Source organism: Vanellus vanellus (assembly GCF_965231255.1).
Source record: "Vanellus vanellus genome assembly, chromosome: 12".
NCBI lineage: Eukaryota > Metazoa > Chordata > Aves > Charadriiformes > Charadriidae > Vanellus > Vanellus vanellus.
In genome coordinates this window covers 1,626,379-1,698,467 of record NC_138917.1, presented here as the reverse complement: position 1 = coordinate 1,698,467, position 72,089 = coordinate 1,626,379, and the positions used below count along the sequence as shown (strand labels likewise).

Sequence of the window (72,089 nt, the reverse complement as noted above, 5' to 3'; positions counted from 1 at the left end):
TTGTTATTTCTTTCCCATGATTATCATTCAGATTTCTTAAGGAAAAAGTTCATTGAATGGGGAGGCATTTTTTTTTGGTTGTAAAAGCACAAAACTGGGAGCAAAACTTTCCCATGAGTTATGTTCAGGAGATATCAGTGACTAAAGTTCTACTTATGTGAGTAGAAATCAGCTCAGGACCTCTGAACATCCATAACACTCCTGAGGCTCTTCACAGTATTCTCCTCCTGTTGCTGGAACCCTGACTGAAACGTGGCATTTTCCAACTTTGCAGAGCTCCCACTACTTTAACAGTAGCTATGAAAATGTAGTCTATGTACTTCTAACTTTATTTGCTTTTCCCACAATCCTCTACGCATTTACTTTTAAGTATAAATACAGCTGACTGATATGAGATGTTTCACCTTTCGTTATTGTCTTCTGAAACAGTAATTGCTGTCAAGACGATAGTATTAGGAGAGTGGGAAAGAAAACAGGCTCCTATATTTCTATAGAAACAGATATTTTAAGCTATCTTTTATTGTTGTATTTCTTTGAATTGGGGGAAATATGCTCTCTTTTGGCACAGTTTTCTGAGAACTGTGAATGGTTTACAGACAATGCTAGAGAGTAATTGCAGCAGTGAATGAAACACGACTGTTTTCAACCACACTTTAGACTGGGCAGAAAGAACTGCTTTTGTGTTTGTGTCTGTCTGTGTTTTCAAAGTTGCGACTGAAAACCACTGAGACAATATAAATCCTCGAATGACTGAATGGAATGCACGCTTTCATTTCAGTGCAAATTTCCTCTTACCCATATTTGCATTGAGTTCACCTTTTGAAGAGAAGAGCCAAATTCTCAGCTACCATAAGTGTCTGAAATTCTGCTCAAGTCTATAAACCATCTTATAGAAGGGCACCTGGCCCTCTTAATGCAAGGGTGACTCGAATAGACTCTGTAGTTAGTGTAGTGTGAAATTAATGCCAAAAAATAGTCTGTTTCCCACGTTTCTGAAAAACAAAGATATTTTTCAACCTTCAGTCTTGAAGACTGAAGGGTTTTTTTGATCAATGGATATTCTAAAACTGTCTCCCCCCGAGTATAAAAGTAGTGGTGCTTCAGTGTCTTGCTGAAACCATTAACCAAGCTTCCCAAAGAGTTCTTAACATCTCAAAGCGATTAAGTCATATCCACAGTATGAAACAGCACTTGTCAGACTGAGTGTTAAGGTAACTAATACCTGGGCTATGGGATTTGTCAAAATAGGATTCTGGTTCTAGTTAGTTTACGCACAGCAAGTTTTGCCATCTCTACAGTAGCAGCAAAGCCATGTCTTAGATTTGCAACACCATTTTGTGGTGTAATATAAAGGCCCATTTATGACTAACCATACCCAAAATTTGTCTGGTAAAGAACAAGCATTGCAATTACTTCTATACGTGGAAATGGGGTATTGAGGAGACTGATCCACCAGAGAGAGCAGTGTTGGACCTAGAGGTATAAAAACACACAAGGAGTTTGTTCAGGTGGTGAAAAACAAGTTCCCGAAGCAGCATTCAACTGTGTCCCTTTGGGCCACCTCTGTGGCCCACAGGGTAAAGCTATAACCCAGACACTGGGGTAGGAAAAGGGCAGAAGTTGTATCTGTTCAAACTTAATGAGGCTTTTGCAATTTGGCGAGAATGCTCAAGCGACTGATCTAAAGAGAACTAGAACAATTCTGGTTTAGTGATGTGACTGCATATGAAAGCAAAGTAGGTAGCTCGTTTCACTGCAATCTAAATGAAATGCAAATCACTTATTTATCTGTTTCAGCTAACTTTTTGTGCCTGTTCTGCATTTAATAGGCTTCCAGCCTGTGTTTCAACAAAAGTGCTTTAGGAGCAAGAATGTATTCTTTTTTACAGTTCCACTTAGGCAAAAGACAGATCCTCAGCAGTCACCTTACACTCCCCCACCCCCCCCACCCCCCAAAGTATGTGTAGGAAACAAGAGTTGAACTAAACACAGAAAGGAATTCCACCTGTTCTTAGAGTTTCTAGACTCTGTGTCTGAAGGAAAGAAAGATGATAGTGTAAAAAGTCTCACTGAGTGGGAACAAAGACTTCTTTCCAGATTTTGGCTTTAGGAAACAAACAGGTTGCTTTGCAGGTGCCTCACAACTCGGAGCATGTGGGCAAGAGAGCTTGTTTGAAATAGGATGCTGAGTGTTGTCTGCTTTATGGTAAAAGTATCACAGCTCTTCCAGAAAAGAGGCAGTAAATGTGCTATTGAGACCTGGATGTAAGAGGAGCGGAGGTACTGTGTGCAGAGCTGCTTGCCTTCGGGAAAGGGTGGAAATGTTCTGGTTTGGCACCCTTTGCTGTGAGCAGATAGGGCTTCCCCTGCAGGACTCCCCTTGGTTTCCAGCAAGGGAAAAGAGGGAAGGAGCCTTGATGAGAATCTGTACCAAAAATATGTTTCTAATGCATCTGTTTGTTAGTATGTATTGTTTAGACTTTTATAGTTCTGACTACGGAAATACTTGGAACTAGATAAGTTAACTGTGATTCCAACCCTTATCCTGTGCGTTTAGAAATTTGCTAATCTGCACTGCATTCATGTCTGCTGAAAAGTCTATTTATGTCTGTTTCTGGAAAGGGAGGGCTCTGTCTCTGTGCGCTAAGAAAAGGTGAAGACACACAAGTCTGTCAGTCTGGAGGAACCCCCAGCTCTGACTGACAGCCGGTGCGCATATTCCACAGATGACTAGAACTATTCAGTTCTCAGTAAACCGCCTACTGACTACTTATCTGCCTCTTGCTTGCCAAATGTTAATTACACAAATGTCTGTCTCTGTCAAGTGTATATGTTGGGATTGCGGAGCATTTCACTCGATGCTGGAGGTGTACGTTATCAGTCATCTGGCCTGCTGTCAGCGGAGCCCTCATTTCCACCTACCCCATCAGACTGGGGACGAGGAGAGCCTCCCTAAAGATTATGTGCTTGGCAGTTTGCACGGGGTGTACTCAAACAATGAGGTTCACATTTGACACCAAGTTTTTTTTTTTAAATCTTGGAAATAAACTGATAACGCTTATGTGTAAAAACAACAGTCTAATATTGGTCTGTGGTCTTTATAAGTGACAGTTGTTTTGATTCTTCCCATCTAAAGGCTAAATTACGAGGGGATTTCGGACATTAATTATGATCTGTCTGTAGCTTGCATAGTGGCATTCACCTTTTTTGGCATTATTTCAGGCTGAAATGAAGAGAATTCAGAATTACCCCCCGTACTTGGTAGCCTGCTGTTGACTGCAGGTTGTGTGCATTGTTCCGAGTGTTCTTATTGCTTGTCTGACTCAGACTGATTAACGCAATCATAACCCTTATGTATTTGAGATATATAAATAGTATTTCCAGTTAAAAACAGACAACTAAGCCAGTAGGAAATCAAGGTTTTGACCTGTTGTTTGAGGATCAGTCTGGAGAAATTCGTATTCCATTGGGGCCACTGAATCCACACAAGTGTAATGTACTCAGAGACTCATCTCAAGTGTTTATAATGTACCAGAAAGTTCTCCACAGCAGGTTATAACTGTCATCCTTTACAGTGAGTATGTAAGCTGGTAAGTCAATAGTAAGATGAGTAGTAGTCTGCCTTTGCTTACAAAGTGAGTTACTGCACATTAACAGCGCAAATTTAGTCTGCTAGCTATTTTGCAGCTATGCATCCTCTTAAGACAGCTCTTTAATGAAAAATGGTGCATGGTGGAATGCAATGCCATACGCTGAACAATATCTAAAGCTAGCTACTGCGCGGCCCTGAAGAGCTTTGACTCCACAGGCAGCAAATAGTTACTGGGGTGCAATGCTGTTCTTCAGTTAAAAACAATTGTTGGCGGGACCTTTTGTAGAGCTCTGTGTTGATATGAGTGCTCCACTTCGGGTCTGGTCACAGCTTGTTGAAGCACATCTGCACCGTTTTCCATTTTAAGGGGAAGGCATGCCCTCAGCTCAGAGCATCTCTGTCCACGTGGACTGATTTTTCTTGTTGAAGTGTTTGCACGCAGGAGGTAGTGTGCAAAATAGATAATAAATAGTATTTCCTTACCCTGGCTTAATGGTCATGCTGTAGACAAGCCTGTCACTCCTCGGCAAGGATTGTCTGCCCAAGAAGAGTTTGGCAAAAGGTTTTCTAACTTTCAGATTACTTTTCAGATGTAATTTTCTAACTTTCAGATTTTATAAAATTAATAAAAACAAGAGAAATCTGGTGTATGACAATGAAGCTCCTCTCTGATAATGGCTGAATCTCTCTTAAGCTTTGATACTTAGCAGTATTTTAGTATTTTTTTCTGAGAAGTGTCAGAATTAAAAATGACAGCTGAATTTCTAAGGTAAAGGAAGGGAACTTTTTCCTACCCAAACCAGCTCATTGTTTTACTATATATTTTTCTGCTGCCTGTATTCGCGTTGACAGTGTAAGCTGTGACTTTCTATTAATTTTAGCTGAGCCTGTTTGTCGTTTTCCCAAATAAAGCAGTTCTGGCAGATACGGTACAACAAGATAGATACTCTTCCATGGGCTGTTCCCTGTAGTCACACCTGACTGTGGAGACCTGAAAAAGGCAAAGACGACATCTGCTAAAGCATAGGTATAAACATACACAGATATATGCATATACATTGTGTATCAGCTTTTAGAAGTAAACCTCACTTTTCTCACCTTATCCAAAAAACATAGTAACTTTTCGATCCTTTTGTTTTCCTTTGTTCTTTTCATTTTACAGTTTACAGCAAAAGCTTTCTGTGGGAGGTTATCGTCTCTCTTTCAACATTGGAAATGCTCAAATGCTAAAGGGAGAGGGAGATTATGTACAGAGAGAGAGGAACAATTTACTAGTTGGATTAGCGTCCATGAATAAATTCATTAGCATGCCTTAGGGGGGAAGTCTAAAGGACTGAATTTTTACTTCATTACCAGTGGATAGTAACATTAGTGAACAGCTAAAATGAATAGGTATATGAAGCTCTGCATTCAGCTGTAGCAATTGCTGCCCAGGCTTTGAATCTAATCTGGTCAGATTTTCAATCTTTCGAAGTAATTGTGAAATGAATTGCACTCAGTAGTCTTTAAAAAGTATACCTTGAGTATACCCTGCTAAAATAGGACAAGTTGGAATCATCCTACTTTCAGCCTTAAGCAGCCTTAATGCAGTGGTATTTAGGACCACATTTATTTACAGAAGAAATACGGTCCTATTCACAGACTTCTTGTGAAATTCACTTTTAAAATTATTTCAAATATTGGCATTCACTCACCCTCTTCTCACACGCTACATGTTCAAGCCCCTTACTGTCCTTGTGGCTCTCCACTGACTCTCTCCGGTGTAGAGAGCAGGGAGACACAAACCTGGACACGCTATTCCAGATGTGGCCCCTCACATGGCCTCTTCTCTCTTTTAAAGTTGTCCTTCCAGAGTGTCTGCTTGTTTCTGCCTCCCGGTAGTATGTTTTCCTGGGTAAAAGTCAGTTTGATAGTCTGGGCTAGTATTTAGTCAGCTGCATGTGGCACTTTCGTCATGAAAATGGTAATCCTTGTTTGCAAAATCTTACCAGTGATATCAAGACTTATAAGGACTGGAAAATTAAATTACCATCTCGATTCTATACTTACTGTGGTGATCTAGGTCTAACCCGGCAAGCCTTTCAGAAGCTACCGAACAAGGAGTAGCAATACATTTCCTTGAGATTTGGCTCTGGCTCCAACAGTAAATATTGGAAATATAATTCACTGTAATGTTGATAGCAATGACTAAATCAGGTGGTGCTGCCAAAATTTTACTATTCTGTTATCCAGTTGTACTGAACTGACGTGAGGTAAAATAATGAGCTCTACCTACACAGTAGCTCCGAGGGCTGTTTATGGCTGGCGGAGTTGTATTAGAGGTAAATTATGACTCTTAAAAAATATGGTTGGATAAGGACATCTTTAATCTGCACTATGACTAAATAGTGAGCTTCTGTCCTTCAGAGGGTCAATTTGGCATCTGCCGTTATTACCACATTCTCTTATTAAAATAAATAAATAAATATATATATATATATATATATCCTCTCCAGGTCATTAAATGAGGAAATACATCCAAGTCATCCGATGGTAACATTTCACTTCTAGTTAATTAAATTCAAAATTATTCTTTTTGGTTACATTAAGTATCAAACCATCAGGCATCTTAGAACTTCTTGAAGTGACAAGTCCTTACTACCCCAGCAACAATTTGGAAAACCTCATGCGATAGCACAGTCTCTGTTTTCTAGGTCATCTGTTTCTCTAGTGAGAACACCCAGTAGAATAAACATATTTCCCTGTCTTTTAGAAAAGCCACGAGTACTCTGACAGCACCTGAGCTGTGTGCAAAAGTAGTCATGTAGGCAAAAGATCATGAAAGTTTCTGCAAGCCGCTGTGCCAAAAATAGCAAATGTTTGGTATCTGAAATCAAAGGGTTGCTATAAAAAGATGCCTCTGAGCCTGTGGAGTATCCATGTCATTTGTCAGGAGGTTTATTTTTGGCATGAGCGTTGACACTGCCACTTACAATCAAGGCAGATAGTAAGTTACTGAACCGTGAGCTCCAGCAGCGATGTTGCACAAAGAGCACTGTGACTCTCACGTGAGGAAAGCCAGAGAACGTTACTGTCTGAGAGCTTTGGATCTTAGAGAAGAAACGATAATTATATAACACAGAACGATATCGTTCTTGGTGAAGTCTTCTAAGACCTGCATTTCCCAGAACAGCTCAAAGGCCCTACATGTGGTGACCCTTTCTGGAGGCCAGAAGGGTGAGACGCTGCATTGTTTATCAGCCAGCAGCGGTTGTTTAAGTGTCAGAAGACATGTTCATTACCCAAGAGCAGAGTTTGAAGGCCCTGTGCTATCACAGCCTTTTTTGACCCCCTTACTTGAACTCTGGTGCAGTTGGGTTTTTTTGATAGTTGAAGTAGAAAGCTGTGTTTCCAAAAAAAGTTTGTGTCTGTCCACTTTCCTGGTCCTCAGTACTGTTGTATTTGAGGGCTTTGCAGTCTTACCCTCAAGAACTCCCGCAAATATTTTCAGGCAGCAAACCAAGGCATAGATGAGCCAATTACTTGTTCAAGGTCACAGAAGAAATCTCTGACGGAGCAGGATGCGAAAGCAAGTTTCCTAAGAGTGGCTGTCCTCTGCAGGACTGCCAACGTCTGACAAAGGGTATCCTTTGGTGCAAGACTTAATTCTGACGGATAGGCTGATGCAATTTATTTTGCTGGACTTCTGGAGCACAGTTGTATCCAAATACCGTCTTCTGGCCAGAACGTGCTGCAAATGGCACGGTGCCATACCAGTGTGCTGGGGAAGAGGACATAACACGGAGAGAGCAGGGCGCAGGCTGGCAGCTCGGCCAGCTCTTCCTCCTGAGCGCTGCTGCCTGACCGCGTGTGCCCGGGTACAAAAGGACTCTCGGTGACCCCTACCTCTAATTTGCAGAGGTGTAGTACAAGGTAGGATCTAGGCCTCAGTCTTTTTCCTGTTACTTGAAACCAACGAGTTACCCAGCTTCACATTCCAATTTCTCACTGAGGCTGAGCAGTTGGGGAGGCCTCGATGTGTAGCAAATAGGCAAAAAGCAGCTGGTGATGGCACAGCAAATATGTTGTACTGCATATTATCTGTATATGTTCTGCTTTCAGGATACGTAGTTGAATACAATATTTGCAAAGTTTCATAACTTAGTTTTATACATATTCTTGGATTCTCAGAGGGATCAGAGTCCCCTCAGTCATTTATTGAGGCTATATTCAGCTTTGCAGATGGTAATAACTAATTCTGCTCTCGCTTTTCTTTTTTTTCCTCTTAATAAGTTTTTTAAAAAAGACTCTTCCCTAAAATGAAACTTTCCCTGCTCACCATTTTTTTCTGACCCTCACAAGCGCAGCAGATCATATCTTTTTCCATTGGGTACACTGCGATGCGTTATTTAATACATCTTTCCAGGATATGTGGTTTGGTCTGGCTTGGCAGCAGAATGGGAAGAGCCTTCTGCGATTGCATAGACTGCCTGGGAGTTCTGCAGAGGTCTTCCGTCGTCGGTTGTGTTCAATTTCCACCTCGCTGTCGCTGGCAACATTTCTACCATGCACAGACACTTTCTACAGGACAGAGACGAAGGAAAATGGCAGAAAAATGACAAGAAACAAAGTGTGTGAGGGACTTCCCTCTTTCCCACAGATTATTAGAAGCAGAGACGTAGCTCTCTGACCAAGTCCTTCCTTTCTGCAGGGTTTTGTTTCCATTTAGAGCCACCCTTCTATTGCTTCTGTTTCTCTGGGTTACATAAAATCCTTTTTAAACACTGAAAATACTTGCATCCAGTCCTTGCATATATTACTCTGTGTTTGCCTCCAGCCTTGATGTTATCATCTTTAAAATTATATAAAAAGCTCAGTTTTCTCTCTTATGAAATGATTAAATAGACTAAAATAAATCTTAGTAGTGTGAATACAGCCTGCTTCTAGTGCAAATGTGAAGCAACTCTGTCGATGTCAGTGCATTAAATAAATTCAAAATCAATTTACTCAAAGCAAAATCAGACTTCGAATACTGCTGACGACGAGTTTTCTGTTACAGGTTCGTAATACGAATCTATTTCTGCCCAGAGACTGAAAAATTTAAATAAGTCTAAAACCAATACCGTTAATTTGCCCCTGAATTCTTGTAAAACAAAACTGCTGCCAAGTTTCCAGGGAATGTGTTTGATAAGGACTGGGCATCCTTGTGACCTTACTAAATACTCTCCTGGTGTGGGAATATATCTTACGCACTGTGCCCAGTAAGAATAGTAGCATTGCTAACTTTGTAACAGATAGCTAAAAACAGACTACTTCACACCTTGTGTAAATTATTCCAGTATCTAGTGGATGATTTGCGAAAACTAATGTGAGGCTTGATTTTAAAACGAAAGGGTAGGAGAAGAGAGTGCTCAAATGATGACTCTTGAGTAATTAAAACTGTCTAATCTGGCTCCTTTCTGACTCTAAAGTTACGCATGAAGGTTTACATTGCGACTCAGCCCATTAATGATGAATAATTGGATAGACAACTGAGGAGCTCACATCACCTTCTTTCCATAGTTTGTTGATGGAAAAATAGCACTTCAGAGATTAAAATTCAAGTGACACAAAAAGTATAGGTGATATTACTAAACAAAAGTACCACAAAAATGCCCTTCCACATTATGTCGGCGTCTCGAAATAGCACCCTTTCTTCTCTCCCCTCTTCCCATTTATTTTATATTTTTAATGGACTGAAACACTGAAGAATCTGATATGTAGCTACAGAGGCCTGAACGCTGTGTTAATGACGGCAACATTATTAGTTTGTTAAGAAACTTCATTAACCCCTGGGTTCTAAATCAAGCACAAAAGGTGGTTTTGAGGTTAAGCTATTTAATTCTAGTTGTATAAACTCTGCTTTGTAACACATTAAACACACTTCATAAAATTTTCCAGTTAAGCCCAGGTATATTGCTAATTTAACTTATTATTTAAGATAACTTTGCGGACCTCTCTATAGGTGTATTTTACTATCAGACTGCAAAGTTCACTTCATAACAGGGCTTGGCAACTGTATAGTAAACTAAAAAATATACCGAAAGAGTGCAATTTGTTGTTGGATTGATTAGCTCGCCAGCAAACCGGCTAACGGGGTTTAGAGGAAACCTGGTGTCTAAAATAGTCTGGGACATCCGCTCGACACATCCATGTTTTTAAAATTAGTCAAGATTGTGAAGCCTGACAGAATGCACTGGCATGGAAATGGTCGTCATGGTTTATATTTTTGAATAGTTTTGACCCAAAGCTGTGTCTGTATTCGATGTTTCAGTGGAAACCTGTGATGACTCAGTGATAATAAACGTTGCAATAGAATTACAAATCTCCTTTGCTTTCGACTGAACTCAGCCAGATTTTCAAAATGGCTATTATTGAGTCTGACTTTCAGAAGTTCCTGCTTCACGCTTTAGGAGTTATAAGTCATTTGAAAATTCAGAATAAGCCTTGGCAATTGGCCTGTGCCAAAGCATAATAGTACTGTAAGTTTGCATGACATAAGAGTTGGGGGAAAAGAAATACAGGTGTTTATGGTGCATTTGCACTGAAAGCAGCTCTCTTCAGAGATATATGCATTTTACTTTTATATCTGCGTGGCTCTCCTACTATACTGCTTTTCTTGAGGATTTAGAAGTTCTTAAATGTCACTGAAATATTTTCAGTCCCAGCTTTATTATTTGGTATTCTCGACATGAATATTTAAGATATGTGTAATGTTTGCATCACAAAACAAACTTTCACTGAAAGTTCCTATCCCGTGGCTGAATGGATAGCAAGATACTGTATTTTGTCACTATTTTGACAGGAAATTGTGATTAAAATGTTAGAATTCACATATTCTTATCCCAAATCATTTACATTCTAAAACATTCCATCATATTTTCTAAAATACGTACTCTCTCAAACATCAGAAAAATCTCACTTTTCAGTCAAGTGAAGTATTTGCCTTGGCTTTTCAGGCTTTTTTTATGCAATTACTGTTTTGCTATTTTAAAAGGTATAATTTATCAAAATGATTTCACAAACAAAATAAAATGAACTGTCACTACTCTTCATTACTATCCGGTATCTTTCCAAATTTAGTCCGGCTTTCCTGTAGATATAACTGTAAGACGCTCATTCTGGTAACACTGGGATTTTTAAAATATTACTTGATATACTCCATGGTATGCAGATACAATTTTCAGCTAGAGTCTGCAGTGTTCTGGGAATCCTTGCATAATCTGGAATGTGCTATAAATAGAACATGCACTCAATGGAAGGCAAGCGTGACTTATTTTGTAACTATACGCTTGCCACAGATCCAGCTTCCATCCAAAGTCAAATTGCTCTTGTCAGGTCTGCCAAGCTGTCAGTTAGGCAGGGAAAGCTCTTGCCGTGCGCAAGGTGACTTTTCAGGCTAACGGGAGCGGGGGAGGAAGGAGGTTTCCCTTCTGCTGAATAACTGGTTTCAGTGCTTTTCCCAGGCTGCTTATATCTTCAGTTTGAGATACTCTCCCACAGCGAGATCAGACCGACTGTTCAAGAAGGTCTGCGAGACGCTGTCCTGAGTTACAGTCTCTGTTGGGTCCCTGTTGGTACCAGCAGGTCTACCACTGAAAGGAGCTGAACCTTTGCAACACACAGAGTAATGAGGACACAACAAGTGAGCAGTTGCACCTTCCCCCTATTTCTGTGTGCTATTCACAGCCACTGATTTGACGGGAGAGGTGGTTAGGTCTTCCTCAGGAAGGAGCCGTGTAGAGACCACTATGGCCCTCTTAGCCACCAGTTCGTAAGATGAGGTGCAACTCCCAGCAAGGAGGACTCCATTCCTCTCCAGGCTTCTCATCCCAGTCCTGGCAGACCTGGTGGCAGGAACAGGGAGAGGAGGCAACAGCGATCAGTGTCCACGTCCAGATTTCTGTCTGGTTGATTGCTTGCTTCTTTACTTTTTATTTTTTATGTGCCAATGTTTAAGGACGTTTTGGAAGAAGAAGGTGGCTCTTCTTAATTTTCTGAGATCTTTAATCTCATCATGTTTTGTCTGTTCCTTAGGTCTGTTCTTTTCAATGTTTCTGAATCCATACAAATGACTTGCTTTTGCTGTCACTTATGGAAAGCTCTGAAATAATACAAATCTATTTTGTGTCTTTCTACTCACTCTGTCTGTGAAAGTCAGTTCCTTCTCATTCCCTTCTGTGAATGCTCCTCAGTCAGATCATCAAATATTTGCAGCAGAGTCTTCGTTCCCTTTAAGCTGAAATGAAAAAAATCAGTATTTCTTATCTAATTTCTCCAAAACGCCAATGTGTCAAAAGACCTAAACTTAAACATTGCTGAAGTATAAATCAGATTGGAGGATGACAGGGAGATGGACAAACAGAAACTCCTTCCCGTATCCTGGCTTTCTGAAAGTGTCACTGAAATGACTGAATTTTGAAACTAAGAAAAGAGCAGAAGGTGGTCATTTTGGGTTTCTGTCATCCTCACTGAATGAGGTAAAATGTTACTTGGTAGCTAAACCATTACCACAAAGCAGCCCCTCTTGATGACTTGAGAAGTTATGGTGGGATCACCGCAGCAGAGGGAATCCTCATGAGCCTGAAATTTATGTCACAGCTCCAGTGCACCCTTTTTCTTGCCTGCCAGGAAAATTTTGTGTGGCTGCACCACTTGTCTTAACTATTTCTATTTTTAATAGGCCTCTTGAGTTTACTGGCAGTTGGTATTACTGAAAGCAGACCTTATCCTACTGCACCCTATGCCTGGGTGCATTTGGGCACATGTCCAACGCAAGCGGGAACACAAGACATCTTCTGCAAAACTGCTGGGATGTGAGCTAGACTGCAATGGCATTCTGGAACAATGTTACAAGATATGTGTAAACTCCAAAAATACGTTTGGAAACAGTTTCTAGCCATTTTCTGCCATTTGCGTAAGAAATCAGATGGGGACTCTAGTCTCAGAAATTTTTCTTCTTTTCACTTCTAGTAAGTGACTAGGGAGATTACTCTGTTTCTTACTCATTGGTATAATGCTTTGAATTTGACCTGAAGTAACAAGGAAGAAAAAGCTGAAGTGTATTAAAACACAATTTGGGGATCCAACTGAACTTAGAAAAGAGAACTACCTAAATTGCTGAAGGGTTCTTTAACATTTTCGGTTCCCTTGGCTTTTCTGAAACCTCATGTCTAGGCACAGCACTTCACACAGCTGGACCTTCCCAGGGTATCCTTTGATGAGCTCAGGCTCTTGCGGAAGTCTCACAGCCCCTTTGAGAGGCAGGAAGATATTACCCACAGTACGAAAAGGGCAGGCTGAGGTATCGAGAAAGGAAATTCACTGGCTGTGTGCAGTATACCTCAGCTGCTTAGACCTCCATTCTACCTATAAGATATATCTGAAACAAGATTGTGAGAACCCCTGGCCTTCTGCATGTTGCATTGACTCACATAAGGAAAAACGATTTCCTGTGAGGCTGAAGAGGAAGAAACGTGACGTTAATGTGCAGTTTGGGTCATTCAGGAGATTAGTAAATATATGCCTTAAAACTGTTAAACTCTAAGAAGAAATAAGTCTGAATTTACGACAGTAAGTTCCTAGGTAGGACACTAATGCTAACTGTAAGAAACATTTTTGAGGAGTACAGTAAAAATAGCAAACAACAGGCACTTACTTGTTTGAGACTTGCTAGCGTCAGGCGTTATTCAATTTTTATATCTAATCACACATTTTCTGGGGACTTTTAATCTGTTTTCCCACCAATATCCAGGAAAGGTAAAAAAGTAAAACAAGAACATGAGCTGGACCCAGAAAATCTTCACCAGGCCTTCCCACGGTACACACTGAACTTTTTCCTTCCATCTGTCTTTTGTCAGTGCCTCTGGAAACCTACAGACAGCAGAAACATCTTGCACTCTGGAGGTCACTCTCTATGGAATTTGTTAGGCATGATGTTAAAAATGCTCTCTTTGAGGACAGCAACTTCAGTCGCTGGATATTCTCAGCCAAGGAAAGAACTGAGGCTATTGATCCTCTCCCCGATTTGCCTTCTGAGAGAAGGAGGAATCAGCTGAAGTCCTAGGAGAACTCCACTGAACCCAGAGAAGTTATAATCATGGCAGATTCGGTCCATTGAGAATATAGTCTCCATAATCAAATGCCCAATGAATGAATGAATGAATGAATGAATGAAATGGTGATACCGACTTCCTTTGCCTGCTTCCCGTGCTCTCTGCCCACACCCCTGCTTTCTTCTTCTCTTCACAGAAACCCTGTGGTTATTTATGTTCTGTTTATTTACTTAGAGCTCCACGCTAAAGCAGATTCTTACTTTGTGGTAATACAGAGTATTTATGCTTACGGGTTATTGGTATAAACATGGCTAACTTCTGAAACGTAGGCCCAGATTTATTCTGGGAAAGGACTTTCTCTCTCCTAAAAGCCCATTTCTTTAACGCTGACTGTCATTTCCTTTATAGCTTAGCTTCTTACGAAAATGAGATTTACACTATTGTATTATTAGCAATAGCATAGTCCCGTCTCCCTGAAGATGTTTCATACCCCTGGGATAATTTTAGCCAAATTTGACAAAAAAATGTCGAAGTCTAATTCATAATTAAGTTTCAATAGAACTGAAGGCTCTTCAGAAGAGGACATCTGCCGTCCTCTTCTGGACTGGTGCCGTCACTGAGGGAAGCAGAAGGACAACCCGAGTGTCACACACTCCATCTAGCAGAGGCCAGCTAGAGCTGTCTGAAGACATTTTAGAACACATGGAGAGAGAAAATGTGTACATGTGATGGTGGAGATGAGCATTTGTGGCGATAAAGCATACAAACTGCTAGAAAGCACGTCTCTCCTTGTTTCCTGGGCTCGCAGAAGAGCTCGTCTTCCAGCAGCAGAGTCTTTAGAAGACTGGAGACCTGCAAAGGTGCTGGAATTCTTCCAAAGTGTTATGCTTTGACTCTTAGCAATAAGCAAATTTGGTAAAGCAATAAGATGAAAAGCTGCTTTTGAAAATTTGACCTAGAAGTTAAATTTAGGTTTTATTTAGGCAAGAGGCATAGATATATCCTGAAGTATATAGTAGCAGTGAACAATTGTTTAAGTGCCTTGCTGAATTATATCCAAATAGCATAAAAAAATGCATGTAATATTCTTCACTACAGAATAATTAATCTCTCGAATTGCTATAATTTTGATTCAAGTAGCTTTATAGTAATAGTTTTTTAAGATCTTGGTAGAAAACCTGAAGTCCTTACAAACTCATATAAGTTCTATCCTTGACAGAAGCCAATATCTTGGCTTGGTGTATGGTATTGGAAGTGTGATTCCCAAAATAGCATATGGCTGACAACAGGCTGATATCTAACTAGAACATATTCTTGTCCATTTTATTGTGTATATGATTTTTCAAAGAAGGTCAGTTGGTTGCTGTAACCACAAGAGTGATTTCCAGCATGAAGCAGGAGTGAGCACTAAAAATTCATTAGTGCTAAAAGGGACTAGGGTTAACTAGGGTTATTGAAACTAAGTCTCTCTTTTTAATGTTATTATATCCAGCTTTGGAAATTTTCATCGCATTTATTGTACACTTGAGTCTTTTTGTATTTTGCTGAGCGTCTATAGCAATGGTGACAGCAAAGATTGTCTCTGCTCTTTATCAGTTCTGCCTGTGCTCAGATTGTACTTCACTCAGGTTGTATTTGTAGCGGGGCCCTAGCCGAAGTCAATTTTTTATTTCACTCAATGAGCTGTGATTGCTAGGAAGCTATTATTTTCTTCAGAATTACTGCTTGGCTAGTATTTAGAAAGAAAGTCCAGACCCTTGCTTAGTAGCACGTTATTTCTTGCAGTTGCCCATGCTTAGATGCACGATCAGTTCATAAACAACCATTTTATTTGATTTTTCAGAAAAAGAATTTGAGGGTTAACAGAAATCTTTAATCTACAGAGAAGTCAAAGACATAATCCTGTGCATTTTAACAGTCTCAATTTGCATGTTGTTTTTTCTCATCAACTCTTATTTGACTTTCATATAATATGTTGTACTGTTGTGATTCTGGAGGGGAAGAGTGTATGGGAAGTGGCTCGTTACATTAAATTGTCAGTGACATTTGTGACGTGCCTGTGTGCTGTCACGTAGCAGAAGGCAGCTATGAAGTAGGTAAGGCAAACTGTGAGCAGGAGGGTAGCAATCCCTCGCTTTTGCATGCATATGACTTTCGGACAAGCTGAGAGTCATAGGGCAGCTTGATGCACACAGGAAAAGGTTCTGTGACTGAGCTAATCAATTGCCTATGATTCCGAGATTGCGTATTGCTTGGAAACATTAATATTTCCGTATTATACAGAGAACAAAATTCACCGAACACTCAGTTAATCCAATTGAGCAGCTTTAAAACAGACTTAAGTGAAATGCACTTTCAATAAGCTCTCCTGAAATGAACAACATAGATTGCAATGAAGTAAAGTGGGACTCACTTCCTCAGCTTTTCCTTATTTCTTCAGCTTCCTGAAAAATATACGTTTTGTGGGCCAATATATTTGAGGACTACTTCGGGAGGGAATCTCTGTTGACATCACTGTATGCACAGGCATTAAGTGTATCCTCAGACACCTCATTGCTTTCAATCTAATTGAAATTTTTTCCCAGAGTATTTAGTGGAAAATCTAGATTAATAGCCTATTTATGAAGCTATCAGATACGACACAGATGAACATACTATAAACACATAAATAGACCATCTTGTAAGGAATAGGTTTCTGGTTTTCTGAGAGGTTCCTTTGAGAAATGTAACAATAGAAGGAGTTTACTTTGTTAAATCAGTGTTTCTTGATATATAGAATAATTTTATATTAGAAATGAGAGAATTATTAAGATATATGGTCCATTTATACATAGACATTTCACTGTGTTAATTGCAAATTCTTAACTGATAGGAAAGAGCAAAAGAAATAAGGTTAAATTCAAGAAGGTATCATCTAACACATAAAGAGTTTTTTTGGGGGGTATTGTACTCGTACAAACCTTTTCAACTTTGTTTGTTTGTTTGTTTTTTTCCTGATGTTATTGAGAAGTGAAGTTTTCAAAGAAAGTTTTGTGCAGCTGCAATACTGCTTTTATCTGTTCTGCATGATATAAAGAGAAATTGCCAGCTTTGACTTCAGGGAAAAGCTCTACCATTTGAGGCTTGGTACCTTTATAAAATTATTAGTTCAAGAAGATTCTGTTTCAAGTAAACTCACTCATAACATAAACAAACATGTTGCAGTGTTTTCCTTCTCACCTAAATAACACAGGTTTATTGCTTTAAAACATTTATACAACTTGCTCTTTGTGTTTGTTTAAACTCCACCACATATTTATGTCCAAGTATCTTCACACACGGCTCTGCTGAGTTTATATCCACTTTGTTGCATTATGAAAGGTAATTTATGTTTTATAGAATCAATATATTGGATAATTCTTATCCATTATCCTGAAATTAGATAAATAAGGATTGTTACTGAAAGATAATACATTTTAAATAAAGCCATCAGGAAGAGAATTTATCTTTAACAGAACATTGTGTTAAGGAATGGTAGATGGGTGAAACTTAGTTTGTAACAGCACTGAAATCAGATGCAAAAATTGGCTGGAGGGAGGTTGGAAATGGCTTTCAACGTTTCTTGTGAAAGCACAGAGATAATGCTCATTGACCATGGCAGATCTATGCTATTCTTTCCAGGGTGGCCCAACACCACCATCGAGACCAAACTCACTGACTGTGTGCAGCACTGTCAGGCACCCTCGGAATCACACAGGGACGCGACGTTTTCAAGTGTGCCCAGCAGCTTGGCAAGGCTGGTGTCTGCCTGCTGCGCCTGGGCTGGCTGCCTGCAGCCCGCCTGCCCGCCCGGCCCTGCAGCGGTGTGCGGCAATGGACTGCAGGCAGCTGCCGCTCAGGAACCGCACCAGACTCACACTGCCCTGGACACAGCCATTGTGGAGTTGCATAGACAGAACCTACAACAGCAAACAGTTATGGATATATACAGGAGTATCTCAATGAAAAAAAAAAAAATACGCAGGTACAAATGGGCTTATCGTTACTCCAAAATGGAGACTTATTAGCATCTGAGATGAATGCATTCTAGGAAGTCATAGAAAATTGTTCTAGAAAGACTAAGCTGATCATCAAGTTCGTCCCTCAGCCACACAGCAAGGATACTATGCCTTTCCTCACCAGTGTCCTTAAAGGCTTTTAGCACTGGAGACTGAAGTCTTCCTAAGTCAACTGTGCTGGGGTGTCACTATTATCATGGGAAAGCTTTTCTAATGTCTAACCTGAACTTTTTTTTTTTTTTTCTGCCATTTAGGCTTTTGTTTCTTTTCCTGTCCATCCTGGGCAGGATTTCGCTGCTTTCCCAGTATTCAATGCTCTAAGCAATACAATCCCATTTTGTTCATTCTTGCACAGAAATTCAAAGAACCCTCATGTAGCCCTCCTGAATTTTCCTAATCTCAGCAACAGCTTTCTTGAAGAATGTCTCCCAAAACTGGGGCCCAAAATATATTGCAGCCAAAGTTGCAAAGTAGAGAAAAAGGTTACTTCGCATATGTCCTCTAGCCTACACCTTCATTTAAACCTCTCAGCGTGATATCTTCCATTTTTTTTGTGACTGCATTAACAGTGTTGACTCATGTCCAGCTTGTGAGTCACTGAGACTCCCAGGTTCAGCATTAGTATTGCTTTATCATTTATTCCCCATCTTTTATTTTTGCAGTTGACGATTTCTGTTTGGAACAGCGTAGCACTTATTCCCATTGACCTGCATTTCTTTTCAGGCTGCTTTCCAAATTTGTACTACGCACTTACAGTCTCTCCCAGCTTGCAAGCATTGGCAAATTTAATAAGCACAGTCTCTTTTCCATCTTCCAAGTCACTGCTGAGAACAGCGAGCAGCACTTGTCTGGGACAGCCTGCTGCGGAATCCAGCATGATAAACTCTTCATTTTTCACTAGGAATCATTGAAGATTTCAATCTCAATATAGTTTCCAAACAGTCCTGCACTCGTCCTAGGGCAGTTTCACCTGGAGGACACTTCCTTCTGTGTGTGTTAAATGAGTCAATGGCCAAAGCGTTACTGGAGCCAAGACATTTGACTCCTACTGCTGCTTCTCCATTCGCACAGACAGTTACCTTTGACAGAGGGAAATTAGATTGTCTTGACAGAGTTTGTTCTCAATAAATCTATGATGTCTGTGAATCTTTGGGTTTTCCCATGCGCTTATACATAATGTGTTTGAAAATATTTTGGTATTTTTCCGTGAATTTTAATTAGGAGGTGCGATTTATGATTCCCCAGCTGCTAACTGCTTCACTTTTTTAGAATAGGGACTATGTTTCTTTTTGTTTCTTTTTTTTTTTTTTTTTTCACTTGGTACCCTTGTATACCAGTTTTTAAAGAGAACTCTTATGAGTTGTGGAACTGCTTCAGTTACTTCTGTAAATATCCTAGGATGCCAAAGTTCATCAGACCCAGCTGATACGAAAACTTCCTAATCCGTATTTTTCCTCTTCTAGGTTAAGACCTTATCCCTCCCTCACTGGTACTAATTATGTTAGGCACATGCTATTGCCGCTGATATTTTTAAAAGGGTGATGAAAAAAGCTAGTAAACATGCTGCCATTTGTTGATCTGTTCCAAGTGAAGCACTGAGACTTCCCTTAGATTTTTTTTTTTACAAGCAGTGTGTGGGTATACTGCCACACACTGATACAAAGAACAGACCCTATTCCAGGATATTCTGCTCTGGAAAATCTTTTAAATGCTCGGTTGGGCTGCTATTGTTCAGATTTCTTACAATGCAGATAATACAAAACATTTCCTTTTGTTCTGCAGTGCCTGAAGCAGTAACATTTTGAAAATCTCTTTGGCGCATCCTAACAAGAATCTTCATCTTGAACTGAGAACATCATTCAATAGGCACAATTTATATAATTTGAAAAAAGTGGCTTTATTTTAAGCTACATACACTTAATTGTATGGTCTTCAGGTTACAGACAAACAATTTTTCAGAGAAAATAAGCAAGCAGAAATTAGGAGATAATCTTTGCAGAGATCATGAATTTAATCACAGGATTGCTCACAAGAACACAGATGCTCAAGTAAGAGTCACGTGGAGGATGGAAACATACTCATCACTAGGCTAATGGCATCTTTAATTGCTGTCCTTACTTACAAATAAAATTGAATCAGTGGAGAGGATTACAATTTAGTTCTGTTTATAGCATGAACGAATCCTGATCATATTTTAGCTATTTTAAACAAGATAAGCTCCTAGGAGAATATATCGTATATTCTCCCATATTCTAGGAGATATATCCTATATTCTTCTATATATTGCAGAATGTAAACTGCACTTATATTCTGCCTGGGACAGGGAATGACTCAATTCGATCTATGTCCCTTGAATTCTACGTATATGTAGCGTTATGGGTTTAGTACGTGAGTGATCAAAGAAAAGTTAGCTTGGCTTGGACAAACCCCTTTCTATCTGACATCTGCCAACCAGTAACAGTAGAAATGGTGGGGTTATAACACAACCTGAGACTGCTTATTTCTACTGAGATGTATCCAACTCATTATGGAGTCTTATGCAAACATGTGAGCAAGCTATCAAATGATACTACTTCCCCAGATATTCCACAAGATCTTCAGCCTGCATGGAATTATGACTGGCCTTCAAGGCCAGATTCAGTAACAGATCTATTCCTCAAGTTTAGGTGCTTGATCTCAGGCGTAGACTTCATGATCCAATGCTACAGCAGAATTTGGAAGAGCAAGCAGAAAGGATCTGGAGAGTTGCATACTGAGCAGGAAGCTGTGTGCTATTTTCTAGGGAAGCAGTGGGGACAAGCTGGATCTTACGCTCTGCGTTGCAAGCAATTTTATTTTTTGCAGTCTGGGAGGATCTTCTGTCCACTCAGATTGCACAGCTCTGATTCTTCTTCGGAATGATACCACTTCTGCTTGTTCACTCAGAGAACAGAGCAGTGCTTCCTTTTTTATCTCGAGAGGTTCCTTGCAGAAATGTATTGGTGGTATCTCCTTTTCTGGTAAAGGCAGTTGCTCAGGAAGGAGGTATGGAAATATGTGTTATTCATCGTTTTTGCTTAAAATATCAGAGTGAAAGAGCTCAAGACTGATTTCCATATTCCCTGTGCTACAGAGTTGTTCTATCTTTATGCCTCTATCAGAAAAGCAGGGCAAATTATAACTAAAAACGTCAGGCATCTCCAGATGGTTAAAAAAATTCAAAATCACTGTTTTGGTGCTGGGTTTCGAATGAAGCCCAAGTTTTATTTTAGGTATCGAAGGCCTGGATCCTCAGAGCTTTATCTTCCTAAAACCCATTTGACTTCCATGGGAGTTTAATGCGAGTTAAGTGCCAAAATACTCTCATAAATCTGGGCAAGTGAAGTCTTTGATTTGCTCTGGCCCTCAGTTTCAAGCAGAAGACACTTGGCATTTTGCAAGATCACTGCTAGAACAGCAAGGTAGGGACAGAAATATGTGTTTTGCCTTCCTTATTCGATTACCTATTACAATTTTTCTTCAGTTATATGAGTTACGTGTTCTTCAGTTATACGAGAACACTCTGCATCTGAAACTTGACTGTTTCAATGTACCCTGGATTAGCCTAGGTTACTTGTTCCCTTCTGAGCTGTTTATGTGCTGTTCCCTTGTCTTTGCTGTCGGGCAAATGCTAAAAATAAGAATTTGCTTATCTAATTTGTATGGATCTTCACAGTGTATGTGATTTCACTGTCTCCTTTCCCCTCGAGCAGTGGACAGATTTTCCAGACCTTATGACTATGGACTATGCATTCATTGCTGTCATAAGTCAGAGGATTTTTCCTTTCAATACTGACATATCAAATTAAGAAACCCCAAATTTGTCAATAGGGAATAGTTAGAGATTACAGTTTCTGTTTGTTCTGATTAGGCTCTGGACCTACTAACTCCGACCTGATTATATTTATTTCCAGTCCTGGAAATCCAATTAACACCTTGTAAAATTGTTTACTGTAAGCATGCCTAAAAATGTGCTGATACCTATGAATTGATTTTTTGTTTTTCTTTAGATTAGATGAGTAAATTGTATTTGGTGTCAGATTAATAACTTGTATGACAGAAGAAGAATCAGGGTAAGCTTCCCTTTGTTGTCAGCCCCTATGCTAAAAGCTTTGCTAGAGATGCCATGTCAGAGAAAGATCAGGTTATTCTGCCTTCAAGCCTGTCCTGTCACTGCCCATTCTACCAAAACAGCTCAATATAAATTCCTGTTTGTCAACTGCAACATTGTTTTTGGAAAAAGGAACTGCAGCACAGAGGTCACCAACTGAGCTTTTTCTGGTATGGCTTGGATTTAATCAGAATAGGCACATATTTCGATTATCTCTATCAGGAATCAATAGAAAGTTCTAAAATGTAACCTCTGGATGTCAGTTTGAGACACAGAGATGGTTGTTTAAAGTTACACAGATGCAGGTCTTTATGTACCCTTGCACATAACCAAAACAGTTTAATTCCTGTTTTAAAAGGTTTAATATAAAATATTTTTCACAGTGGGAAGTGTGGTGGTCAATGCTGCTGTTTACAGTATTGACTATAGGTCTTAGGACTACCTTATCTATATATCTTCTCTTATTAACTCACACCAGTAAAAAAAGTTATATACCCTTAGAAGCTTACAGATGGGAGGGAGGATCAAAACCACACTTTCTCTGCTTTCCGTATGCATCATTCTTTTTTTGAGCAACAAAGTAGTAAGCTATACTGTGACAGTTTGGAACTTCTTTGTATCCTGGCTCCAGCTGTAGAATTGTTTTATCACTGAGCTGCTCAGCACAAGTGGAGTCAGCAAACGCAGCACAGCAGAGAAAAGAGAGGGGTCAGGTGGCAGTGCTGGCTTGCAAGGGCCACAGGCCTGGGATGGTCAGGGATGGCCGGAAGCTTCCCCAGGGCCAAAGAAGAGAAAGGAATTCCTTGTGAACATAATAAAATCAGCTGGAGGGCCAATCAAAACCAAAAGATATGGGCTATACAAGAGAAATAAACAAACTGTGATATGGAGGAGAAGATAATCAGGGCTGAGGGAAGAAGAGGGAGGATCCTGGAGGCCCCTAACATAAGCCGAAAGAGCATGCAAAAATCAGTGACAGTGCAGGTATTCTGGGCTTTTTTAGATCTGTATTGTTAAGTGATTTAAACATATGTGTGGACCTATTTACTTCCATGGTTATGGCCTCTCATGGTTGAATTTTTGCCTCTGGAGGAGCAGAACTGACACTGTGTTTGAATAACAAGCTTTTACTCAGCAGATGCACTCGAGATGTCACAAACGCCTCTGCACACACACATAAGGAGCCTACCTGGGCCAAAAGCAATTTAAGAGGACAGGAGCTTAACATACAGGGACTCAGTTTAGCACCCAGTTTAGTAACCAGCTGGCAAAACTCTTAGTCTGAGAGTAGATCTTTAGCCAGATTCTGACCCCAGTTGCACCAGTATGAATACAAATTTCCAAGACTCTGTTTGAACTTGTCCCTGAATTGATTGTCCCTGAAAACAGAATTTGGTCCTTCCTGTCCAATCTCAGTTTTATTCTAGGATAGGTCAGATTCCTTGAGGGAATAATGAGCATCTAAGACATCTGGCAAATCTCCTCTCTGACAACGATACAGTGGTAAAATAGGTCAGTGTAGTTTAGGGTTGCTTTTGAATCTATGAGACAAGAGACACAGGAGTCTTTTCTAATATAGAAACTGAATCCTAGGGACAGTGAGATCAGTTATTACAGAGGAGATGTAGAGAGATATGAGAGCTCTAAAAAAAGAAATTAAAATTATTTTAAGGCTGCAAAGCCAGAAAAAATTAAATTGAACAAACACTTCTAAGTAATTCAATACAGCGTTGGCTGCTATTTACAAGTGCTTGAAATTCCGATGAAACATATAGTATAGTACATATATGTTAGCATAGTATACAATAACTAGCTTACACACTTCTTCTGGACACATTAATGTACTAAAATGTAGGGACAACCAAACAAAAGTTAAAAAAGGAAGGAAACAAAGGAGGTAATTTTTTAAGATTAAGAATCATGTCCTGACGGTAACATTTGGAGTTGTTTGCAAGCAGATATAGCTTGTAGTATTTAAAACAAGGTAGGTAAAACACTATTCTTAACAACACGAGTTTTTCTCTTTAGCTGGAGAATTAAATTCTGGTTCCAGCAAAATTAGTGGCAACTTTTGGGATGATCTGAAATTATCCATAGCTTGCAAGAATAATTTCTGAAGGTGCATATGTCTAAAGGAAGGGTATAGCCTATTCACATGGCAGACCCAGCTATTTTTTAGAATCAGTTTAATGAAAAAGTACAAGAAAAATAACGAGTAGCTGGAATTAGGTCAAGGCCCACAACAGAATATTTAATTTGGCTTCAATGAAAGGGCCTGGATTTATCATTTGTTGTTAATCTAGGCACTCTGCTTGTCCTCATTTATCTTCCCTTTAGAGCTACTGAGAAGAGCTTCAGAAATACATTTCAGCACATTGTGGAAACAGTCTATGCTCACAGCTAGTAATGAAGAAATAATGTAATTAATTGCTGTTACGTAATGGCACTTGGCAAATTAATGCGGACTGCCACAGAGTAAATAAAAGCTAGTGCTATTTCTGGAATACCGCTTAGAAACATCTTGACCAAAGACCTGGAGCATCCAAACATTTGACTGATGTTTTTTTACACAGAAAACGACTGTTGGTTAAAGGTGTTGTAAGGAGGACTCTAGAGATTAAGAGCGCCTGTATCGCTGCTGAGTAAAGACAGTGCAGCCTGTGTACTGTACCCAGCTGCCCCTGTCACAGTCCTGCAGCTCCTTAGTTCCTGTCATCTCTGCTAAGCTGGCAAGGGCATTCTGTTAATTCCACCAGCTCCTGGGGATGAAGTGATGTGGTCTGAAATGAGACCACCCAGTGCGCTGCATAGGAAAGCATAAAGTCCAAAATACTACTTTCCACTGGGACTCATTCCCAGCCAGAGCCAGGAAGCTCTTGTGCATGGATATTAGGAATCACCTTTTGCAGTTAATAACCTGGGATGTTTTAATGTGTACTCCCTTCCTCCACAGTATAGGAATTTTAACCATAGCTACAGTCCGTAAGTCTACACAGTCTGTAACGGCCATGCAAGGACTGCTGAACAACTGGCAAGCAGACACGCGCTGGAGCATTTCCTCCGCAAGGCCTTACACCCACGAAGGCATGGTGTGTTGACAGAAAAACTGTAGTATCTGCGGTTGGTAAGGGAGGCTGCTCGGGCAGCGCTCGCTGTGAGAGGAGCTGTGGGTGGGATGAAATCAGGAAGGCTGCCAGGCTACCCTGTGACTCAGAGGGGGAACTCCCACCTACCTGGGGGGAACTCGGAGCCAACAGGCAGAAAAGCTGAGGCACAAACTGGGGGCGGCTTAATGGGCTTCCGTCACACCCTTTGGAGATCTGATGCTGTACTAGCACTGCCTGATGACATTAGCCAGCCCTTGCTTGTTACCATCTTTGTCCTAAAATCTAAATAAAATTAATCTTTTTATTTTTGTAAATAGGTCAACAAAACAATATCTCTATATCCTAATGACTAAGAGACGCGGGTAACCTCTTTGCCTTGGTTTGGGAAATTGTAGAGTAGATTAAATTATTTGTTGCTATTACTGCACACTTGCATCACAAACTAAATAGATGAAAGTATTTTGAGGGGATGGCTTTATTTTTTAATTAAGGCTCATATAACATTTCCAGTATATTATCTTTAAATTTTTCATCAGCCCATTTACATTGATTTTTAAATTCCTTCTTCCTTTCCCATTTGAATAACAAATCCCATATAACAAATTTAAACTGCTATTTATAAAATGCAATGGGTGAGATGGGGCTTTTGTGGATTACAAATTAAAGTTTATTCAGTTTTGAACCTTCATGTTTAACCAGTAATTGTTTCTTTCCTGTTAATCCTGTTGAGAACAGGAAACCAGCTGCATTGATAAGAGAAGCAATCGGGTAAATCTGATTTTACACTGGGGATGCACTAACCTGTAATTTGATGCCTGATTATTTGCTTTTGACTGCTTACTTCTTTATTGCTAGTATTTCCTTCCCTTCAGGACTCATAGACTAAAGCTGCTCACCAGAAATCCCATGGAATAGCTTAGAAAGCCTTAATACCTGAATATTAACTGGCGTTGCAACTCAGCTGCTGCGGTGCTGGAAGTCCTCCCAGGCTCGACACTGCTGAGGGGACGGCCACACACAGTCGATCTGGGCAGAGGGATGGCCACCGCTGCCCAGCCATGGGCTGCTTTCCTTGTCTCGGTGCCCTGAAGGAAGAGGGACTGAAGGATGCCCTGGGCCACAGACAACAACAGCCAAGTGGTATCTGTGGGGAAGAAGGCGGCTGTCTTCTCTCCCTGCCCTACAGCCTGTCTGTGGCTGTGCAGGGCTCACTGGGGAAGGCCAGCACCGAGGCCTGCCACCACACCCAGTGAGGCGAGGAAGCCATTTTCCCTGCCAGTGCGCTGCTCTGGGGCAGCTGATGCCACAGCCTGTGACCACCACCCTCTCCCGGCCAGACCAGGCAGCCATCTTCCCCTCAGCACTCTCTGGAACAGCTAGAGCTTGTGACCACCGCCAGAGACACCACTGTCAGCGCCCTGAGGCCCTAATGGCTGTGACCAGCCTCACCTGGGGGCCCTGCTCACACCCTGCCCACAGGCCCTGCATGGGCTTTCAGCTGTCCCTGAGCTGTGAGGTGATAGTGGTGGTCTCCAGCTCAGCCATGGCCATACCTGCCGTGGGCCTGTTCATCTGCGCCCTCACCCGTGGACTGACTGATGTTCTGCCGTGGCCTTGGACCTCTCTTCTCACTGTGGATCTGCCTGGTGAGAAGGCTGTTTTCCCTGCCAGCACCTAGCTCTGGGGAGGCTGTGACCACCAATGGTGAGGCAGCCATCTTGTCGCTGCAGGGGGGCTCTGGGCTGGCTGGCTCTGCGGGCTGGGGACGGCGCTGCCTGACAGGGATGTGCCCAGCCTGAGGCAGCTGGCAGCTCTCCTTGTGGCACAGGACCCCTCAGGAGCACCAGGTATGCCAAGGTTGATGCACAACTTCGATACCCAAATGTTAAAATCTCACCTCGCCACAGGCTGGTTTCTGCCATTCTTCCTAGTTTTCCCTCTCAAGGAGGCTGTTTGCAGGTAGCAATGTTGCTGTGACACAGTAATTCTGCCTTCATGAAAAGGTTTCAGCAAACGGAGAGCATCAAAGGGCAAGATTTGAACTAGCCTCGCCCTTGGTAGTCATCTTACCTCTGTTTTTCTGCAGTTCTGGTGCCCTTTCTGTGCGTGACAGGGAGCCCTGGCCAGCAGGGAAGGCAATCTCAGTTACCTTCAATGCCTGCCCAATTTAGCTTTCCTTTTTTAAATGTGTGCTCTATATGTACTTGGCCAAAGGGCAGGACAAAGAAAAGGAATAAGGGCAGTTTTTCCTACTTGGGGTTTGCTAACAGTATCATCTGTGAGGTTGCTCTTTTTATTACAAAAACCAAAGAGTCTGCTCAAGCTAATTGATCACCCAGTTTTAGAGACACACCTCAGTTGCTAACTTCAGACACAGATGCAGGCTTTTCCTTAATCTTTGAAATGGAGGATTTTTTTTCTACATTTTAGTGCATAAGTGAATTAATCTGTCAGTTCCTGTGGCAGCAGTCCTGTGACTTTTATGTAAACATTTGAAAACACAAAATGTGGAGACTGATTTTTTTTTTTTATTTATTAAACTGTCATGCAGATGATATGCAAAGATATCAATGGTCTATCTTATGGATTGCTTGCATGGGTGGTCCTTGTGGCCACAAGAAGACTTTGCTTCAATAACCATAGTAATTCTGCCTCTCCTCTGGTGCTTTGCACACAATATTTATATAATTATTGTTCCTCCAAAACGTTTGGAGCACTCCCCGTAGCAATGTCTGCTTCTCAGGGCTTCTTCAGCTGAATTCCAATCTAAAAAGCTCAGTGGTTTGAACAAAGGAAAGGACTGATTTTACCAGTTAGGTTTATAATTCCTAAGTGTTGTGAAATTAATACTTTGCCTCTGGGTGTGTCTCAATGTTTTGTTCCCCCCCCGCCCCCCAGGTGATTTTGTTCTACTGAGGATGTGCTATTTTTGAGAATGTATGGGTCACTCGTTATTCCTATGCTATTTCCATTTGTGTTGTACCTGCTAGGGCCCCAGCTATGATCCAGGATTCCCATTGTGCCAGGCACAGAATGAAAATGCATTCCTAGCCTCAAAATGCAAGGTATCTTATTGACTTTGCTGTTTTACTTCACTGGATTCCTTTTTATTACTATTTTTGTATATTCTTACTCTTTCTGATTCTGCTTTGGTTATAAACATGGGCGTTTTAATAATCTTTTATCCAAGAATTCCTGAGCTCTAATCCGATGTGTGATATTCACTCAGTGCAGGCAGAGCTACTTACTTACTCATCATACTTATCTAGGGAAATGTTTCATCTTTTAAAACCTGTTAATTGTCACCACCTTATGTGGACAGTAGTGAAGGACCCCTTTGGAATAAACTGTGATAATCTAAAACACTTAAGCATTTATTTTTAACATTATTTTAAGATGGATTCGTTCTCTGGTCTTGTTCACCACATATTTGGCACATCTGCTGTGCTGGCACAGTGGAAGGAGCAATGTGGATGCAGCTGAGAATAGGAACTGTTTAAGTTGGCAGTATTTGCAAGAAAATAGCATGAGGAACCCAATTCGGGTATTGGGCATTATCTGGATGCTTGAAACAGTTGGCTCTGCCCAGTAAGGTGAGTAGGTGATGGGAAGCAGTCAAAAGGTGGGACGTCTAACTGCCAGAGAGACTGTCAGGCCTCGGGAAAAGGAGAAAGTTCAAGTCTAGGTGGAAAGGAGCCTTTCCCTGAAGCAGACTGATAAATACTGTTGCTAATCTTGTTCACTGCTTGTCTGTGAATGCTTGCTCTGCACAAGAAAAAGGAGGTGTTTGGAAGATCTGTTCTTTCAGTGACAATGCAATTTTACTGAGATCTAAAATGACTGTGAAAATAGAGCTTTAGGATGAACACCATATATGTAATTTTTTCATTGAAATAATAATGAATGTTCTTTGTCTTCAGACAAACTAGGTATGTGGAAAATGTTTTCCTCCCCAGGCACAAGATATGCAGACAAGATGGTAACAAAGGTACCTTGTACTTGAAAGACCATATTACACTGAGTAAAAAGTAATGCAGATCATCTAAAAAGATCTTCAAGAGAAACAAGTAGTGCTGCTTTCACTGGAAGACATTAATGTAACTTGGTTATCTAAAGATTTGCTTCCTGTGGTTGATGGACTTTTGAAGTCAATTATAGAAGGCTGAAACTTGATATAAATCCATGGTAGGGAAATGACACAGGAAGAGTTGAATGTGCACTTAGAAAAGCTGAGTGTGTAGTTATTAGACATCAGAAAATCTACATGGGAGATAAAGCTAGACTAGGGATTGTTTGGTGCTGAAAAAAGAGTGAGTTCTAACTGATATGTCTTTGGTGCTTGTAGTTGCTCATAAATCTCTCTTCCATAGGGTTCTTTTATATCTAAAAGAGAATGGTGTTCATCTTCTGTCCTTTCTCTACTTTTCTGCTATCTACTTTCATAAAACCTGCAAGGCAGGTGCTGAATTGCAATTGAGGAGGCCAAAAAGGCATCAGTTTATAAACACAAAGCCTCCTCATTGCCAGCTCTCCCACATCTCCCATAACCTTTGCTGCAGTTCCCCAGGTCCTTCTCATGTTTCCTGGGGTTCTCTGCTATCCTCCAGTAGCTTTTCATTGCAGTACAGCACACTGTCCCATGTTTTCCACCTGTCTGTCTTTGGCCAGCAGGCTGAGTTACACATGATATGTACTACAGCTATCTGCACCCAAAATCATCAGTGGTGGCTGAACAGTCTGCTGTCCAGGGGTTGCGTGGTTTTTATTCTGTTGGACACAGGCCTCATAAATTTAACTTATTAATAGTACTACATTTCTGTAACACCCTTGCAATTTATGTGAATTTGTCCACTAGATTAAAATTTTGGTTTGAGACTGACAGATGCACAAGTGATTATACACAAATATATAAGTGCATAGATGCATAAGCTTCACTTCTTTAAGAAGCCAGTATATGTGACTTCAAAGAAACTGTTTCATTTTACCTAAGAACAAGATCTGATGTTATGTCATGGTTCTACAGGGTAAGTAATACCCTCAGTCTTTATGCTGTTTCTCAAGTCTCAACACTTAATAGCCCAAGTCATTTCTACGAGGGTAACCTCGGACCCAGGTCCTTAATCTCTTTCTCGCCGTGGCTTCTACTGCTTGAAGCCCTTCTGGCAGTGTTATGGCTCACAGGAACAGTCTGGTAACTGCAGCTACCACACTTCAGCCAAGTGGTGGCAGTGGTCTAGGTGCAGGCTGTTTTCTTGCGGCAAGTATGAGGCAGTGCAAATTACCTTAAGTTTTGTTAAATGGGTGGAAAAGGAGTCCCATGTACTTTTGGTAAAGAAATCATAGAGGTTGGAAAAGACCCTTAAGATCATAGAGTCCAACATTCATTGTCTTGCAGACTCCTTGGTGTTGGAGAATATTCTTCAGGGATTTCTCTACATGCAGCCCTATTGTTATACTCTTGCCAGGTTATTGGGCTCAATGAACCTATGAGCTGATCTAATATGGCTGTTCTCCCCACCTGCATCTGGGGCAGGGGGGCAAGATGGGATATTACAATTGCACAAATTATTACTAAATAATTTGGAGAGAAAATACATTCTCATGAAGTGTATGAAATTTGTAGCTTTCAAGGAAATAATGACATTGAATAAAAATGTTGGAATACATATATACATGTGTAGAATAGATGCATGGATTGAATAGCAGTCTAATTGCTGTATTTACTCTATTAGCAGACTGTATGGCTACACATCTCTTCAGGGTGACTGAAATATGTAATTAATGATGTTTCTAGAGGTGGAAGGAACTGTATAGCAATCTTGAAAATGAGGAGAAGGTTTCCAGGAGAACATTTTGCCTCGTGAAAAGAGATTTCTCTTGTTTTCTGTGACTGATTATATACATTTAAATATTTTTATTCTTGTAATTTCCTTTTAAAATTGCTGCCTTTTACTTGCATATGACACTATGCATCAAAGCCTGAATGTTATCTCTGTTGTATACAAGAAAATTATCCAGGACTAAACCTCTGTTTTACAGTTCTCACACTAACCTTTCCTGTTAAGTACTAGTATGAGAAGTAGTAGAAATATTTTTACATTAGTTTCATATCCAAATGGCTCAATTGAGATTGTAAGCCTCGTTGGGTTCCCAGCTGCACAAACAAAAAGAGGAATCTTTGATCTAAATGGGTGACAATCGGAAAGATTGAGGTACACTTGAATAACCTGACTTTTCATTTACCCTCAGAGGCAATATGTTTGTCAGAGGAGTTGAGAATGCACTTTCTTATCGCAGAATTCTACTTCAGTGTAGTTACTAGGCTAACTAGCCATATCTTTGTGAAATGGGAACTTGAATATGTATATTTTTGTATGTAGATACAAAATGGAAATATGTATCCATGTGTACACCTAGGAATAGATTATAACCCCACAAATTGGATACTAATGGATCATTACTGGTTTACTGAGTAGATTAGACTCACCGGACTTTGTCAATATAGATGCATTTGTACATCAATTGAAAAGATCAAGATGGTGCTTACAAACCTCTATTTCAGTTCCAGAGCAAACATTTGCCTTATTTAAGGTGTTGCACCATTCTGGGGATGGAAAAAAGTTTAAAAATATACTTCATGTTTACATTCCTTGTACACTAGTGGCTCTATTGTCATTTTTGGTTCGTTTATTTAATCATTCATTGCTCATTTTTAAGCTGCTTTTGGACTGGAAACTTGTCTTATTTGGCCCCTTTTTAGCTGATGTTATTTCTGGATCTGAGTAAGTATTGCACATTTCCACCATGAAAGCAAAAATTACCTATGGGAGATTGGGAAGACTTGTCAAAATGATCAGCATGTCACTATAAACATCTGACATTTGAACTGTCAGGCTTTAGATTTTAACAAATGCAATTTCAGCTCCCCTAACTGCTTGCTGCTTGAAAGTTAAGGTAATTCTGGCAGAGTATGCTTTCTGGACTGCTAAAAATAGGAAGTTCATCTTAATGACTTCAGTAGAATCCTAATGTCCTGGAGACACACTGGGAAAGAAGTTTAGGCAACTCGTGTTACTTTTGAATAAACAATACCTGGCTGTCCAAAGCAAATGTCGTAGGACTAACCAGTGTGCTTTACTTAAATCTAGAGCTGTGAAAATACCTATCATTAGATAATATCATCTCTATTTCATCACCTTCATCAGTTTGAGGACCTGAGGCACAGTCCTTTACGTTATGGGTAGGAAGGATCTTGTTTCAGAAACTATAAAGACCTAACTTGCTTCTTACCTACCACTAACCTCTTATCTCTCACTCAGTCTTTTTTGATCTTTCATGACAAATTAGAGATTGTTGCTCATTGCCTGTTTGTTTAATCCAAGCTGTGCAATTTAATAATAAAGGCTAAATTTTTTACTGTGATTCTCATGACTTAATACACTAATATCCTTGCAGTGATTGATGCTCTTTGCAAGGACTTCTTTCCTTGCAATACTGCAAGGAACAGTGGACCTGAGTAACTTCTGAGGATACTTTTGAAATGACACTAATTTCTCTTAGATTCTATCTAAACAAAATATTTATATTCTCTAAAGGGCTCCACCTAAAATATGTGTCAAATATCAATAAGAGACTTGGTTCATTTGTAGGTATTACCATTGTAAGGAAATGAATACTCATAAGAAAAAGGGAATCCCTGAATATCTGTTAGGGAGAGTTTTATCCAACTGCATCAAAACTGTTGATTAAGCACATTAGTGATAATTTTGTTGGGAAAAACATAATTTTCCTGGAACAAATTTAAAAAGAAACTTTATAAGGAAGCTAATCACATGGACAAATTACCTGACATCTAGCATACTCAGAATCCTGTGCCATGAAAAGATGTGAACATTTTCTGCATTTTCTTCAACATTTTACTCAGTCAGCAGAAATATGCTAGAAAAAAGCTAAAACTGGCTTTAAGCCTTTAGAAAAAGACACAGATGATAGGTTGTATTTCAAAGGGAAAGAATCCCTGGATAAGGAGGGGGAGTGTCCCTCCTGCTCTGAATGCTGTGTATTTAAATTAAACTTTATCCTTTCTCAGTAAGCAAAATGTAAATATCATCAAAGTTTTCTCTTCAGGCTTGTGTCTGCTTTGCATAACCATTTTATTCAAGGTGTTAGTTTGTTCTGTCCCAGAAAAGCTCATTAGATGAACTTAAAGGAGTTTCTACCTATTAACTCATTTTTGCTCCTCCTCTATTGCGTTATATGCCTGGAAAGCTCTTGGGCAGAGCAGTCCTGCAAGCTTCCACAGGTTTACAAAATTGTCTCCCACAATATTTCTACCTGATTTCAGTAACCTCTTTTTTCTAGATGGGATTTTTCAGTTTCAAGAATGACTGAAAAACATCCTTTTCACTTTACGTGGGGTTTTTGGTTCTCAGTTTGATTTCTATGCAGGGTTCGATACTAAGCCTAAACAGAACGTGCTGTACTGCATGCCCCTCGGTGCACTTCCACTATCTCCCTGCCCCATCAGCTGCTGTATTTCAGCTGTATTTCCAGTTAAGAGTTACTAAAAATAGGTCCAAACATACAAGGGGTGAGTTTAATTATTTTACAAGTTCAAAACTATGAAATCAGCCTCAATTATAAGAAAGCTTTCCTCCCCTCATTATAGAACATGGGAAATTCCCTCATACAAAATCCCCTTCCTTGCTACAAAAGTCCAAGAACACTCCTGTAAACCACTCAGGTTGGGTATTTTTTTTTCTATGAATTATAAATCAGAAGTCTAAATTGGCAAAAGCAGTCTAAGCTGACTGACTGGCTCTATTTCAGTTTCCAAATCGTTCAAATGGCAACCCAGTGAAAAGGGTCTGAAGTTTCATTCCACTGGTCGTAAGTGCCACTGTAAGAATAGCTGCATTTATTTAAATCATTTCCATCAGGCAGTAAAACTAACTTTTCTGCTGATCAAATGTATAGATTGCGGTTTTACAGAACACTGTTGATCACGTTCACGTTTAGGATTAGCTAATGACAATATGCTTGGTGTTACCAGAGGGGGGAAAATAGGTGTTTGAATTCCTGCTGCTCGACTCAAGATGAGTTCTCACTGTTCAATTCCCTCTTATATTGTGACTATGTAGAAATTGCCGGTTTCTGGCACAGAAACAGCTTCATTCTAAATACAGTCATGCAAAATATTTCCCACCTTGGACTAGTAAGATAGCATGTTCTCATTTGATTAAGCAAGTTGTAAGTATCAGGTGACAAAAGCAGTATAATTTTAGTGGATACAAGAGGAAGTGATTGACAGGTACAGAATATAAACAAATGAAACAGGTCACAGTTGTTCAGAGTGAAAGGGAATGGGAAGACTGGCATGTAAACCAGTTTGCCTCTTCCCTTCACAATAGGAAGTATATGAGAATCTCTAGTTGAATCTCTAGTTGTTACCCTTCAAGGAAGGATGATAATTCTTGCTGGTTTATGAAGCTCTTCCCTTTGAAAAGCCTGGTCCCTGTTCATGTAGCTGAAAAAGTGTCTTCCCATAAACTGAAGCTCGTTTAAAGGTACTTGCTAGAGCTATTTCAGAAATAGATACTTACCTTTCCCACCAAAACACTAGTTTTCCTTGGATTCAGAGATCCCTAGGATCTCTGGCATCTGCCATGTGAATAACAGCAAAGTTACATTTTGTTAAAAGTGCTTATTTGTCTATGGAGGAGAATTCCTCCTTTCTGGTAACTTAGGTGTATAAGATACATCATCAAGTCCCACCGTTATCTATCTCTACCAGGCCCACTTCTAAACCATGTCCCTGAGCGCCATATCTAGACGGCTTTTAAATACATCCAAGGGTGGCAATTTAACAACTTCCCTGGGCAGCCTGTGCCGGTCTTTGATAACCCTTTCAGTGTAGAAGTTTTTCCTAACATCTAACCTAAACCTCCCCTGGCGCAACTTGACGCCATTTCCTTTTGTTGTATCAGTTGTAAACTTGTGAGAAGAGACCAACGCTCACCTCTCTACAACCTCCTTTCAGGTAGTTACCATCCACCGGCTGATGTGCACCATGACTACCCCAAGCTACCCTACTGCAAAGTAGAATGGCTAGTTTAAGCTTGCCAGCCTTTGTTTGCAGTTAGGATAGACAAAGTGTTTACGTTGTTCCAGAGGACAGGCAGAATCTTTCAAGATGAAGCGTGAACGAACCTGTAGAAGTCGGGCACCAAGACAGGGATTTCAATTACAGAAGAGATTCCTTGGCCGTTTAAACATTTGGATTAGTATATGGCTCCAGCAAATTCACATTTTCATGCTTATTGGTGGTTTGCTTGTTGATGTTTTATAGCTGTAGAGCACAACAAACAACAATAGTACTTTTTGCTTACTGAATTTCATTATTGAAGAATGGGGATATGAAATGAGCGCTAATGCTACTGCCTTAATTTATTACAACGCTTATTCATCGTCTGATATGCTATAGGTACAGTTTAGGAGTAACTGGGGAAATACTTCAGTGAACGGTTTAGCTTACAAATTGCTTAGCTTATCAGATAAAACCAAAGGGTCATTTAATTGCAATATTGAATAAACTTCATTGGATTTATACAGTTTATAGAACAATAAAACTCACAAGCTCTGATCACCAATTACTGTTGAATTGCTTTGTGTCCCATAAATTCACAGTGGGTACAAAGTTGCTAAAAAGCTTCCCAGACAAATCTGTAGTTCTTTAATGTAGTTCTTTATTAATCCAAATGTCCTCATTTCCCACTTGTACTGGGCTATGGAGCATAAAGAGCAGAAGAGTACGTTTTAAGCTTTTGATCTTGTCAGTTGATAAGTAGGAACAAGAAGCTAGGGGGTAGGGAGGAGAAACTGTTTGAGGAAACAGGGATGAAAACTTTTTTAGCACTAATGGTTGTTTAAAAACGCAGTCAGTCATACAGTGGAGAAATACAGTGAATTACCATAGACAATATGATCAGGATGTTCTATTGTACTGCCACGCACTGTAATGCTACTTTTCTCATCAGGGGCATAAGACTATTTTCTAATAATAGGTACCTTATGTGGGAAAAGGGGGGAACAAATTCTACCTAATTAGGCTGCCATGGAGACCAGACTAACTTCTACTTTGTGCTCTTTCTCTCTGGCCCTGAGTATGCTTTCATCCAGGTTGAAGGGAGTCTTACCTTTGACTTAAACGGGAGCAGAGTGAAACAGTCTCTTTTTTTTTTTTTTTTTTGTACTTTCTGGGAACTGACCCCTGAAGAGAAAAGAAGAGTGACATTTCTTGTACTGAAAATGGTGTAAACTCCAACACTGAGACCTAGGCTTTCTCAGATTCTCGCCCTGTTATTTTAAAACCAACTCAAACTTTCAAACTAGGATGACAAGTAATTAATTATAGTTCTAATCACTGTTTTCTTGGTTTAAGGGAATTTCCTGATGACATCTATCTTTTAGTTTGCCTTTTAAGTTTTACATGTACAAATAACACATTCATGTACTGAAGAGAACACAGCACAGTTTTGCTGGTTCATACATTCACAAGCATTTCTGTAAAATAAATTATCTCATTTTGCCAAAGTATACATTGGATTGTAACAGCATTGTCACATGAGCTTTTTATGTACTCCCAAGAAGATCCAATGAACTAAGATAATTGGCACAAGGAAACCTGCTGGGGGGAATAAAATGGAAAGAAAAATATTTAAAGGCAGTTACAGATTTTAACCAGAATAATTTGTAAAAAGCCTCACTGTTTATCATCTAAATATTTTTTTAAATTAAGGAAGTAAAGGGGAAATAAACAGAACTTGATGTAGAGATTATCAGCAATGAAATGTTGATAGATGTAAACTATGGGATGTAGGTTTTCTGATGGAAAAAGAAACTCAGATTTCTGGTTTTATGGACAGTTACATACCTATAGTTCCAACAGTACCAACAATGATGCTGAAATCACTGTAGGCTTGCCTTCTGTCCTCTCAGCTGCTTCTTTGCTTTTTCTGTCCTTAGTACACAAGCAAATAGTCACTGAGACCAAGAAGAGACCAAAGCACCACTTCCTCCAAAGGAGAGGGAAACCTGTCATGGACAAATGCACTAAACAGCAAGAGCACAACATCAAAATGCCTCATTTGGAAGCACCTTCTTGTCTGAAAAACTGTAGATTAAATTCCAGTTCTGCAATGGGGCCCAGGCCAACAGTCTGTTACATAGAGCTGTAGCTCTTAACAGAAAGAGGTCCCACTGGAGGAAGTCTTCATAATTATTAATATTGACCAAAACTTTCTAGCTCTTTTTGGTTATTATTAACAATCTATCAAGATAGTTCTTTATACCTCCTTCACCAATTTTTGGAATAGAGTGGAAGAAAATGTGTGGAAGTGTTTCTGATTATTCAGAGAGTAGGAAATCCTGAGCTGGCAGCTAAATTCGACTTTGCTTTCTTTGCATTTTGGAAATCCATGAGAATAATAACCAAGCACAAGTGAAGATTTGAGTATTAACAGCTGGATTTGGATCAAACTAAAGGACAGGAAAGGCTAGATCAAGTTGGACCATAGTGGAGGAGGAGGAAAGTAGCCACCATATGACTGAGCATCACACCAGGTGGTGTGGGTGCATCCCGCTCTTTTGGGGTGATGTACAGTCTTCTCAGCGCTCCAATAAACCTTTGTTAGCAAGCCAAGAGTTTATCTTCAGCTTAATCTTAATGTATTATTTTTGCCCATGTTTCTTCACCCAACCTTGTTCCTAGCCAAATATGTGGATGGGTGTGCAGAATGTCAGCTGTGAAAACCCCTAACCATTTCACTGCTCTCACCTACTGCTCTGAGGAGAAAAGAAAAAATATTCATGTATTTTTAGCTATGACCAGCAATGTGACAATGAGAGATACAGCAAAGAAATAGCTGGTAAAGTTGCTTTAAAATAGTAAGGAACTTCTTCAGCAATAACAACTTTCCATCCCCACTTAGCACAGTCAGCTGTATAAACTAACATTTTTGAAGCAAGAGCTTGGATTAAGATCAAGTTTATATTTAGCAGCCAAGTTTCAATTCTGAGAATGAAGGTTTAACCCTAATATGGGATACTACTAGACACTGCTAGGAGTAGGTGAACCACTTGAAACAATTAAATGGTGAATTTTGGTTCATGTATAGTCTGCACTTACAAAACTTATTGTCAATCAAAAAAGTTTGGCAAGTGTTTTGTAGAAGGAAAAAATAGCTGTTACGCTCCTCAAAACCTATAGGGAAATGATTAATATATCTGTTAACTTCAACTCTAAGCATACAAATAGTCTTTCAGAATTCATTCAAAGACTCAAGTTATGCCAGAAGTTGAACACTTATTATAAACTTTAAAAATGCAGTGATCAGTGTATCTACATGACCCTGATCCAAAATACTATGAACAAAGAATCCATTTGACCATCTAGAACAGTGGATCCTGGTCCTTGAAGTTTAAGGATTGGAAACTTAGATTCAAAAAGGGACTAGATCTGTGTATGGTCAAGATCTTTATCTAAAGTTATACTGGTTGACACTGGGACAAATTCAAGTGGCGTGTTTAGTCTCATAGTTCAAGGCTTGAAGAAGTATCTACCAGAGATAATGGCATCTAACACAAAGCCATGATTATCACGCAGGATTGCTGTTGTAGGGGCCTTATGCCACTGTGCATTGACCCCGTGAACAACAGTACCAGTCGGTTCCTGAGTTGGTACTGGATGAAGTACAGCTCTGATCTGGAGAAATATGCATATTCATATCCATAGCTTTATTGCTCATGGAATCGAGAGCAGTATCTTGCTTGCAGTTTTTTGAGGCTGTATCTTGTCAACAGTCTGATTTCTGCAGCAAAGCCCACTTGAGGAGATTTTGTGCTGTTATTTCGCTGTCCCTTTATGCTAGCACGAGGATCAATGATTAGGTTTTTACTGCGACCCCACAAGCAGTTGTGCAGGCGTAATACTGGGGGAAGAAGACAGGGGAACTCTGTAAACTAGTGTCATTGCCAGAACACACTACTACACCTTCAGGTTGTACTGGAAGCAGGAGCAAGAGGTTAATGCAACCCAGAATCACTTCAGATACATCTATGGCTGAAGCAAGCATGCTGTAAAATACTACCTGAACGTAGAAGAGCCTTTCCTTTTGTATTCCTTTGTTTCAGCAGACTTCCAGCATTTTAAGTGTGCTAGATTTCTGCCTCTGAATTGTTTGTCTCGAAGTCATCACCTATATTAACAAGTCAATTGTTGCTACATTTTATTACTTTTAGTGCCGTCTTTTTAAAACAAAAGCTCTAGGATAGAGATCTGATTTTACGTGACTGAGACACATTAAAATAGCATAGCATAAATATTAAATGTTTCCATTTATCTTTTCAGGGTGTCCACACTTAGGGTATTCCACTTAACAACCCTTAAAATAGCCACTCTAAATGACTCCCTTTCAAACAAAGGAGAAATACATGCAAATGAATCACTGTAGCAATTTTTATAACAAACATCAAAACATTACAGGGACCATTGAACACAAGCATATACTGAATTACAGGCTCTTAAAAATAAGTGCCTACTGACCTTATATGATATAATTGGGCTTTTGAAACACCTTAGGGACTTGGCCAAAACACACTGCAGTGCATTAGCTATTAAAAAAAACCCAACTCATTAAACTGGCAAATTGTGTATTAGACCATCATGCAACTTCATCTGTTTCCAGTTCATGTAGAATCTGGGAACAGGGTCAGGACCCTAATGCAGAAGTCTCATGAAATAATGGAATTTCATGAGAAATACTGTCACTAAAGCTAATGCGTCCTTACTGTAGATCAGGCCCTGAGTAATTACCGTGCTTTCTGACACTGTTTTGCATTCACTTTAATGTCCTTATCCACAATCAATACTGCCAGATCGCTCCATAGCTGTGCCAGGCGAGGCCCAGTATATAACTCACTTTCTCGTGTTCAGGTTTGTTAACAAACAGTTGACATCTGATGCAGTGGCCCACTTAATAAAAAGACATACCTGACCCCTGACGGCACATCTCACAGGCATGTAACTGTTGTAGCTGGGAGTTGCAAACTGAAGAAGGAAGCCTAAATTGTTCTTCAGCTTCAATCCGTGTGTGCTGCCCTGGGCTGAATAATTACTGCTTGGTCATGCTTATTTACTTCCTGTCATCCTTGCTGTTTAGTATTACCGGGCTGATTTTCAAGGAGGCATTGAAAGCTCAGGCACTTTAGAGAAACTACTAGTCATGTTATACACAATTCAGTCTGGTGCAAGCATGGGAGTAGGAACCAAAGATAAGCTTTGGTTTTGGCATGTTACATACTCACTGAGTAAAGGTACCAGACTGTGCCCAATCCAAGTGGGAGCTTAATATGACCTAAAAGGTACTAGTTCTGGCTTACTGCAGCTAAAACCAGTGGCCGTAACACCTTATCTGAAGAGGAAACCCATGCCTCATCAGATAGATAGGATCATAGATGGCATCAGTCTCACAGGTATCACAGTAGAGCTTGCTTTTGATTTGAGCCCTTCATGATGTTGAGGGCCACCAGGGAGAGTAGACTCCATGGCTGGCACATCTCTGTGAACTGTTTCAGATATGGAGAAACCAAGCACTAATAAGCAATATTCTGGAAATAAGGAAAGGAGAACTTGGAAATAATGTAGGAAATAACATTTTAGATGGACAATACTCAATTTGCCGTAACAATTGTTGTGGCTAGGTAGGATCTAATTCTCCAACTTCAAAGTAAAATGAACTTATCTGGCAGCCCTTCTTAATTTTACACTTTAATCTTATCTTTAATAGAAGCAGACCTGAGGTCTTAATCAAGGACAACCAAGGAGGCTCTGCAGAGATGCCAGTTGGCTAATATAAGAGCAAAGCAGGTCACTGCCCTCTTCTCTGGGTGGAAATAATTTTCTTCAGCTAGGCTGCAGCAGTAACAGTCCTTGGCCTTTCCACACTGATGAGTAAGGGCCTGTAGAAAATTGTGAGCAATATTTATAAATGGATCTTGTAGGTCACTGACAACAGCAGGAAAAAACCTGTTGGCAATCTGTTCTTAATTCTATTTTAAGATGCCATGACTTCTTCAATAGCAGGTACAACCACTTAGCCCTTCAAGGCCAGAGGCAAAAATCAGTATGCGGTATAAATTGAAGGCTGTTTTCCTCAGACTCATACGATAGCAAATGCTGAAAACTACTGTGGTGTAGGTCCAGAGGATGACCCATTCCATGCTCCTCCTATGACTCCTTTTTCACATTTTAGTGTTATTTGCTCAGAATTGTCACTGTTACTACCTTCACTTATAAGCCCGCTAGGCTGCAAGGCAGCAGGTGTCTTTTCCTGTGTGGATTATGTTATTTCCTGCCATGTTCAGCCTCCTGTGTCCTCTGCAATAGCCCTTACATAAATTTCACTAAGTCTGTCAAATGAGATTTACTATTTATGTAGACTTGTTTTTAACAGCTCATATTTCTTCTTAGTTTTGTGATTTCATCTTTTATTCATGTGTCAAGGATCTAGCCAGCAACAGAAAGCAGACTCTTGATTTCCCCTTCTCTGCTTATTTAGTAACTCGCTTTTCTTCTACAGTCCCTCTCTGAAAGGGAATACCACTATTGGAAGCCCTTGCCATTACGCCAGCAATTTCTTCTAAATATACTTGGCTGCTTTGCACCCAGTTTTCACCATATGTACTTGAGTCTACAGTACGGAAAAAAGCTTTAGGAAACTGCTTGCTAATGGAGTGATTGAGCAAATAAATGCCATAAACAGTTTTCATTATTAAAATGTGTTTTTCAATTAAAATACAGTATCTGAACACATAATTAAAATAGTGTACTATTGGGACATTGAGTACACTTAATCCAGACTGGAGATGCGAGGGAAAATAGACAGTCTTGGACAAGTTTTATTGTCTTCAGTTATTTCCGGCATTACAGGTAGCAAGACAGAAACAAGGACAAGAAAATAATTTACTGTCTATATCCTGCTGAAGTTGCAGGTAACTTACCAAATGCAGAGCCAACTGCTCCACAGCAAAACAGAAACTTGAGAGGTTTTGTTCTTGGCACAAGGCAAAAGATAGCTTTCATGTACATGTTCTCAGATTAACAAAACTGCTTTTCCTAAAAATGTATTTTGGCATGGACAATGGTTTAGAGTAAGGTAGCAAAAATAGCATCAGTGAAAATGCATGGAGCGACCTTAACATAAGGCTGTTAGGAAGGCAGTGTTATAATATGCAATTCTCTGAAAAATGTGGTGGTGTTTGGTTTTGGGGTTTTTTGTTTTGTTTTGGCTTGGTTTGTGTTTTTTTTCTAAATATATAAGCGTACACCTGAATACTGCTCAGCTTTTTGGGAAATAATTGGGAAACCATTTTCTTTTAATCTTGTTTTGAAATGTGGCCATTGGGAAGCTTAGGATGAGTTGGCAAGTCAGATGGAAATGAATACCCCTCTTATTTCATAGACTGTGAAGCCAAAAGGCACCATTCTGATCATTAATCTGATGGTGCCCTAAATCCTTATCATGAGCAGGTGCAGAATAATCAGGGAGGACAAGGGAATATAGTTTGCCTAATTAGCAAAGTCTCCTGTGAATGTCCTGGTTCACCTCTGGACGTGCATTATATATGGTATAGACAAATATTTAACTTACCCACTTTTCTCTAAAAGGTGTACAAAGAACAAAGCTGCACGATGTATTTTTTGTGTGGAGGTATTCCAAGAACTTCTACCTGTAACTGCAGTTATGGTGCCATCCTTATATGATCACTCACTGGGGAAGGGAACACACCATCTTTTTCCACCCTTGCTACACACTGTGGACAAGAGTCCTAGGAACTCTGGTGGTCTAGCTGGTCTGCACTGTCGGACTCCATCAGTGCAGTTCCTGGAGACTCTTCTTGAATCCTCTTCCCTTCCTCAGGGTGGGTGAATGGATCAGCTGTACTATTTGCAATTAAATATGATCCAGAAAACCTCTCTGGGTTTTCCTTTCTCATTTTATAATCTTATCTCTTCATAGTATTTTCTATTTCCCAGATGTTGTCTAGCTGAGGTAACAGGAAAACAGTGTTACCTAAAATTTTGCTAATGATATTGATCTTCAAGAAACAAAATCATTCCACGTGTTCTCACCGAGCTTCCAAAATGCCGGAAGGCAAATTTTACTCATAAGTGCTTGTCTTTGAAGATGTCCTTAAAAATTAAGATCTAAAGTCTGGGGGGTGCTCTACAGTGATAAATTACTAAAATGACCTTACAATATAAGCATATTAGTGAGTCAACCATTATTGTTGTAGTGGAGACAACTGGAAAGCAAATGCTTTCTTATTGCCCACTATGGGTAGATCTGAGACGGAGTTCTGCTCTTTCAGGATAATGGGAATAATGTATGCTTTGGGTTCCAGCCAGGTGTTTCCCATGGCTAGATCTGCATGTTCATCTGTAAGAGAACATGTAGAAAGAACCAATATCCACAGAAAAAGTGAACGATTATGCAAGAACTTGGAATGCTCAGACGAGTTCAAAACACATCCTCTTTCTTCTGGCTTTAGTAGAAAATAGTGTACTTTTGAGTGGTTGACCACCTATAACATATTAATCTGTTGTGTAATTAAAGATTTCAAAATGAAAAGTACTGTTTCTGACTAAGTTCTTGTATCTGTAAGGTGCTGTGTATTCTAAGGCAGTAAGTTCCAAATGCACTTTCATTGTGTTTTACTTACGTAGTTACCTAAGGGGGACAAAAAAATAAATCTGCCCTGTTTTGGTCTGTAACCAATTATAAGAAAGCGGGAACCGTCCTCATATGCACTGCTGATCCACCTTGAAGCCAAGTCAAAAGCTCCCATTGGCATTCTTAAGGGCAAGAACCAGGTCAATAACTCCCATTCAAATCAGTCAAGCAGCAAGATTTGATCCCCAAACCATCTGTAACAAAGAATATATCAAAGCTGATTTTAATTTCTTTTCTCTCAAATACAGACAGCATACACATTTTCAAGAATGCCCAGTCACGCAGAGTTTTAACAGAGTAGGAAGCTATTGCAAAGCAAAATAAAGAAAATAAAAAAGTAAAATAAAGAAATGCAGAAGAGAAGTGAAATTTTGAAACCGTTGAAATGTTTTAGTGAACTGTAATGCAGGAACTTTTTGCTAGGTGCCAAGTTCTCCAGAAAGCAGATGGATTTTAGCAGTAGCTCAGCAATGAACAGGTACTCTGCTCTTTACAAACACCGGCTTTGGAGGCTGGATACTGTAGAAAAGTCTTATGAGGAACGACTGAGGGAACTGGGGATGTTTAGCCTGGAGAAGAGGAGGCTGAGGGGAGACCTTATCACCCACTACAACTACCTGAAAGGAGGTTGTAGAGAGGTGGGGCTGACCTCTTCTCTCTGGTGGCAAGTGATAGGACGAGAGGAGATGGGTTCAGGTTATGTCAGACAAGGTTTAGATTGGATATTAGGAAAAAATTTTTCACTGAAAGGGTTATTAAACATCGGAATAGGCTGCCCAGGGAGGGGGTGGATTCACCATCCCTGGAGGTGTTTAAAAAAAGGGTAGATGTGGTACTTGGGGACGTGGGTTAGAAGTGGTTTTGTCAGGGTGGGTTAATGGTTGGACTTGATGATCTTAAAGGTCCCTTCCAACCTCAGCAATTCTATGATTCTATGAAAACTTTACTTGTCAAACTCCAATGTGGTAAAGAGGCATATTTGATAGTAATGGGCAGACATGTAGAGATGTGAAAGAGATCAGCTTCATAGGGAGCATGTCTACTATAATGTTTCAGATTAGAAGCCGGCAGGTGTTATAAGAAATCTTTAGACCACATAAACCAGCCATAATGTTGGAAGACAATTCAAGTTGTTCCGTCTTAGAGCACCCTAGTAATGGTAGGAAGCAGTGTATATTTATTACACAAAATAGGCGGAACTTTGTGGTATCTCCACTCCTGAAGATATTCAGAGCTCAACCAGATAAGGCCCTGAGAAACTAGATTCAACTTTGGTATTAGGCCTGCTTTGAGCAGGGGATTGGACCTGACCAGGAGATGACCTCCTGAGAACCCTTCCAACCTAAATTATTCTTTGAATTTGAAGTTTTGTATTCAAAAAGCTTTAATCCTTTTCCTTATAGGGAATCAGTGTAGACTTTCCAGAGTGAGATTTTCAACTGTTTTCTAATTATTTAAAGCTGTAGATCACATGCATGCAAGGAAAATACTGCAGTAGTCTCTTACAGAATACCAAATTTGCAAGAATGCATTCTTACTTGCATGCACAAATGTCTGATATTTTGCAAGGTTAGATTTAGAAACAGCAGCTGAAAATGCAGTCTCTGCTGTCTCATTACAACATTGCTAAAAAGAAATCTTACAATGTCTATGTGACTCATGTCTCAGGTGATATCATGTGATGTCTGGAAAAAAGATTTTTGAAGCAGAAACAATAAAATGCCTTTGTGTTGCATTGATTCAACTTCATTCAAAGAAATATGCATAATTTTAGCCTCCCACAAAAAAATACCCTCTTTATTAAATCAGAAAGTAGAAATAAGGGCAGAGAAAGGATGATCAGAGGATTACAAGAGAAGTCTCAGCCATGGGAGTCCATAGGATTCAATCAGTATGTGTCATCCATATTAGTATTTCTCAAATTACAAATATAAATCACATGTCCTGGAAATCTCTTCCAAAGCTAATGGACAAAAAATTGATGCAAAACAAGACATGAATTATTCTTACTTGACAACACGAACAAATGACAGAAGGAGTATTGTACTGCATACCTTTGACTTTCAGACTGGTTAATCTTTCAAGCAAACAGTTGTGGATTAGTAAAAGTAACAGCCCAATATCTGTTAGGCCCACATGCATAATCCTGCTTCCAGCACCCAAAATTGTGAGGGCACTCCTGGAGACAGGCTGGGAATGCAGCCCCTCCGACACCAGTGACTCTGAAGCTAAGGTATTAAAGCCTAATAGTAGAAGCTATTGAGTTTCTCATATGGGATGCTAAACTCCTTCCAGTCCTGATTTTGAAACTGCTCAGGATTGGGCTTTTGGACTGCTTGATACTATTTATATTTAGGAATGAATCATCCCATTTGCTTCTCCCTGTAATTGTCTATAAAGAAATGTGATCACTGTCATCTTGTTGACCTTACCCTCTTTAATGCATTCAGTGATTTACCATTCAGCAGTTGTCGCTGGCTCAAGGCGATTTGAGTGCCAACCTTTATCCGCTGCAGCCAGCTCACTACAGCCTCGTGTGACACAGATGAATGTTTAAATTACAGCACTCGCCTTCACATATGGTTCTTTCATTCACAATGGCGAGAGTAGATTCCCCATCTGCTGTCACAGCGAGGTGTGATTCAGACAGAGGATGAAAAAGAAACATTCCTGTCCAACTTACTCGGAGGGGTTTTTTAGGTAAATTGGTTGGTGACGTCACCAAAGTGTGAATCACCACAGAGAAGTAACTTCCAAAGCAATAAATGGCTGGTGCCTCTGTGCTGCTGTGCTTGAGTTAACGGCTCTGGTCATCGGAAATAGCCTGCTATTTTTCACAATTAGATTGCTTCCCAGGGTCTGCTGATTTCAAAATAGTTTTTGAGGAAGAAAAGTCACAACGAAGTTTTGATGTTTGTGACGCTCAGTGTAAACTGGATTATCTGGTTGCCAGCCCCCTTGACACATATAAAAATGAGACACTTTTTAAGTCTAGCTGTTTCAATAAGGCTGCCATATATGCATTTTGGAAGCAGAATGTATTGCTATTAAGGCCTTAAGCCCAGTGAGAGCCATTTGGCTTTTCTTTAGGTGCCTTCATATTGTTTTTAATGATATGATATTGTGACATTAAGGGATACTTTCTCAATTGAGTTATGAAACAGCTAACTTCACTTTTAAAACAAAGGAAAAGACTGCAGGAAAATACTTGTTTTGAGTGAAAGAAAAGGATTTTTGTCACACAGCTGTAATAAGTTACAGTGAACTTTCCCTGTTGTAATTGGCAGTAGAATTCTTCAGGAATAAACCACCGCATCCAAGGTTTCTAATAATCCTTGCAGCATCCACTCTGTGCCACAGAATCCCCTCCATGGGTCCAAGTGTGCAGGTCATCTGCCTTTCCAGTAACAAATGACTCAGAAAGGAAGAGTTTTATTGGAAGAGTATTTCATATTAAGCAAGAGGGACCTATCAATTTTGGCAATTCAGTCTAAGGAAAGGAATTTGAGGCCAGAAATCTCTATCTTCATGTTGTCTTCAAAACTAACGGAATCATAGGAGTTTCACAAGTGCACTCTCTTTGAATATCAACAGTTTCCATGGACAAGTGTGGAGCCAGAGTTTACCTAATACACAGCAAGTATGTTTCCTGCCCATCTTTGCCGATGTGCAACTTATACCCATGTGTATCACCTCAGAATTTGGTGTGCTGTCTGCTCTGCTGGCCCTAAAGAGAAAGGGATGGGGAGACACTGTTTGCTGTTGCAAACCCAAAATCCATTCTTACCTTGACCCTGAGCAATGACCTACACTGTGTAACCATCCTGTCCTGTCCAAGCCCTCTGTGACTCAAACTGTCCATAGTGCCCGTCAATGGCAAAGCACTTCAGCGACTCACATCTTGGGGAGCAGCTGCAAAGTGAAATGTAGTGGTGAATTATGCTGAAGTTCATAGAATATTTTCAGAAGTGAAAACCAAAAGGACCTGGCATCCAGCTTTGCATCTGTAGTGTCACTTACAGGTTCACGATGGGCAAAACCAACTTTAATTCCCCTTCAAGAGAAAGAGCAGCTGAATGAAAGGCCAAGCCAAACTAGGCAGCTTTCAAGTCATCGGTTTTCATCAAGCACTTATGGTCACGGTGTATGTTTTTATTCCACAATAGTAGCAAAGTGAATGAAAACTGCTTACTCCTCAGTGAAGTATAATGATTTTATTGACAAGAATGAAAGGATATGACTCACAAAGGGGTGACATGCCAAAGATAGGTGGTGAAAAAGACGAAGGGATGTGCCTGTTCGGGCTTCCTGATGTTTTCCACTTGTAAGATGATTTTCAGCTGGTAATAATTTTGCGTTAATTTTAAGAAAAAATCCATCTTCGTTGTCTACATAAAAGCGGTTAATTTCTTGGGTTTATTTTAATCTTTATAGTCACGTGCAGGTATAAATCTAGGCAGTGACGATGTCTGGGCTTTGTGTAAGAAATATCAGTTACCTTTCATTTGACATGCTTTTGTACTTTGGAGCCATGATGACAGAAATGGAGCAGGAGTTTGGGAGCGGGGAATATTGGGAGAGGGCTTGGGTAGCGTCCTATCGGAGCAGAATGGCATTCTTGGCCATTGGTTTTTAGTTTGATATTGTAAAATGTCCTAGTTTTTAAAATACTTTTGCACTCTGTATATTGTGATGTTGAAAGCTGGGTGGTTGTGTGCAATACATGCTTTAAAGCAATCTTATAATTTGATTGTTTGCAGATGAAATAACTTTTACAATTCTTGGAATTTTTTGCACTGGGGAATCACCCTTTAGGTGATTGCAACCCTCTGTTTTCCTCTTAGAGAGCTTTTTAAGCAGGAAGCCCACCTAAATCTTGGAATAAGAGAAATGACTTCATGGCTCCCTTTAAACAGCTAACACTTCAGGACAATTCAGGGAAGGAGACTTTTACCTTACCGACGTAGCATGGAGTATGTCAGGATTGTATCCTTAAGATTCATTACTACTGCCCATGGCTCTTCATTTTCTGATAGGTTAAGCCCATATATTTTTACTCTGTAAAGACCAGTTCCCTCATTAATGTCTTTACTGAATGCTATGCACAGCTTTTCTCCACCATTGCTCCTCGGTGAGATGACCAGAGTGTAGCCCTGAACTGTCTCATGGTTGAGTTCCTGTAAGCTCATTCATTATACGTCTTAGTCAAATGATCTGGTTGAAAATTTCTCATAATCATGTTTTTACTTTAATAAAAAAAAAAATGCCTTCTGTATTGATATGGGGGGGTGGGAATCTGCTTTGTGAAGAATTTTCAGGTTTTAGTTGAAAACTGAGCATCCAAAGTGCAAACTTTTGGAGACCATTTGCTTTTGACTTTCCCAGATGCTCATCTGCCTCTGGTATAAAAGAGAGAAGACAACTATACACCATGGCAGTTGCTTACCAGGAGCCCAGTTTATAGAAAAATGGGGGAATAAAATTCTCATATTACAATTCTTGCCAGGGCAACCTTTATGAAAAATGTTTTGGATTTGGCTGTAATTTTTTTATTTCTGTACCTCTCGACACAATGCTGAAACTTTGCAAGAGTTTGTGGAATAGGTATATAGGTTTGACTAGAAATATTAATGAACAAGTAACAAAGCTGACAAATTTCAGCCAGCACCCACTTCAGTTATAAGATGTGGTTGCCAATAAGCTCGCACAAAAACTGACAACAGCTGTCAGTTTTATGTGATTTTTTTAAGGGAACAATTTGAGGTTTCACATCCAAGACTTAGGATTTTTGCTTTAGGCTTTATCTAGCATTTACAAATATTTTTCTTTGATTTAATTTAATGCTCTTTCATTGAATTTCTCAGAAATAGAGCTTATAACCAAGATCTAGTGAGATTCCTGCTTTCTTGGCCAAATCCAAATCCCATGTTAAATCCACCTGGACACCAGCCCATTTCTTGGTGCCTTCTTTTCTTTTGCCTCTTGATGTTTGCTGTTCTTGGTATTGATAAATCTTTCCGTAGCCCGCGCTGTTGCGCATGTAAGAAGGGTCACTAGTGTTTCTTGTACTTCAGCTGTCAGATATACTAGACTATTTTGTTAGGATCGCCTGTTACACTGTTAGCAGCGGTGTTTGAGACATCCATTGCGGGCCAGTGAGCACAGCAGGCACAGTTCAAATTTACATGCAAGATCTCCTTTTCCCCCTGTTTGACCAGGGCACAGTTCCCAGTGCATTCTGCGAAGTGTGCGCATCGCTTTCTTCTGCTAAGGACCTAATTTGTTCTGTAAATAGTAAATGGAGCCTGTGGAGGTTTTGGCACGTGGCCTCTATAATAACGGAGATATGACAAAATTGTTAAAAGGAAGATGCATTTTCACCACAGTATCTCCAAGAAGTCAAAAGGCTGACATTTAATGATGTTTCACTCATTCCAGAGAAAAAGAATGGGACTCACCGGGTGAGTTTAGTGGATAGAGCTATCCTCAATTCCCAAAGGGGAAAACTGAGGCAGGGTACAGTGACAGAGAGGAACCAAGGTTATAGTCCTCATACTTGCTTCGGCCCTCTTTCTTCATTTCTGGATGTAGTTTACACTTTTAAAAATTCAATATTTTTAGTAGTTTTTCAGATAATATATCACAATTAGGGATTAAAACCTTCAAGTTAAGCTAAGCACCTTAATTCCCTCCATCCAGCCTGTGTCCTCCCCAGATAAACATTCCACTGAAGGAGAAGAAAAAATAGTAAAGCAATTGGATGAATATTTCCCAGCTAAGCAAAACTTTGGCTACAAATGAAGGATCAGATCAGAAATAGTAAGGACAACTTCTCTGAATGCCACAATAATTTGATGGACACTTAAATTTCCAACTGTCTTGGATGTGGTGATTTACTTCCAGACACGCCTGGCTTGCATCAAGACAGTACACAAACTGCAGTAAACTGTGGAGACAGAGTAGAATTATTAGTAACTTTGACTTGCCAAACACTAAAACAAAGTCAGCATTTATCTCAAAAATTTAAAATGAGATTATAATAATGTAATCATCATCACTCTTTAAGGGCTACTTTATAAACACAGATCAAATAAACATATCCTTGTTCTGAAGCAGTATGCTGCGCTGCACTTAGTATCTGTGGTCTCTCCGGAGTGATTACATTTGTGATTACCTGTAATCATCTCTGGTTTTGTGTCTGTCTTGAAAATAGATTTATGAAAAAGTAGAAAGCAATTACTTGTTTATTCCCTAGTTAGTTTAGCCATAGTTTTAATAGCAGTTACATGAGCACTTGTTTTCTCTGTGTGCCTCTTTTCTTTTAAACTGATATCTCCACAATCTTGCAAGATAACAGCAACGGGTACAGAGACCTCAGAAGAACAGGCAGCGTGGTGCTGGGGATCCCTGGTACAGACAGTGTGAGGGCTTGGGCCATCCTTGTTTGCCTGCTTGCAGCTCTCCACCTCTTGTCAAGAGACACAGGAATTTATTTTTGTAGCTTTCAGTGGCAGAATCAGCTGAGTGTGTTTCCCCTATGGAACTTTTTTTCCAGAAATGTGACTGATATGTTGATCAGAGGGAGAAAACTGACTGTCTCTTTCTTAGTAAATTAAGAATTTGCCCTTCAAATTCTACGCTGCAGAAATCTGAGCCAAGCTCACTGACATTGGAGGAATTTAGCACTCTGGAGAATAAGACCAAATTAGTTTAGTTTGGGAGAAGGCTATGGATTTGTTCCTCAGACTAAATTCCATTCAGGAATTTGTCTAATTCAAACCCAGCATTTTCTGGATCGCTGTTACATTATGTATAAGTGCTTTGTTGTTTTTTAAAACAGCTTAGTCTTTTCCCTTTGTTTCCAACTATTCAGGCTCTGGCCACATATCTCCACTGACAGTATGTTAAGCCCCTTCAGTTGGATGTGTCTAGATTTCCAGTGCATGAAAATACAATCTGCTAGTGTGCTCTCTCTCCCGTTGTTTTCTCTAGATGCTTTTGTATGGAGTAGAGTGGAACTGAGGGGTGATCCCCAGACGTGCTCATCCCCAAGGGAAGATGGCAGCCAGGAGTGGCATCTGGACTCAAGCTGAACAGAGAGATTAAGGTCTGGAGAGCCCCAGGAAGTACAGGTAACCCCCATTTCTAAGGGTTTTGAAGAGTATTGGCTCCTGAGAAAGCAGAACCACCGGATAAAGACAGATTTACAGATTTTCATTTCTTCCGCACAAGATTTTCAGAGTTCAACATGTGTCCCTCAAATAAAACGCTGCCATATTCCTCTTGTTTCACATCAGAAAGTCTCTGCTGGGATGTGATGGGTTACATTATGTGTTAAGGACAAAATGCCTTTTTAGATGGTAATACCGAACTCCTCACTTTTGTAATCTGAAAGTTGGATAAAAGACTATTTGAACTTTTCACATTTAAACAAATCATTTTAAAGCCCAATTCTGAATTAACGTCTTCCACTTCTGTTTTGGAAAGAGTTTGTACTAAAATTGATGTTTGCTGATAATGGCCAGCCTTGTCCCAGTCTGTATGTATTAGCTTATTGACTCAGGACTCACCAGGTGTACCTAGTTTTTGAATATTCTGTTTTACCTCATGCCACTTCTGCCAGAAGCTAAAATTTCCTTGTAAGTGACATGCAGTGACTAAAAACCTGCTGTTCCAGCTGACCTCACTGAAAGGATATTATCACTTAGACAGCTGTGTGCTTAAGAGTATTCGCACTTCCATTTGGTGACACTAAAAAGCCCAGGTTTTACCCTTTCATTGACGTCAGTAGAAAGCTAAGGCTGGTTTACACAGAAGTAAACGAATAAGGATGTACTGCATTATACAATTACTAAAAGATAATCTCTTTTTTTCATTGCTTTTATTTATTAGTGACTCATATGGTCCCAGGACAAAATCCACACTGTGTTTTAATGACTTCTGTTGTTGCCTCTTAAACCTGAAGAAAAATGGACCCTATAGCTCATTTCATAGCCCTTACCAAGCAGGATTCCCACTAGAGTGGGGAAGAGGTTAGCATAAGGAGTGTAAGACCAGGTCTTGACAGCCCCATCTTCTACTAATGGAGGTGACTAGAGATAATTCATGTTATTTTTACAAGTGCAATGACTTAATTATTTACTTATTCTGTAGTGTCACTTGCTACTTCAGTTACAGCCAAATTACCGAAGAAAAAGAACTAAACACTAATTTCCAGGAGCTTAAGGCTATATTTTAGGAAGGAGATAATTTAATTCTAATTCTAAATAATGTTTATATCTCCTTTTTTCTTCTGTAGCTTTATATTACATTGTGCTGAGCTTTCCCAGACAGGAAAAGAGGGAAATGTCTGTGGAAACTAGATTACAGCAAACTGAGGGTTTTTTTCTTTCATTTAAATACTGTTTCAGCTCCATTGAAAATTATATCGGTTGCCTGTGATTCCAGCAGGCACTTAGTGATAAGTAGGTGTGTAGTAAGTACTGTTAGTAAACACAGAGTTTCAACCTGGAACTTCATCCAGTTCTTATCTCTATACTGTAAGAGTCTATTCCATGATGGTATCTGATTTACCCTACTAAAGCCAAATTACTGGTACAGCAATTTGTATGGAACAGGGAGCTTTTGTCCCATTTTGTCTTTGCAGAGTATTAGTATAATAACGTCCTGTCTGAGGACTAAATTCCTAGGTGCCACTATGTTACAGATAATTCTGGAAACTGGTACTTGCACTATGATAGTAAGAGGAGGGAAATACTTCAGTAAATAATTAATTGCAGAAGAATTGATAGGGAAAGTTTGACTAGAGTTCTTCTAACTGCTTTTTGGGCAATAGTCTACTGCCCGTTTGCTTTGATTTCTTGTAGATCCTCATCTTAGAGAACTACAGGAAAAGGAACATAAAGTGGTAAAACTTTTTTTTAGAATCTGTTTCTCAGATATTCCTCATGAGACACTAGACATGGCAAATATACTTTTTAAAACACAAGACAGGTAAAAAAGTCTCTAGGGCTTTGATTTCACACCTATAAATTTGTGTGCTTTATTGTAAAGTAATTATAGGTGAGCTAAATAGGGGGTAGGAAATATTAAAGGTTAGTTCTACAGAGAGGTAAATTTAATACAGTACACCCTGGGTGAGGCCATAGTGATAACCCTGGTTAGTATAATTTGCAGTGAGACTAAAGTGCCTCTTCTCCGTGGTTTTTGTTTGTTTTCTTTTTTCACCTCAGAAGGGCTTGTGTACTTTGCCCTACAGTCAGGGAAAAAACATTTATAGGAGTGAAAGCAAGGCTCAGAATAGTCATTAAGGTATTTTCACAAACTCTGGTTACCTTAAATGTTCAGAAGAAAAGACCTTCAGATTTATGGGTCAGACTGGACTGCTTCTAAATAATCCTTATTAGATCTTGTATTACAAAAAGGCAAGAGTGCTGTACAAGGTTAGTCCATACACTGGTAAATATCTGGGAATATAATTGAGTTTGTCAGATTCCATCATATTCAGGCAATTCAGTACTAATAATACTTACCTTGTCATATGATACTACAGCAAGAGCAAACTATGGACAGAGCAGACTGAATAAAAATGTAATTAAAAAACCCAAACAACCAAACATACTGACCATCCTATTAGTTTTCCATGCATCTGCTGTTAGAAATAGTGTTTCTAGCTCTACAGTTTAAATTTGGAGCTACCGGTATCCTAGTATTTATTAGCTGAATTAGTCTAATGTCTGAGGTCAAAACACAAATAGTGAGATTCTGTTTTCAGTTCTAAGAGAAATCCAGAATTACACTACAAAATTCATAGTTACTGTGGATTGGTTTTTTTATGGAACTTTCTGGGTTTTTTTTTAATGGAACTTACTGTGTAGCCCAGAGGTTTAAATGTAGAAGTTAGCTTAAACTGGTAAATCTCTTCTGCTAGACATTTTGACCTATGAATTATCCTAGCTAAAAATATCAACTTTGCAATGCTAGCGTAACTTCAAACATTTTCTGTATCACAACATGTGTTTTTTTAAGGGATTCTTACCTAATATGTAAACAGCTACTGGATGAATTAACGTTGTGATTTTAGTGTGTCGGCCTCTTAATTTTGAGCCAATTTTAACCCATTGGTTCACAAATTTCAAATTATTTCTTCCCCAGCTAAAATCCTGGGGTACCTTTGCAGACCAAATGCTCACAGTGCTGGTCTGTGGGTCGTTCAAACTTTTGAAGCTTTCATCTTCAGAAAAGTGAATGAACTTGAATATAATAGCTTTATCTGTTGTGGTCATAGGTGTTATCAGTATAACTACTTCTGTATCTTCATGAAAAATGAGATGTCTGTTTCACATTGAAAAAGATTATAAAAAGATTAACTTTTACCGTGCATCTGGTTTATATCTTGAAATACGTTACTTTTAGCTATAGTGGCGGGAAAGAGATTGGTACAATCTATGATAATTGCTATAGTGTTTATATACAGTGCCTGACATTTCCCCCCCCACTTTTCAATTTAGAATTAATTAATTTAGTATCATATTCTTCCGGCAGCATTATTGTAAAATTCAGGAGCTCAAGTACTCAAAGTCCAGATGTGCTGTGAGCTTTATCAATGTGTACAGTTACCTAGAATCACAATTTAGGGTAAACTGACCAAGTGAATTAAGGAGGAAAAACAAAAGCAGAGTAGGGAGAAGAAGAAGAGATGACAGAAGTATTTTTTGCATAGAAAAACTAATGTTCTATATCTGAGATTAATAAATATACCATGCAATACATCCGTTTCTCCCTTCCAGAACTATTTATGGAAGTGTAATTAAATTTCAAAACAATGAACTAATCTTTGTGACGGAGTAGCAGACTGCAATTAACCTGATTCTTCTCCTAGTGAAATTAATGAAAATTTTATCACTGCCTTTAGTGGGAACCAAGTCAGGTCTACCCTTAACCTTTGTCGTAGCTGTCTACGTATGGAAGTGATTAAGCTGCTGAGTAACTGAACTTTATTCAATACTCCAGAGTGCAATTCTTTAAGATGTCAGCACTCCCTCGACAGCTAGCTATTAGAGTAAAGTTTCCAAGTCTGGTGTGTTAATCTGTCCCCTCTGAGATCAAACATTGCACCTTCTATAATAAGAATGACAACATCTTAACGGGCCAGATAGTTATCAAGGACGCTTGGGATCACTTTTATGTTTTGTGCTGTGTTTATCTCGGCCTTAAGCCTTCACGTGCTATTCTAAAACCAACAGAGAAATATTGAGATTGCAAGAAAAAGCTGTCAATCTTATTGAAGTCGGTCTCAGTTCATCAGAGCATTTTTTCTAACCTAAGCAAGCCACGTCTTCAAAAAACAATGTTGCATCAGGGAAAGGAGACCTTCTCAGACCTGGAAGAGTAGGTCAAAACTCTGACCTACTGTAAAAGCTTCAAGAGGCACTTGGTATTTTGAAGAGTTCTTACAGGTGTGTAGACATCCAAGTTCATGTGCCTAATGCTCATGCTGTTATTGCAAATCTTCTGAAAACTGATAATTTGATTATTGCTTTAGTTCCTGGAGACAGGGTAGAAATGTGACTTGATTGAAATGCAGAGGTTTTAAAAACAAAAGGCAACTCTTCTCCCCTTCTCCCCTGCACAATTTGTGTGTGAATGTGTCTGTGTGTATGCCCACAGTATTTAGAATAATTTCATGATCTGGGAGCCTTCATTCTGATGTTTTTTAACATCTTGAGATGGTTAGCCATTCTGTAACTCAGTGACTGGGTGAACAACCTATACAAATAGATTCTTGACTGTTCATCAAATATAGGCCCATGCCAGAGCAGGTAAATCTTCATTCGTACCTACATAGATGGTTCACACACACTCCCCAAAGCAGCAAATATATGTACTGCTAGCCAAAAAAAAAAAAAAATTTACTCCAATACATGCTTAAAGGTGCAAAAGTAGACATATGAATCTGTGCGTTCAGTCACAGACACACAAATCATGCCTCCGTACAATCACGTACAAGACAACTACCCATCCATTGGCCAAAAGAGGTGTGTACCAATCAATGCAGTAAAATACTGGCTTGTTATTCATTGCTGATAAATACATTATTAATTTGTGTCCCTATGTTTTTCCCAGTTTATTGCAGTGTTCAACTATGTGTCTGGGCTTCCTTCACGTATAGAACAGACAGGAGAAAAGAGTATGGCTGAAATGACAATCACTTAGTGGGCAATGCTTCTGAGAAAGTTTTTGCAACTAGAGAACGCTTTCCAGTCACCAATATACTACTATAGTAAGCAGTATGCTGTTGTCAGGGGCAGGAATTTAGTAACAATAGAATAGAGTATATCTTTGTGAGAAAGGGGGACAGTCATTTACATCCACCACATTAATCAAAACATTACAAGAGCTGCTGAGATCTGGCAAAGAAGCACAAGTGAACTTTCAGGGCTTCTTGACACAAAGTAAATATTTGATGCAGAAGCAGACATTCTTTAACAGGACACTGTCCTGTTCAGTGATGTAGGTTTGACAAGAGAGAATCTCCCCTTAGGATTCAAGATCTGTTCTAAATCTGATTACAAGACAAGTCAGCATAACAAAGTTCAAGTGAGCTGTCCAGTAAGTGATGTTCTATAGCAATCTTAATTGTAAAATTATCTGAATTGTGAGTGTGTGTATGTATGTGGATACTCTGTGTAAAACGGATCTATACACCAGGCTGGTCACTTCAGACTGTGAGTGCCATTGGTATTTATAAAGTTCCTATAGAAATACCCATGTCATTGGAGGTGCAATAGTGCTGTGTCACTGGGGGAATCACTGCATCATCCTTGTGAATCATGGTAATGGCCAGTGTAATGAACATGAAGTTACTCTTTCCTGTGGACTACAGAAAATCTGCTATACTCAAAGCCACTCAAAAGGGCTGCTCCTTGAGCAAGGACACCAGTAATACTTCACAGCACTTGCAATTGCTGCAAATTGTAATCCTGCAAGGTTATCACTCCAATTTCTTTTGCTTATCATTCGAATTTCTTTGCCAATATGAAATGAAAAGCCATTTGATATCTGAGGCTCCTGGCTCAGTATCTCATAAACAATTTTAGAATTATTAGTCTTCGGGTCATTAATATTCTCTGTTTTTACTGTGATGCTCTCACTTCCTGTAAACAGTAAAAATACTGAGTTGAGAGCGAATTAAAAAAAAATCCCATAAATATAGCAATTAAAAAGGTGGTTTTAACAATACATATGCTTTGATCACTACTCAGGAAAAAATGTTGCTTAGAATTAAATTAAATTGTTTTTAATTTCAGTGGTTTGAGACAACTTTTATGTAATATACATTATATAAAGAATGAGATAACGAGTTTAGTTTTGCAGAAATACGAATAAAACAAGATGTTACAGCAGAATGACGTGAGAATTAAATAGTGAACATTCAGGTATTATACATTCACCTCTAATTAGATGAATGAGGGCTTTCACACCTTTTAGTATTTTTTTTCCGCTGATCCCTAAACTTTTCCTCGAGGGTTTTTGTTACTTCATGAACGATCATGCCTTTTCTAGATCAAAATCTATGAATGTTTCAAGTGCTCTTGCAAGTCCTGTGCAAAACCAGGAATGAATGGGTTTCATTTAGCAGCTGCTAAGGTTAGATAATCGCTGAAGTAAAGATTGTACAGCTGAGTCCTAAGTAAATTATTATTCTTTCTCAGAGCTGTGGCGGACTCATCATAATTTTACTGCCTGTGTTACTGCATAAGAACTGTTCTCACTTTTGGCTGTATTCTCCTTGAGTGCTGCCTGATAAAACTCCTGGGTGAATACTGGCAAGTTGTCATTCTCATCCATCACCGTTATCAGCAGTGTAAGAGGATCATTGTAGAGAAGCCTGTCACCGTTCCCAGCAAGAACCTGAATCTCATGCTGATACAGTTCAAATTGATGAAAAAAACATTTAAGTAATATGACTAAAGTGTGTATTATTAATCTTAGTAGAATTTGGCATGAATACTTTCATTTGTATAAAAACTCTGCTATCATCTACACTATAGATGTAACATTCACCTCCCTTTTAATACTAAAAAAATTTTTTTTGAAAAATCATAAGACTGTGTAGGACTGAAAGGCAGTAAGATTGTTAAAGTTCTGTGTTGAGCTGCGCAGACTACTGGTAGCTTGTGTTATATAAAACTTTTCAATAAGTTTTTTTGTAGATTACACAAAGCCTAGTGTTATATTAACACAACTAATGGAAACGAGAAGAGCAGAGGAGAATACAACAGTGGACAGCTAATGCGTAAAAAAAAAATAAATAAAAATTTTCCTCCTTTTCCCCCTCTGCCAACTGTGTCTTCAGCTACAATGAGGCATAAAAATTAACACAACTCTTATGCTACTGCATGCCACATGTGGACTGTGCTGGTAGATACTCTAACCTTTTGAATGGTTAGCCTATCTAGTTTGGAAGTGATGCATCACCAAAATAAGCTAAACAGTCAGTCTCGTCCAGAAGCTGAGAATTTCTGCCATGAGCTGGACTATGAAGGCAGAGCTGAAATTACTTTTTATTTATAAATTTCTCTGGCAATTATTGATCACATTTCAAATGACAGTATTTCAAATGAGAGTTTGCCTATAGAGATCTTCAAACAGGACTTCATTGCGTGCACTGTTCTCAGCTTTATATATTCCAGAGAAAAACCTAAAGCCTAAAGGTAAAATGTGTTATCACTGATGGAAAATAGACTTCAGAATCCCAGATGGCAGCTTGCAGGCTTTCCTAATACATGGAAGTCCCAGGGCTCTTTCTATAAATATCTAGGACCATATGTTCCTACATCACTGAAACATCAGTAAACTCTTTTCTGTTACATCCCTTTGGAAAAGGGGGACAGTAGCGTCATGGTAAAGACATCCAAAAAATCCAAGACAAGCTAATGTAGACACTAAGATCTGCACTGTATGTCTACCCAACTCAATATTTGGCTCAGTATTCTTTCTTAATAGCGCTTGTTATGGGCTGATGGATTCTGCGATCAAGTTTAGGGAGACATGAAACAGTATTAAAAGCACAGATTTGCTTAATAACAATGCTGCTGCCAGACCTGCCTTGCTGCCGGAGCGCCCAAACGGCTTTCTGTGCTCACCATTCCTTCGGGGGGCCCTGTGCAGCACTTTTAGCCCATGATCTGTTTCTGTCCTCATTGGACCAGAGGCTGGGGTTTTCATTCCGACTGTTTTTAGGTAAATGACAGTTGGTTTCCCTGGTATTTTGGGGGAATTATGACTAATTACATAGTGAAAGATCGTGAGATTTAGTCCCATGAAAATAACTATGGATGAAGTATAAAGGAATGCAGTACTGATATAAAAATCTAAACAGAGTTAATGCTTCAAATCAAATCAGAATTAAAGTCTGAGATATTTGAGAAATCACCATTTTTATAGTCGAGGGTCAATGCTTCTAATCCAGTACAATCTTTCTGTACTGGAAAATAGAACTGCATTCTGCAATTGATATCAGAAACTTATTCCTCAAGGGAGGAGTTTAATGGATAAGGCACTGAACAGAATATAATTCCTAGGTTAGTCACAGGCTGCCTTTATGAATTTGGGCAAATGACTCTACTGAGTGTCTTTTCTTCTGTAGGAGGAGATAATAGCATTTTCCCACTGCCCAGAAATGCGGAAGAGCTATCCATTAAAAGTGGTAAGGCGGGATGCAGGGACATAAATCTTAGCATTGTGAGACAAGGAATTATTAGCAGACAAAAGATTGTTTCTCTGGCCTTATCTTTAAAAATTCTATTGTTTCACATATGTGAAGTTTCCTTAATCTATATTAACAAAATCCTCTGTGTACTCGACTCTTCTGAGCACTAAAGAAGTCATACTACAACTTCAGACTGATTGTTCCTTATATTTACACTTACCTCTGCCTGACTTTCTCTGTCAAGCTCTACTCTAGTGATGCATAAATGTTTCTGGCTGGATCAATTGGGAAAAAAAGCCCTGAGGGAAGCTCCCCTTCAAATAGTAATGGACCTCTGTACTTTGCCACTGAATCTGAAATCATGGGTAAAACATTAATGTAAATGGAAATATTCCAAGTTTCAAAAAATATATGAGTAACATTGGGATGGTTCAGTCTCAAGGATGAAGGGTCCCTCAAAACCACCATCAAATTCTTGGTGCCAGCCACAGAAGATTGCCATTGAGAATAAGTAGGCACAGAAATGAAACTGCCTTCTAGAAATCATCTACTCGGAGCACTGTCCAGGCACTTTGGGTGGACATTAGGAAGTTCTTGTGCTATCATTCCATCTCCCTACCTATCCTGAGTATGAACCAAGAAGCTTCTCTCTGGTGTTAGTAGCCCAGAATTTGTTCTTATCAAAAGAACTTAATCCTTTTTATCAGTTGTTCCTTTTAGAGAGGCAACAGACCCTAGGATGAAACTGGAGACAACATTGCTCTTGCATCTGCCTGCAGTAGTGTCTGCTCTTAAAGCAGCTGTGTTTGAAGACTGTGCCAATGTTATTTGCCATAATAGGCTTCTTAAACCATTTATACTATGAGAACGATGATATATGGTCTACAATCTATAGGAGGCAACTGGGAATCAAGAAATGGTGGACTTGGAGCTTCATTTCTGCCAGGCTCATTCTACATATCAGTAGGTAGGCTATTTATGACTCTGAAGTTAACCAGTTCTGATTGACTTTAACTGGATTTATGAATGAGCATCTAAACACTCAGCCATTGCTAATCTCTGCCTCAGTTATTGTAAAATATAATAATTTATGCTTGCCTCCTGCAATATTGCGGGACTCGTATATGTAATTTGCTCAATCTGCTTTGAGATCCTTTGAATATATAATTATGTTATTATTCAGACTTCTGATGAGATAGTGCAAGCCTCCACAATTCCACAAACAGCAGCATTTTATATCAAATAAATTCAAAATGGTAATAATGAAATTGAAATGAAATAATGGCATAATGACATAATGAAATAATCATGAAATTCTTCTAGAACTTTGGGACACATTTTCTTGTTGTTACATGGTGTAATCTTTCCATCATTGCAAGCCAAAGCAAAATCAAATCAGTGAAAGCGTTGCCTGACATCCTTTGGCAGACTTGAAAGTTAACTCATTTTCAGATTGATTTAAATATGAAATTGAATTAGTGGAGCTAAAAATACTTCTGCAGGACTGCACTGGTGGAAAGCAATAAACACTTTTATGCCAGATAGTCTAAGGAAGAATGGACAGCAAACTCCGAGAAAATTATAACCATTTTTTTTGCTGTTACCATGGAAATGTAGCTACAAAGGCTTGTGTTTAGACTGTACAGTCCTCGTGAAATACAGCTTGTCAGTTGTTTTTATAAGACATAAACCCTTTCGACTCCATGGATGCAGAACAGTTCCTAACAAGGAGAAAGGAGAAGGTGACTGTTATAAATGGGATGTGTGCAGTGCCTCATCAGTCCTCAAAATAACAAGGCAAAGCCATTATGGAGGCCTCATTCTAATTTAAACATCCATTTGTTTATGCTAGTATTAATGTGTTTCTTGGGTGATTTTGTTTAGAATTTGTGCCTCTTATCCCATATGACTGTATTCCCAAAGTATGTGGATATAGTCATGCGACTCAGTTCCCTCACTGCATCACTTGCTTTGCTATGAGGAAAGACAGTGCAATCGCTAATCCATGTTTAAAATAAGATTGTTATTTTAAGCGACCTTTTCCTACCCCTTTTGCATCTTCGCATGCCTGAGGGATTCCCTTTGGAGTTCCAATAAATAGAACAACAGCAGGCTTTACTCTGTGCATTAGGCAGCCCTGTGTTTCTGTTACTGCTTGAACAGTGCGAGCTGAACCGGCAGTTGGGATTGGAGTAAGCCGGGAAAATGCAGCACCGACTTTAGGTATTTCCAAGAATTCAGGGATAAGAATGTAGAAGTGTGGAGTTTAGCCTTTCGGCGAGAAAAACGAGACTGTTAGTCCAAAACAAAGGCACGTAAATGATTTTAAACACCTTAATGTAAATGAAACACACTTTCATCGGTTGTCATTTGAAGATCATACACCTGAGATCCATTTCACAGAATCACAGAATCATAGAATCATAGGGTTGGAATTGGCCTGTTGCCATATACGTTTCTCATGTGCAACACACAGCAAATCTGCGTTTCATAATGAACCTGTGTACACGGCAGTATTTCTGCAAATGCACAAGAGAAAGCTGAATTTAATGGGATTATTCATAAACCTAAATCAATCACAGGTTTGCAGTATCAATGTTCCTCATGCAAAGAAATTACCCAGAGTAGATTTAAGATTGCAGGAGAACCTCATTTCATCTGAGTTGAATGATCTGAATAGACTGATTTTGAATATCATGATCTCCTGACTTACCTTGGAAATGGTCTGAGGATAACTCACCTTCAGGAGTTCTGGAAGGAAAAAGGCACCTGGAGCTACCTGGGTGTTTTCCACAATTGCAGTTCCCACTGTTGCTAAGGCACAATATCCTAGAAACCAATTCCCCAAATCTTTGACTTGCACAATTAGGTGGCAATTGCTGACCTGGGATGTGTCTATCACACAGCTGACTATAAATAAGAGAAACTTATAAAAGACATTAATAATTCTTTTGCAAAAGCTTGACAGCTGGTCTAGGAACGTGAAATAAAGATCCCTTTCTTGTTAATTGCTGCTAAACAATTAGAGCAGCTACTTTGCCATGAGGATTATTCTGTCTTCTTGATTTTGTGTGTTTTTCTGTATTTATTTACTGATGGTTTGGTTCAGTTTTGTTACTGCCAATGGTAGTAAGTGGTGGACGTGACACCTCTGCTGAGCCTGCTAGAAGGGAAGAGCTTGGTGCGCTTCTTGGAACAATTCTGGAACAATTCTTGGAACAATTTCCATGATACCTATGTGTCTTTCAGAGGCTTGCAATGATGGTACCGATCACTCGCCGCTGATAATCTTGGGTTACTGGCTGCTAAATCTTCATTTTAAGGCGATTGCAGCATCTGCTGCTGGAAAGGAAATGAAGCGCTGCCAGGAAAAGGTCTTCAAGCAGCGCTGAGAGAGAGAAGCGCGGCTCCCGGGCTCTGAGGAGAGAGCTGCTCTGCTGAGGGACAGATGGAGGAGTATGTAGGCAAATGAGAGACAGCCACCTAGATATCATACCAATCTTGTTCTAGGCAATGCTGTGACCTCTGTTCACTATCACTTCTCTGAGGTGATGTTTGTTTTCGTGACAATATGACTGCACAGCATACAGCACGGGACACTCCTTTGTTATTGCAGGCAGTCAGGGGGAAGAGCTTTCAGAAGTTGGATTTAGGGAAGTCCTCCTTCCCATTTCCAATGGAGGGGCCCATTCCAACAAGCTAACATAGCTACGCCAGCTCCTAAATCCTTAGGCACCAGGCATCCTGATGTGCCTGCCATGCCAATGCGATGGGTGTTGCTGTCTAAGGCTGGAGAGAGATGATGTCAAGCTGATTCATGATGAGCAGTGTTTCCTCGGTGAGGACAGCCTCAGACCCCTGAGAACTCCAGCAATTTGTCACTGAATTGCAGGCCGCCTCCTACCTTTTGCTCTGCCTGGCTTCTCTGAGCAGAAGGTAGCCCTTCCCAAACTGTTCTGCATGGACCTTTCCTCTAGTTCCAAAACTTTGCTGGATTACCTTCCAGCTTCCTTTGTACAAGTAATCTCATTGACTGGAGTCAGGAATGTCAGGAGTGGGAGGGGATGTAGGGCTGAAGCATGTATTAAAGGAGCCTGGGATGTAGATTTATCTTTGAATGTTCTTCCCTCCTACATTTCTGTTGAGCTGGTGATGCTTTCTGTAATGATTCTGTAGTGACTAATACCTGAAAGCCGTAGAAATTTCTCTGAACTCTTGAATGAGGGAAGATGTGCTCTTCTGTTATCACGAGGGAGGCAGAGGATGTTTTTGCTTTGGTATCAGAGGGTGAGATTTATATCAGGTTGCTGTGTCAATACGAAAGTAATAGCAGCCAGGAGAGAGAAGTTAGGAAAGCCTGGTATTTTTCAATCTGTTTACCCAAAACAGAGTTATATGGATGATGTGTTTCACTATTAAACTGTTCCTGGCACAAAGGAAATCAACTGAATGACAGCTGTATTTTAGATGTTAGAGAAGCAATATTAAACTAGAAGGCTGGAAAAATTCTGATTTCATCTGAACCTTTCTTTTTGGAGTTTGTTGCTTAATTTGACACGCATTTTCAGTGATTAGTTAAAACAGCCTTCATATAGTCTAAGAAACTAGTTGTCCAGATTGGTCATTGTTCCTGACTGTTATTCTGACCTTACCTTTATCTGAAACATAAACAAAGACCTTCTTAAGTGATGGCCACCAGCTGTTTTTCCAGGGCAAAAAAAACCTCTTTTCCCAGTTTCATGAAAACAGTTAAAATTACTGTCTCGACCTTGGGTTTGTCTTTAAGTGCTCTTCCCTATACAGTAGTCAGCCTTACACAGCATTTGGAAATGTAAAAAGAAGTGAAAAATACATTGAGGAGCGGTCTACAGACTTGAATTTTTAACTTCTTAATGAAATAATAAGTGTTTTCCATGCTATTGCATAAAGAATATGGAGAGGTGAACAGGAATGCACCTCTGTGCCTTTGTAACACAATGCAGTGACGTACATTTAAACAGAGCACTGTAACCTGTATTAGTCTCTTAAAAGATGAGATTGCTCTGCCTTCCCAAGTCATTCCATTATAACTTTTGAGTTGTCATGTTCTATTGTTATATTTCCAAGAGATTTTTCTCTGTATAAAATGTAATTTGCAAAATGTCTAAGGCAGGAGAATTTACTACAGAGCCAGCCCACTGAAGCCCAAGCCAAGACATTTATTCTTCAGTCGATATAACATGGCATTAAAAACTTCTCAGGCTGGATATTCTATTTTGGGGGAGCAGACATTTAGCCTTTGCAGTTCTCTTTTGCAACATTTGACATTATGAAATTTTTTGTAGTTTTTTTAAAGGAAAGTAATTTTTCCCAAAGTCTTTTTGCTCGCTTTCCCTTCCTCGTTTCTTTCCTACTGATGCAAAATAATAAGCACAGTTTGTTGACACAATTCCAAGTTATGGGTTTTAAAAAATCTTTATAGATTTATTTAATCCCCTACCCATATGTATTGACTTCTTTTAGCTGCACTCTCCCAGATTTTCTATGGCTGTTACGTTAGTATGGACTTAGTCTTTCGAGAATCTTTCATACAGTGGGTACACAATGACTGCAGGCACACAAAATGAACTGCAAAAAGACCTTTCCCTGCAGTACAAAAAAATGTAATCCAACCTGTCATTATTGGTGATGCATCGTGTGGGTGGTACACAAAGCATCAGGCAGTGTTTTTCAAGGATAACAATTTGCACGTTCTCAGCTGTACTTTATAATCTGCAGATTCAGAAAATCTGCCATAAAATAAAACTGCAAATTGGGTTTTATTCACATAAGAAGTGAGGATAGGAGTCATCAGGGGCAGCAGCATCTGGTGGGTGGTAGGTGTATTGGCATCCAATCTGGTAGAAAGCCTTCTGCATGGAGTCACAGAAAATCTCAGCATGGCTGAGATCATTATAAACTGCCACTCGGGGTAAGTAGCACCAAGGTATTACGTTTCTACTGCTCAGGCAACTTAAAATCAGAACTGAAAACCTGATGGAAAATCTTACATCAGATATTACTAAAGGGCCTTTTTTTCATATAAAACCAGGGAGTTCCACGATACGACAGCTGCTGTGTTGTGTGCTCTTGTTTCTCTACAATGTACTAATTCCGTTAGTCAGAGTTTTCCCCCTGGAGTGGTGTAGGGAGTTCAAGACTTTTTGGTTTTGTGGTAACAGCACCTAAACAGCTTTCCAAACCTAGAGCTTATTCCTAGCTGTAAAAGAGACAGTACATCCTTGAGCCTCTAAATACATTCCTTTGTTTAGTTCACATGCTTGTCTGCTCTCTACACGGTCTCAAAATAGATAACTGACTTCTGTTTCCTAAGGCTTAAGGTCTATAATTGTTCAAACACTTCAATACAAAACAAGGGAGACCTACCCAGCTGTATCTTACCTTCTGCAGATACAGAAATAGCCCATGTCCTTGAATCCATCTGAAACATACTCTCTGAGGGTTGATTTGGAGTCTGTGTGAGGATTTTACGCTGTAACTTGGCATTCAGCGTGGAAGGGTCACCCACGTCAGTGGCACAGCCAGGCACAGAGGATACCCCAGCTTTAAAGACTGTGAATTGTTTTGGTGGCACAGTAATTTATCTAAAACACAGTGGGGTTCAACATGACAAATACTTTTTATAGACACATTTGTTTTCCTAGCGAGCATCTGCCTATCCTGAAAACGTTACGTGCATTGTACTTATAGGCATTTTGTATGACAGTGTGGTGTTTTTTCAGGTGGAAAAGACAGAGCAGCGTGTACCTTCCCGTCGCGACTGTGTTCAAGCTGATTCTGCATTCACTGCTTGTTTAATAGTTTCTTTTCTTAAATGTATGTCCTCTAAGTTTTTAAATCTTAGGGCTGCCTCAGATACACTAGCAGGAGCAAATTTATAGCACCTTTTCTCTGAGAGATTGAAGGGCATTACAGTATTTCTCATCAGCCCCGTTTTGTAGGCTCAGTTGCCAGCTCTCATGATATTTGTTGTCATTCTTACTAGCCCATCTGCTGGCAGTTTTGATGAGGCTAGTAGTGAAGCAACATGGTTTTTTGATTGCACAGAAAACCTTTAAAGCGTGGCCTGAGGCGTTAGGCACAGGTGGTTCTTTCCACTTGTTACTATTTAAACCCTTCAGCTCAGCGGCTGGAGATGGTTTTTACAGACAGTATGCATCTTGCGCTGGGTCTCTGTCTTGGGAATATGTGAACAATGTCCATTCTTTTATTTCTCTATTTTAATACAGTGTTGCTTTTTTTTTTTTCCAAATGAAACATACTTTGAAGTAAATAGTCTAGTTTTTACGTTTGTATTTGCATTAAACAGCTGCTAAATAGCTTTTGTGTTCCACACTGGAGGTAGCTGTCTTCAAGGTCACACATAGCCAAACTTTACCTTTGTTTATATGCCAATGTAAGTGGGATTTTCTAGACATAATGGAGAATTTTCATGTGCTTGTAGCTTATGCAATCAGGTAGCACTTGAAATGCAAACTGAATGGCGGCATTAGGATCATACGGTTTGACATGCATGGGGAATCCCGAAGGACCTGCTAATTGCCTGGTCAAAAATGTGTGTCTTTTCTCATGAGGGGTACTAGAGGTCCGACAATGTTTTGCAGGGTTCCTCTGAGGAGTAAGCATTAATAAAGCATCTAACTCAATACAATGTATTCCCATTAGTATGAAAGTGGAGACAGGCCATGTAAGGGTTAATATTTGGAACAGTAATATTTAGAAAATAGCCTTAGGAAAATGCCATTGCATTAAATGTCATTAATGTAGCACTATGGATTGTAGCACTACATTTCTGCACCTATTTTTTGTTTGTTCCCAAGAGTTTTTGTTACAGATTGGAGCAAATGACAAGTACCCATTAAAACTCATTTAGCCCTCACACTATGAATCCTTTTGCTGCTGCGGTGTGCAGTAACTTTTGCCTCTTACAAACATATGGAAACACACAGCAAACCTTTTATAACATCTACAATACAACAAATATTGCTGTTAAAAGCCACCTTCTGAGACATGACGCAAACCAGCATGACCAATGCAAGCCAAGTGAATACATTGAGGCAACCATAGTGCTGAAGACAACTAAGTATTTCAGACAGAAAAAACTTCTTGTGATTAATCAAGGATCTTATTCTCTGGCTCACACCTCGTTTTCGTCAGTATAATAAGCCAGAGTTCAGTGGAGTTACTTCTGATTTATAACAATGTGAGAGGAATATAGTACCAAATAGGCCATATTCTCTGCTGATTTTTGCCTCACATCATGACTGCCTGACATCTGTGCTGGCTTTAAAATACTTCCTGTTTCATGCAGGAGCTTTTTATACCATTTGTACTTGCTGTGTAGGGGAGAGGAAAAATAATCGCAGTCTAAATTAAACCCCTTTGGGATGCATTTAGATATGACTAAGAGGACTTCTAAAAATATGTTAACCAACATGCTTTAAAAGTCTATTGTGAAAAAAGAACATTTCAATATATGTTTGCAGGTAAAGGTGATCTATAGATTGAGTGTGCCTTTACAGGATCACCTCAAGAAAATAGCGTATTATCTTGTCTGTCACCACTCCAGTTTTTGATGATGTCCGCGCGTGTTACCTAAGGAGGCCTAAAACCACATCTTTTCCTTTGTGGTCCATGCATATTATTCTGCATTGTAAACTCTGTTGACAAGTAAAATACGATGCACCTGATTTTGCTGCTTTCTAAAACTAGTAGACTACAAGCAGATACAGAGCTAATTTAAGAGACCTTTTGCTGGGAAGCTGGGCAAATCCCTTCATTTTAACTTTCCAGAATGTTTGCAAAAGATTAGTGACATGCCCTTTGCTTGCCGTTTGAAGCATTAGAGCTCATGTGCTGAAACAGTGATCACAGAGTGCCTCATCAGATACCACAAGTCCTAGTTACGAGGTATCTCAGACCAATGGACAGGAGGTGGGCCCACCTGAACCAAGTGCAAGGTCCCGCACGTGGGTGTGGGCAACCCCCAGTATCAATACAGGCTGGGGGTGAAGGGATGGAGAGCAGCCCTGCCAAGAAGGACTTGGGGGAACTTGTGGAGGAAAAGCTGGACGTGAGCCACCAATGTGCGCTCGCAGCCCAAAAAGCCACCCACATCCTAGGCTGCATCCCCAGCAGCGCAGCCAGCAGGGTGAGGAGGGGATTCTGCCCCTCTACTACAATCTGGCGAGACCCCACCTGGAGTACCACCTCCAGCTCTGGAGCCCTCAACATAAGAAGGACATGGACCTGTTGGAGCGAGGCCAGAGGAGGCCCCGGAGATGCTGCGAGGGCTGGAGCCCCTCTGCTGGGACGACAGGCTGGGAGAGTTGGGGGGGTTCAGCCTGGAGAAGAGAAGGCTCTGGGGAGACCTTATTGTGGCCTTTCAATACTTAAGGGGGGGTGTGTAAGAAAGATGAGGACAGACTTTTTACTAGGGCCTGTTGTGATAGGACTAGGGGTAATGGTTTTAAACTAAAACAGGGTAAATTCAGACTAGATATAAGGAAGAACTTTTTTACAACGAGGCTGGTGAAATGCTGGAACAGGTTGCTCAGGGAGGTGGTAGATGCCCCGTCCCTGGAAACATTCATGGTCAGGTTGGACGGAGCTCTGAGCAACCTGGTCTAGTGGGAAATGTCCCTGCCCATGGCAGGGGGGTTGGACTAGATGGCCTTTGAAGGTCTCTTCCGACCTGAACCATTCTATGATTCTATGAATTCTTTCTATTGCAGAACTGAGAATTGTCAAGAATTTGGCCCTTGTTTACCATTCCATGACATCTTAATGCTCACCTTAAGATAGTTAATTTTCTTTCTGTTTCTGACTTATGTCCTGAAGATTTACACTTCTATTTTCCCCATTTTTTCTAAGCAGAATCATTTTAACGTAAAGACTTAAGTATACTAGCATTGTAAAACAACAGCCTAACAAGGTTAAACTCTCACCCTATATGAAGGTCCTGAAATCAGCCCTACTTCCATACTAAAATACTGTCTCCTGACTTTACGTTTGGCTAAGCAATAACATTTGCTGTTCAAAAATATGTTGGAAAGTTTATCTATAGAACTAATGATAGAACAGTCCATGTTTCTAAAATAGCCTCCTTTTAGCCCGCTTATCTCTTCCCTGACATTTCTTACTGAGCATCAGTGAGCAGGCAGCTTTGTACTGACATCTGAAAGCAAGTCCACAGCAGCAGTGCGCAAAAGGCTATGGAACAAGCAGTCACATGGTTTCTATATTTTCTCTCTTTGTTTACTGTGTTCATAATGCCAAATGGCAAATTAAAAGAATGCCCTAATCCCAAAGAGTCAGGCACGGTATTTCTCCTTCCCACATGGATGGTTGTGATTATCTTTGGGGAGGGAAGGCATTTTATACTCGTTCTTTTGATACTCAGTTCTACTCTTCTCTCTGGGAGAGCAAATAATTTCTGAACTTTTTGGTATAAACACTATCTAATTTATATAAATTGGATTATTTTAATGAAACATTTGACTAAATTTACAAAGTTTAGCACATGTGATCTGTAAACCCCTTGGCTTTGAATGTAGGAGGAGATAAAGGAATGTGCCTTTTTGGAAGGAGTTGGGGATGTTGATGTTACCTTGCTGTGTTTGCTAAGAACTGCAGAGAAGACATGTTCAGCCAACACTGGCGTATAGCCTTTTTTAATCTTTTTCTGCTGTGGTTATCGTTATAGAATTCAATTCTGGATGCTCACCTTCATCTTTTCCAAATGCCAATTTTTAAAACGTGTTTTATAATACGCATGATGTTACTAGAGGTGTAGGAAAACCTCTATTAGTTGCGACTAATAAAGGGCACGTGATGTTTAGATTTAAAATCTATTAAAAATTTAAAATTTTTCAAATACAGGGGAAAGAAATAAACTGAGGTGTGGACATAAGCTTCCCCTGTCTCTCCTGTCTAAATTTCTGTCCCTCATATCCCCTACAGACAAAGGTAATGGGGAGACAAAAGAGAGGCTCCTATTGAGATACCCAGGTCCTACCATTGCCTCCAGTAACTTCTCAGGGACAGAAGTCTATAGTTATAGCTTGCTTTGCCTACAGGTAACAAGGGGGTGATGGGTTTTTTGCATCCTTTTAGTTATCTTGGCATGGCCACAGCACAATTTCCTTACATGTTGTCCAGAAAGAAACAATTTGAAGAGATCTAATGCTTGGATATTGCTTTGTTAGCGTTGCCACTGGAGCAGTATTGGGCTTTTTGGATGTTTGAGTCTATCACTTCATCTCAGCTTGTCACCAGTATACATCAATGTAACCAGATCCATGCACGTTTTCTGTCTTCAGAGAAACATCTCCTAATTTGGAGGTTGCAGTGCATACTTCTGATTATAGCCAAATATTTCAGCTATAGATTTTTTTATTGGCCTTACCTCATATTGAAACTGCCTGGGGATGGCAGTGACTTTGTCATTACGTGTGGCCTGAATTAATGCCAGGGAAGACAGGTGACTCAGGATCAGTACCCACAGAAGTGTCATCTACTTGTGGAATAGGCCGTAAGGTGTGATTCTGTCATGAAAAGGATTCAGGAAATAAGAGGTATCTGTGAAGTTGTCATCGTGCAATAGGT

At 39.7% G+C, this 72,089-nt stretch overlaps 1 protein-coding gene across 1 annotated transcript; it reads right to left on the bottom strand.

Annotated features, from left to right (window-relative positions):
- Positions 1-35,618: 35,618 nt before the first annotated feature.
- Positions 35,619-68,494, bottom strand: CDH16 (cadherin 16; the record flags this gene model as incomplete). The annotated part of the gene is given in 12 exon segments (XM_082489619.1): positions 35,619-35,722; positions 36,871-36,897; positions 36,900-37,031; positions 57,052-57,138; positions 57,688-57,885; positions 58,504-58,654; positions 60,664-60,702; positions 60,705-60,728; positions 60,731-60,796; positions 63,157-63,353; positions 66,864-67,034; positions 68,437-68,494. Coding segments are annotated over 12 exon segments (1,254 nt in total).
- Between the last annotated feature and the right edge of the window lie 3,595 nt (positions 68,495-72,089).